We start from the raw sequence: 71403 nt of genomic DNA on the forward strand, positions 1-71403 counted from the left end.
CATTGTCAGCTCAATGGGTCGTTTGAGGAGAAGGGGTGGCCTCGTTTGGGACCCCCCACACCTCTCCTGCTCCTCTGGGCCGACTCGCCCTGTTTGATGTGCCCTTGTGTTGCCTTCACTCCGTTTATCACGTCAGAATCAGGGCAAAGCGCTGTCCCCACCCTCACTACACAGAGATGAGCACGATAAATTCGGGCTGACCGCCTCTGTTATGCCTGCCCACACCCAGGCCGGGGTCCCTCTTTGGGACTGCTGCACTTAAAAGAGGATAAAAGCCTTTGTATATAAACAGTTTAGCTAAAGCCTTATCTGTAATTGTTCCTCAGAAAGAATAGAAAGCTACCGTAGGCATGCGATACAAAGCTATTCAGGAAACAGCAGAGAAGGCCACTGCATCCAAAAGGCCGGCCGCATCGCCGCTGACCCTAATTGCTTTATTTCGTGGGCGCGATAGCATCGGGCCTTTGATGTCCAAATAAACGGAGAAAATTGATGTTAATTGCCATATTTGTGTGCGGATCAGGGCCGTTGTTTCTCAGTAAAACATAAACACTCGCCTGCAATTACATGCCCCCCCCCGGGGGGCCGCAGCGCCTCTCTGCTTTCCTCGTCCTCGCTTTACACCGCTGCCGGAGTGCGAGCGGAAACAACGTCAAGCCGAACTGAGAACGAGGGGAAGAAAGGAGGAGAAGGCGCTGAAACTTTTCCAGAGAAAAAAGCCTCTCGGCGACTGAGCGAAGACAAATCTCGCACTGTTCGGCCGAGGATCCAGTACAAAAGGAGAGGCGAGGGCCTTTCTGCGGCGCGTTCGCGTCCCGTCTGGACTCTGAATGGACAGATGCCGCGGCCTTTCTTTCGGGGAAATGACTGGAGACGCCCCCTTTTTCTCTGGGTGATTTTCCCTTGTGTGCTCTCTCCGGAGGACCCGACACTCACTACGGTGGGCCTGCTCATCGGCTACGCTGGTGGCTGGAGCAGCCTCAGCTTTAGGCCTTTTGTGTTCAGTGAAAAGGTAAAAAAGTCACTTATTCCAGCTCAGCCAAGCTGCTGACTTCACCCCTAACAGCTCCTCTTGGCCAGTCTAGAAATCAGAGGCGGCCTTTGAAATGCTCTCTCCTATAAATCACGCCGTCCTGAACAACAGCAACACGAACACCTGAAAAAATGAGCAGAAAAGAATTCATTAATCATTAATTAATTAATGGGGAGGAAAAAACAGCGCGGAGGAGGGGGCGGGGGGCGTGAAAGGTACATCACTCTTTTTCTCCCTTTATCTGAACCTCACTGACCTCAACTCACACTTTCTCCTCAGAAACATCAGGCCTCGTTCTCCAGTATCCTCCTAAGTGTGTTGTTAAGGCCCGGTCCCATTTCTTATTTTCACCCCTACCCCTTGTTTTGGAGCGCTGCCCCTTGTTCCTGAGCTACAGGGCAGAGGTTGAGATCTTTCCTCTAATAAAAGAGCATCACTTCATTAACAGCTACTAGCGCCGCTCTGTAGGCGACCCTGCCCGTCTGCAGGGACAGCAGAGGAGGGGAAAGTTCAGCTCCTCACTGCTGGGCTTTAGTTACATTTAGGGATCATACGCCTTCAAAGAGGGGGGCAGTTATTTATTATCACCCCCCCTAATTCTTCAGTGATGTGAAGCTGAAGTCAGAGATTCTCCAGATTCTCGTTTGAATTTTCCTGTTCCACCTTAAATGGTGCAGCAGTTCTGATGCCTGAGGAGCCAGAATGTACCTGCTGCTCCATTTAAGGTGGAACGGGAAAATTCTCAAGAATCTGGAGAATCTCTGACTTCAGCTTCACATCACTGAAGAATTAGGGGGGGTGATAATTAATAACTGCCCCCCTCTTTGAAGGCGTATGATCCCTAAATGTAACTAAAGCCCAGCAGTGAGGAGCTGACCTGTTCTCACCTTTGTGCTCCTGTGTGTTTGTAGATTCTGCTCTTAACAAATCCCAGATAAGAGAACGCTGGTGAGTCAGAGTCTTCGTCAAAACTGCATAAGCGGGTTTTAAGTGGACATTTCTTCTTAAGAACGGCTTGTGAAAAAGGCCCACCGGTCAGATCTTCTCTAAACTGAAGACCACACAGGAGCTCCAGACTCATGGTTCACTCTGCCTCTGCCTCACACACTAATGTAATGTACTAGTGCTCCTGCTCTCGTCTCTTCTCTGCTCTTCTGTTCTCTTCTCCTTTATTCTACGCCATTCTTGCTTTGGACGCTTTAAAATCCACGAGAGAAAATGATGACTGGGAGCTTATAATGTACAGTTTCTACAGTCCTGCAGTCTTCACAGCTTCTCACTACTCCTCTCTGCTCCTTACTGTTCTTCACTGCTTCTCACTGCTCTCCTTGGCTGCTTATAGCTCCTCATTGCTCCCATTAGTTCCTCACTGCTCCTCAAAGCTCCTCTTTGCTCCCACAGCTCCTTACTGCTTCTCACAGCTCTTCTTTGCTCCTCACAGCTTCTCATTACTCCCTTTTGCTTATCATTAGTTCCTCACTGCTCCTTACTCCTCCTCACAGGTACACTTTGTTCCACACTGCTATTCACTGCTCCATTTTGCTCCTCTTTGCTCCTCACAGCTGAATTTAGTCTGAGGCGTCTCAGAGTTTAACCCCATCCTGCTCCTTTTAATGCTGATGTCAGCCTTTATCATGGGGCACAAAGACACTGGAGACCCCCCACTACCTGCTCCCCCCTCCACACACACACACACACACACACACACTACAATACAGCACCATGTACAGTCACTCTTACACAGTAAAACTAGTTCATCTGACTGAGCTCTAAAAAACGCTGGAATACTGACAGACTGAGCCGCTGCCACTGAGCAGAAGGTCAGTACAGATGAAAAGCAGGACTGGACAACAAACTGCCGCAACTCGGATATTTAGATGGAGGCTTGCTACGCAGTTAGAATCCAGCTATCGGGCCAAGGCAGATCGCTGGCCTCAGTCAAGTGGAACGCAGCACGATTGTGGCTCCTATTCACTTATTAAACCAACAAAAAGACTTTTATACCCAGCTGATACAGCTACAGGAAAGCAGCTTCAAAGGCTTTGTTCAAATATTTAATAGACAAAAGGAACCGAAGAATGGATGACTGAGTCAGAGAAGTTCAGGAGTTGAATACCAGCATCTAATTTCTTCAGAAGGAGCCTGATGTCCTCAGAGAGGAGCAACAAAGGTTATAAATCCACTCAGACTGGTATAAGATCTCTGGCATAACAGCAGTCTGTGAATCTGTGCTCAGTATGAAAAGGAAATGGACCATCTAGAGAGAAAATGAAGACAATAACACCGCTGGGTTGAGTTTGCTGAAGGGACTGAACAGAACAAACATTACATTTTTACATCATTTAATTAACATACGCTAAATTATTAGGGTGGAAATGGCCAGACTATACTGGAGGAACCCTGATATTGTTGTTTTTTCTCCTACAAATGACCACCTAGAACATTTTAGCGCGTTTTCCATTCGTACTATATTGGTATTTTTTATAATCAACCAATAAATCGTTTCTTTTGGTCCATTCATCATGAAATTTACACAAAATTTTACACATTTTCAGAACGTCAAAATATGAAAACCAGCAAAAATGGGTTTACGATATGAGGTTCTGCTTCGACAGCAGTGAAATGCTTTAATCTAGCGCAGGTCCTGCACTAAAAAAAACAAGATACTCAAGAAGCTCCTTCCTAGACGCTTACAGTCACTACCCTAAATCAAGGGCCTCCCATCTTTTTTAATGAAAACACTCAAATTCCAGGAAAACAGAGCAGACTCACTGCAATATAGTATATAACACTGTACATAGAGCTCCAGACATTAGAGGACGTAACAGAACCACGAGAAACGGCGTCTCTTTAAATGTAAAGCCCTACAGCTCATTAGTGAGACACACACAAGCTCTCCAACACGGAGACTCAGCAGAGCCATTACCACGTCAAATGCTAGTCAAAACATCGACTCACGCACCCAAAACACTGGACTACCTCTTTCATGGTGTAATCTAGATGGTCAGAAATGCCTGGTGTCCAGTTACTTTTACCTTAGGTGAATTTATCATGGACTGTTTCTACGTAAACATTTAATGAATGACTGACATTAGCAGGCCAGTCAGCTCAGTGTCAGTCACAGTCATCACCTCACGCGCAAAGAATTTCACCAAACACCACACAAACGGGCGACAGTCTCAATTACATCGAGGAGACTAGGTCTCCAAACCAACGTCCCTCAGGTTTGAGGACATTAGACAGTGAAACGCCACCTTTACGCCTTAGTTACCATAGAGACTCAAGCCGTGTTCAGACTGCAGGCGCATCGGATTTCTTCCTCAAATCAGATCTTCTGATTAGTGTGCTCAGACATCACCAGTCTTTCTGCATGAGTTGCCGTGGTAACGATGTAGGCGTCAGTAACTACGTAGCTACGCTGATGATGCGGATTTCAGATGCAGATCCAGGAGAGATGGAGGAGCATCATCTCCCCTCCAAACTCACAGAACTCTCTTCATCATCACGAGTCTTTGGAGCTCCTCCTGAATCCCAGCCCTTCATCCCTCTGGATTCGACATCGTTGCTGTTTGTCGTGTTGTGAGTCACGAAAAAGTCACTTTGAAATCTGATCTGAGCGTCCAGAGCGTCCAGACTGAGACGCTTCTGTAAAAATCTGATTGGAGTCACATTTCAAACCACCTCCAGATGTGGATTGGAAAGTTTTTTGCTGTCCAGACTATCAAAAATAAAGTGAGGAGCATGAGGTCTGTCCTTCCAGCCCAACGTAACGTGTGCTTGGTGGGGGGATCTTGTTTAGTGTGTCGGTGTCATCCCTTCTGTGTCATTTACATATTCATTATTTTCCCTTCTTGGTTCTGTTTGATCTTTCTGATTTCCTGTTGTCTTACTTAGCGTAAATTTTTAAAGTGCTTTCCAGAAGAACTTTCTGACTCCACAGATGAATGTAGGCAGTAATCAGAGAACGCTCCCCCACCTGCACTGACAGCTGATGTGAAACCGAGTGCCGCACCTCGGGACCCCACAGCGTGGCTGAGGCTCTGAGAGGGGAGCTCTCTGACAGTGGAGGCAAGCTCAGATTTAAAGGTCATGTCCACACAAAGGCAGAAACCATTCCGACTGCCCGAGGTGCTTTTAATTGACATTGCTGGCCTTGTGAGTGTCACTGCGAGAGGGGAGGGGTCAGCGCTTCTCTTTCACTCTGCTAACTGACTGAGGAAGGAGATGTGGGGAAATGTGGCCCCCGGGGTCGAGGAGGGGGGCAGGGGTGGGCAGGGAATTCCCCCTGCCGGACAGAGGCGGCGGGGGTGTGAGGCGCTAACTTGGCCGCAGAGATCTTCGGCCTCGGGTCCAAATCCCAGCTTTCAGAGGGCCTCTCCTCGGCAGAAGAGAGAGGATAAACCAGTTAAGGCCTTTGTTTATGAAGTTTCACTTTATTCCCCCTGACAACCATTGAAACAATGACTATTGGGAAATGTCCCCGCGCGCAAGCGGCAACAAAGGCCGGGATCAGCGGCTTTTCTGTCCGGCGCTAATACTTTCAGCAAAAGAGTGAGAATCTTCCTTCCTGAAAGAATTAAAAGAGCGCTCCATAAAAGGCACCTGCAAACAAGAGCCGAAAGAGCAGCCAAACAAAAGCACTTTGTCCCAGTGATGGCACTTTTGTTGGGGCGCACAAAAGCGACTGCGATTTCCATTGCGGCCAAAGAGCGTATTGTGCGTCCACAATGCGCCACCGAACACAGAGTACACACCGGCGTAATTGGTTTTATTCCGAGCCTCTTTTGACCAGTCAGTTCAGATCAGCAAAGCCAGACTGTGGCACAGTTCCTCTCCACCTATTACGGAGTGTTTTTTCACATCTGAACAAAAATATTAATGAGCGTGAAAATGTCATATTTCAGGACAATACTGACTTCAAGGTGTATTTCAAGGTCACAAAACGAACGTGCGGAATACTGACCAGGCACAAAAGGCTGGTATTCAATGCGGTAGCAGCGTGAGAGAGGCCGCGGACAGCCGATCAAATGCAGCTATGCCGGACTCGGCGCTGACCTCATCGGCTCGCTCCAAGTTTCTTGTTTTGTTTTTTCCTTTATTTTCCCGAGGTCAGGGGGATTTCCAGAGCGGGCTCATCTGTGCCGTTGTTATTTTACTCTGCCTATTAACCACAGGACAATTAAAAAAGCAAAGAAAAGGCTTTTGTGCTTGTGATCTTTTGTGCTTTCACCATAATAAGATGGCCTTTTGTCTCCCTTGAGATCAGTATCTGCCACAAACATCGCTCGGGCATTGTGAAGGGGGATTAACTTTCATCCTCGTTTTTGTTCTCTCCTTTGGGCCCCGTCGAGCAGCCACGCCTGGCCTCCATCACCAGCATTCCCTTTCCTCTGAGGCCTTTAGGCGTATGGCCGCTTTACCGAGCATTTTCCATGGAGCTCCAGCGCTGGGGAGCTTTGAGTTTGGAGTCGTTGGTCTGCCAGCCTTTTCCCCCAAAAACAAAACCCGGAAAGAGGAGGAGAGGCACAGAGCGCATGATTGTCCTATGTGATTTTTCTCCCGTGATGCACTTCCCTCCCCATCAACGGTCTGCTGGAGTCTGACGCTCACCACCACTGACCGGGCCCCAGACTAAAACTCTCTGCCCCTCCTGCCGGACCTTCCTATCTCCCAGCAGCTCTTCTCCTACTCTGCCGTCGCTCCCACTGACCCGTGGCCACACCCTCGGCCGCCTCTTATTAAATCTGTGCAGGCACAGGCCGCTAATCCCGCAGTAATTGTTTCCAGATTAGGAGACCTGGACCACAAAGCAGCTCTAGTCAGGCATGAAATGGCCTCCCCAACACGGCGTCCGGCGCAGCCCCGAACTGCCTCACCTGGCCAAGCTGCACCATCCTCCACGGAGGAGCCGCACCGTCCTACATGGAGGAGCCGCACTATGCCCCATGGAGGAGAAAAGACCACTGCCGATGGAACCGCACAGCCCTCATAGAAGAACCACACCATCCTGCAGGGATGAATCGCATGGTCCTCCACAGAGGAGCTGCATGGTCCTCCAAGCAGGAACCAACCACGTCTCCTCCAGAGGAGAAAAGACCGTCCTCCACAGAGAAACAACATCCACCATGGAGGATGGTCTTTTATCCTCTGTGGAGGAACCTCGCCGTCCTCCACGGAGGAGAATAAACCATCCTTTGTTATGGTGTTTTATATTTTATATGTTCATATATTTTTCCTTTTATTTGAGCATTTATACATGTTATTTTAAAATTCTTTACTTTTTGTTTTATGTGCTTTTTTATTATTATTATTAAATCTAGAATTGAAATGCATTCCTTGTTAAATTAAACTTGAATTGATTTAAGACTCAATTTAATATTCTTATTGTATTTTACTCAATTTTAATCTTAAGATTTTGTTCCGCCTTCTGGTTGTGTTTTTTAGTAAGTGCACCCTTAACGCACACACACACGCGCACACGCACACACACACACACACGCGCACACACACACACACACACGCGCGCTGAAAACAAACTAAACAAGCTTCTAAAACCTCTAATCTTTCAGATCAAACTCTCCTGAAGGTGTTTGCTTTAATTCTGGATACAGATAATCAGCCAAATAATCAGAGCGCTAAACAGAGAGTTACTCAACATCAGCTATCAGCTCCGCGACAGCCTTTCATTCCCATTCTAATCCATCATATTTAACCAAAGAGCCGTCATATTAATGGCTTGTATGAATTCAAGGTAACATTCGGCAGACAGAGCCCTGAATGTACAGCAAACAGTGAGTCACTGTTTGTAGACACTGGAAAGTCGTACGTGTGAAAACAAAGAGTCCCTGCTCCTTCACTGAGTCACTTCCAACCTGTTGAGATGTTCTGGCGCTGACCACGGCTCCGGGAATGCAGCTGCGCAGTCGCTTAACTGAAGAAACTGAAAAAAGAGAGAAATAAAGTGACGACATGCCAAATGAACCTACGCGTCAACCCTCTGGGGTCTGAGGACGTGTTCTTATCTTTGCATATATGTTTAAACTCACCTTTAAAGGCTCTTCCATACGACGTGATACCCACATGTCATACATCACCATGTCCAGAACAGTCTCAGCTCTCTCTGTAATGAGGCCCATTTGACCAGGAGATCTGTGTACAGAGATAATTCAGCCCTAAAGCTGAAAAATCAAAGTCAGCTTTAACAAATTCTTAACATCTCTTTGTTTTGAGTTTTACTCATGTGGACAGACTGTTCTGGTGCTTGAAATGGGTTCACAAAGTATGAATGTATGAAGAGCACAGTATATAAATGTGAAATAACCTCCTCTGATGTAAAGGGGACCTCTCAATCAAGCCTTTCTGTTTGTTCCTTTAGGCCTCGTCCACACGAACACGGCTATTTATTAAAATGTCGTTTTTTTCTATGTGTTTTTGGCCTTTCATCCTCACGCAGACGGTGTCTTTACCCTCTGTGGTCTGAGGGCAGCGTCTCGATGTGTCCATATCTTAAACTCTCCTCTAAAGGCTCTTCATAGAACATCTAAACTCTCTGACACCGTTTCACACGAGTCTCCGATGTGGACGGAATGAAGAATGAAGGGTTTCCGGCGTGACGGTCAGTCCTTAGTGATTCCCTAAGCATCAGTTTCACTGATGTGGTCAGTTTCACACAGAATGTAGACGGACACACGAATCCAGCAGCAGATGACGTGTATTTCAGCCCCTCTTCATAGGCTCATAACTCCGGATGTGAGTCTCGTATGATCTCATGATGAGATGGAACTGAAAGGGCGGCTCTGCAGATTCAGGAAGGGTTTGGATTTCTGAACTGGATCATCTCAAAGACAATATAAACACTGAGAAAGATGTAATCTAAAAATCCACATCCTTCTTTAGACATTTAACCTACTTTATTTCAGATGTGTCAATGTCCAGATGGGACACTTCAAACACTTATAGGGCCTAGAGTGCCAGAACTGCTTCTTCTGATGTTCATCTGCACTCGAAGGTCAAGTCAAAAACGTATTTATATAACGATTTTTATAGCAGGTGTTTTGCTGAAAGTATTTATTTGGGTTGAGAACTAAAGAAATCCAGTACTTTATATTTTCTAGCAAAGCCAATTCCACAGATACTGTAAACGCCGCCGTACCTGCGCTGCATGTTCTTATCCACAGTTGTTTAGTGAGTGCTGGGCCCATAATGGGTTCTCCGTTGTAATCAGAACTGACCCCTTCACAGGGCGACTCTCAGCAGGACATGGACACCATCCCCCTGGTTCAGAGCAGGTTCTAAGGTTCCTTTTCAAAGCCCTAAACAATGGTGGCCAAAGCTGTTTACAAGCCGAAGCGGGATCGATTTGCTGGGCTTTAAGCTACAAACTGTAACGTGTGTTGGATCCGATATACTCGACTGCTGAGAACGTCGATCTCCAGCCAAAGTCAATGACGTCAAATTGATTTTCACGTCGTGTCACAAGAATATCAAGCCTGTTGTACTTAAAACAGGCCGTTTCGTTCAGAGTCAGGAGCACCGCCTGATGGTTCCATGTGCTATTTCATTGATTGTATTGGCTCCTGGCTCTGTTTGCATGCTGGGCGTGTCTCATGTTTTACTTGCCATCCCTGTGCTGTCTCTCCTCCTGGGCTGTCTCTCCTCCTGGGCTGTCTCTCCCTGGGTGTTTACTTTCTATAATCTGGTTGCAGTTTTTAATCGTCACTAATACTTCTTCCTGATGTGGTGTTAGTGACTTGGGTTCTCTTCGTGGTAGATTTTGGAGTTTAGTGTAGCAGCGTGGTGACTGTGCATGTAAGCAATTTGAGCTACAGATGTAGATGTAGAGTTAAAGGCCGTTCTGGAAATCTGGAAAGCAAGGAAAAAAATCACGTTTGGTCCAAACGCAGCGTTTGTGTTAACCGTGTGAAGAGTTTTGAATAGAGAACTGAACGAGCAGCTGCGACACACTGGCGTGGCCTTGGTCTCGGTATTGTTGGCATTGCCATAGTGTCTGTTGCTGAATGTGGTTCTAAACTGACCGGACACTGCAGTGACCACTTTTAATAGAGTTTATTTAAGATAAATTGGACATACAGTAGTTACACCAACGCTACTTTTTAAGTGTAATGAATTTGAATGAATTGAGTTGGAAACTTTCACCAATTTCAGCAGATTAGAGAATTAAAATGCGTTGGCTTATTTCTGGAAGACGGTGTGTGAGACGTGTGTGAGACGTGTGTGAGACGTGACTGTGCTCCGCTCAGCTCAGGTGACGGATGTTTTTCTGGGGTTAGAGCGTGATGGTTCTCCTGAGCTGCACCCAGAGCTTCAGAAAACACTGGGCCTGTTGCTTCTGCCTGATGCTGATCTGCACTGTAGCTCAGCTCAGCTCGGCCTTCATCGGTAGGAGGAGTGTGAGGACCTCGCAGGAGCAGTGGACTCCTCACACTCAGTGATGCACGTTCAGGGTGCAGCTTCATCGAAGTCCGGGCCCAAAAGTTTCCCACAATCCCTCCACTTTCCTATCACACATTGTTGCAGCTCTGATAACCGCGGCTGTAAGCGGCTTAGAGCTTTGTAGTTTACACCGTCTCGAGCGCCGACCGGCGGCCTGCGTTTCCGCGGTGCTACATTTCTGTCCCGCATAAACCCTCAATCGACTATTATCATGAACAGCAACGGCTCAAATCGCAGCTGATCTCCAGGCGAGCGGCGCCTGAGAGCTGCAGGGGAGGCGGACTAATCTCTCCCACAGTGCGCCGGTGACGTCCTGCAGCCGCGGCTCCAGTTAAAGCCTTTTTGTGTTTATTGTGTGGCGGTGTCCCCTCGGCGGCCTCCGGAGTGCCGCGAGATTTCAGTTCTTTGCTCAAAGATGTGGCCACGTAAACCGGCACTGACCTACATCCGCGCGGCTCTCAGGCTGGAGGACCCGTCTTACTCCCAGTTACATCACTGCATCATTTCAGGGTGATTTACAATCATTTCCACTCAAATTCCACTCAGGTGACAGTTTGAGGGTCAGTAACCGCGCATGCGCTGTCTCTGCCTCCCAGCTCTGAACCTGCAGTCATTTGGGTAGAAGATGTTTTATTACATGGCCTATTAAACGCGCTCAAACTGCGGCTGCGCGGAAAAATCAGCTATCTTTAAATTAAGTGTTGAGACTTGGGACGTTTATAAAAATGTGCCTGCATCTGTTTAAACTCGAGGCATTAACTGAACTAAATACACACAAAATCAGTGTTTTATACGGGTCTGTTTCTTCCACAAACCATGAGCCCTAAAATTTACACTTGAAAAAATACCACAGCTTTTTTTTCAGACCTTCATTTCTTTTGAAGTTGAAATATTTAGATTTATCATTAGTTTCATTTTTAAATTTAAAAAATGCTGTCCCACGTTTTCGCGTCACTGCCGAGGTCTTTCTGGGCGGAGTCTTACTGAGCCACGCCCCTGTATTCTAGGCCAGGCAGTGGGGCTGCATCCCTGCCCCTCAGGGCCACATGGTGGTCAGGTAGATCCCAGTGTTCTGAAGTAAATGTGTCCCAAAGTCTGAAGGTCAGTGAGGATCATTAAGAATCGCCATATTTTCTGCTGTTCAGCTCTTTTTTCCTCTTTTAATGAAAAATATTCTGATTTAATGTTTGTACAGCAGTTCAGGCTAACGCTTTCCAGTTGATCTAAAATTGTCACTTCGTTATGTTTGTTGTGGCAAAGTTCAGTCATTTGTGTGAATAAATAAATTTACAGGGTCATTCAGAGCAAAATGATCAAAGTCCCAGTGAGTTAAAAGTCTGAAATACGCACACAGGAAGTGTAAATGCAAAAAAATGTGTAATTATGCATTTTTACGTGTTATATCATTAAATAAAAGGAATGCCTTTTGCCTTTGATCTGCTGAAGTCTTTATTTCCCTGCTCGTCAGGTCAGTCGGGTCCAATTAATCAGGTTTTAACACAAAAAAGGAAAAACATTTCACGGCCCTGTCGAGTGCGGTGGTCAAGGCCTCCAGTCGAGATCTGCGCCACTTTTTGGGGGCTTTGACGCAGTCTGCTGTGATCCGGCGTCTGAGGAACTCCTCAGCCGAGACATTAGCCGCCCGCTCTCGCGCTCCGGAGTTTGAGGAAGCGGAGCAGCGGGACCGCTCTGAGCAGGACGTGTGGCGAATCGTGGTTCCCTGTTCTCATCTAGATAAGGCGGAACACTTTGTGGGGCTCTGTGTGTGGGCCCCGCAGCCACCAGGTCTGGCCGTTTCAGCGTGGAGGAGACATAATGGAGGAGCGCGGGGCAGACAGCTCACCTGGACCTCCGCGCAGGCCCGTGGAGCCCAGGGCGACCGCCTCCTCACTGCCAGCGCTAATACATTCTTAAATCCATTCTCTCCGCCCACACGGCCCGGACCAGGCAATCTGCCTCTCTCTCTCTCTTCCTCTGCCCCTCCGTCCATGCAATTAAACCGAGAGTGTGTGTGTGTGTGTGTGTGTGTGTGTGTGTGTGTGTGGAGAGTATCAGCGACACACACACACACAGCCGATATCATCGCCGCTGCTGCTGCACACGTTCAAATATTCCACTCAAATCTCTGTCTTCTATAAACGCAGCATATTATCACGTCGTTACAGCAGATACGAGTCCGGCTACACGTCCTGATACGGGTTTCACCCTCATAGAAAGCCTCTGCAGGTCAGAGGTCAGAGCCGGACGGCCAGGAGACTCCGTCTGGGACCAGCGGAGAGGATTAAGTCAGTCCGTAACAGTAAATGATTAACATTCGAGAGAAAGACCAGAACGTTCAGAGCTCTGAGGAACCCCGTTTGCTTTGGAGGAGGAAAATGATTCATATTTTTCTGATCAGTTCACATTCAGCAGAGCCGAGAAGCCTCGGTCTGAATTTCTCCCTGAGCCCCGTCAGAGCTTCGAATAATGACTAATTAATGACGAGGGTCTCGGGTGGCATTTGCCTGTGAAGTGACCCGAATGTTGTATATTTATATAATATCGTTTGACTGTAAACATGTTCCTGCGGGGTTCAGTCCTGCAGCTCTTTCCCTGCGACTCGTCTTTTAGCCGTGTTTGTATCAGTATCAGTGATCTGGACGCGGTGAGTAGGCCCAGCTTTCTCCCTTCATTTATTAGAAGATATTTTAGGGTAAAAATGTATTTAGTCGTCAGTCTGCAGAGCCTCGCAGCAGCTGTGGGGTTGGAGTTGACATGTTGCACAAAACCAAGTCAAATCTCAGATTTAAGGGATCGTGACAGAGGTCAGGGTGGGCTCCCATGCCGGACCGTTTGAGGTGACCCGTCCTCAGGGCTGAGATGTAAAGGAATATAATTTTGGGAATATTTATTCAAAATGCAGAAATTAAGCATCTGCATTCAGGCCAAGGTAAACTTTGTAAAGGCAGCAGTCAGAATAGTCGCCTTTACATTTTTAGAAGAACCCTTTATACAATATTTACCCTCTAAATTTAAATTTTAATATCTGTGGAATAGATGTGTAAATACCACAAATACCTGTTTATTAAGTATTTTAATAGTTATAATAATCAGTGCACAGTGTGTAAAGACGGCCTATTGACAAACACTGCAGTTCCTGCTAAAGCCTGAGTGGACTGATAAACCAAACTAATGGGCCAGTTATTAACCTCAGTGGAACTGGACCGTCTCCTCGGTAGTGGACCAGTTCACCAGTGCTGTGGCAGTTTACCTTATTAACTGAAAATCACAGCTTTATAGTCCAACTTGCAAGATCATGTTTATTGGGATGTGGTGAATTGTTTACTATATAGAGCCGAAGTAATGAAGGAATTTTGTAAGTTAATTTAAATCAGTGAATTTTTCACTGAAGATTTTTACAGAAGAAAACCAGGAACAGAGAGGAAAAGTCTGAATTAAATAAAAATCGTATCATCAGTTTTCCCGTCTGCTTTATACACTGCTGAGCACACGTAGTGCGGTGTGTTCAACATTCAGGCATCACTAGGTTCTCTAAGTCCTGCCTGCATGCTGTGTGTTTATAAACCGTATTTTCACTAAACGTATGTTTCCGTGAGCTTCAGCACTGCTGGGGTTTTACTGGATTTGGATCAATAGAACTGATGTCCACATATAAAATATTTTTGGCTTAAAAATCTATTTTTCACTCATGGGTTTGGAGAGCGCCACGAAAAGCCGAACAACATCACATCATTCAGAGTCAAATCCTGGTTCCAGGTCGGCCGCAGCGTAAAACCATGTGTTACCGCATGATGTGATACCTTTGTGTGTCGCCCACCACGTTTTCAAACAGCCTCACTAAAACATGTGGTTTGGCATCTCTACAGCCCCCCCCCCCCCCCCCCCCTCCCTTCAACCCCTACACCCCCCCCCACCGCTGCCACAAGCTCACCCATGGATTCAGACACTGAAACCAAGAGCGGCTTCAAATAATCACATCAAAGGTAAAAACAAAGAAAGCTTTCAGTTGGGGCATTTCCTTTAAGTGACCCTTCACCTTTATTGTGTTGATTTTATTAAAAACAAATTGAGAGGAATTTTGATTTTGTCGTCAATAAAAACATATCAATTCAAGCTTTCATCAGAGACGATTTAAACCATCATATTATTTATTATAACTCAAACAATTTCACGTCTCACTGCAGAAAATGTGTAGTGACCGTTCTTTAATGACCCTTAAACCCTGTGGCCATGAGGGACGGGGATGCAGTCTCACTTCCTGCTCTAGAATGCAGGGGTGTGGCTAAAATTAGGCTCCGCCTACAGACCGCACAGAACCGCACTACACACACCGCCAACGCGTGGCGCACTAGTCTTCAGCTGAACTGAGCTCATAAAAAATCTTTCAAACTCAATTAAAAAGAAACCAAAATATCTTTAATTACATTAAGTAATAATTATCAACGAGTAATGAATTAAATAATGAATTACAGTGAAAATAATTAGGTATTCATTTCACTCGTGTAGGGGTGGGGTCAGTCAGAGCCACCCCCCCAGGATAAAGCGCCATAATAATAATGTTTTTATTTCATTAATAATTCATCTGGTTAATATCTCGGGTTTATATAGAACATTAAGCTCATCGCTGTAAATGCCTGAAGTCCCAACCTTTATTGTTTAGTCTTAGTCTGAACTGCAGAGTTGAACTGCTGGCCCACTCGGAGAGAGCCCCACCCAGGTGGGCCGGCAGGTGGAGAGGGGGGCGAGTGGGTGATGTGAGCCGGTTTGTTTGCTTTTGTTTCAGTCCTTTGTTTGCAGGAAAACGAGCTCGGCTGAAATGAGCTGTTCAGCCGCGCAGCGCTAATTCCTCTTAAGACAGAGCAGCAGATCAACACCCTCAAATCAAACTCAGCGCTCCTCATGAGTCACGCGGCCAGCGGGCATCGCCCTCCCGCTCCGGCGCGCGGCGGTGACCCGGAGACAAGGCCGGGCGATCGGCCTTTCAGACAAACAAAGGGGCTTAATCATGTGAGCTGTTGGAAAGCAGCTATTTGACAGTTGATTTAACGCGCGAGATCAAAGGTAAACAGGGATGTTGGACCTGACAGATTGCCCAACCTTAAGCATCGTAATCTGGGTCAATATGCTCGGCCCTGCGCTGCGAGGAGCGGGGAGCGGGGTGTCCGCGCTGGAGCCGCCGTGTTTGACAAGGCTCCTGTAGAACCGCCGTGTTTACAGAGATAAGCTGCGCCAGCTTCTGCTTCAAGTAGTCGGACCGGCGTTTACTCAGCGCCTCAGACGCCGACAGCATTACTGAGCTGATGACGCGCTCAGGGCCGCTGATACTGCGCGCAACGGACGTGACCCTCTGTTTGCCCAGCTGAGACACCAGCCCGGGGCCAGTCCGGGGCCAGCGGTGTTTCAGAGGGCGCTTCATGCTCTATTGTTCAGACTCACGTCCGATAAACAGCCGCACCTCCGCAGAGGCGCTCGGCCGCGCTCGGCTCTTGTTACGGGCTTATCGCCTTCAGTGAGTCGGGGTTTGTTGTGGTGCGAGTCGCTGCGGGAAGTCGCTGCTCAGTCATGTTTCGTGTCATGTATTCCAGCTTTAGGTGGACACGGACAGCAGCTGGACGACAGACAGACCGGCCGCATCATCACGCACTCCAGCACTTTCAGGCTAATTTAGTAACTGCTGTCTTTAACGGGGTCACGACGCGCTGATGTTCCTCTGAGCTGGGGCGCAGCGTGGAGACGTCCGTGCCCTATAAAAGCGCGCACTCTAGCGGTCAGACGCAGAACTCTTTACCCACAGGAAACCCACAGAACTACAAAATAGCCCGTGTGGAGTTAAACACTGATCACGAGCGGCGTTAATCGCCTTTCAGGCTCCACACCTGAGGAACCTCCTGAGATGTCTCCAAACAGGACTGAAGAACAAGCGAGGCCTCGTTCCTCTGAAGCCGGTTTCAGAAACAAATACAAGCCTTCAGACCAGAACGCCTTTCATCCCGCGTTAGGCTTTCACATGAGCACGTCTTCAGACGCCGCACAGCTTCACAGTAACCAGGTTATAAGCATTCATCATAACGAGCGGCTGAGCAAAGCGCCCTCCTGCGCCGTCACTGCGCCGCGATGTCAACGCCTTATAAGGGAGCAGACCTGCGGCAGCTGCGCTGACCTAGTCTTAGTCTTAGTTTAATCCAGGTTAAACCACGACCTTCAGGAGTTTAAATCCCAGCTGAAAATCTAATTAAACCGGACTGCCCACCTGCAGCCTCACGGCCAGTCCAGTGTCCATCACGACCAGCCTGAGTCAAACACAACAGCAGACAAAGAGCAGAATTCAGGCCATAAACGCTTCCCAGTCTACAGAATACTGAATAGAGTAGAATAGAATAAAGTAGAATAGAATAGAATAGAATAGAATAGTATAAAATAGAACAGAATAGAAAAGAACAGAATAGAATAGATTACTATAGAAAAGAATTGAACAATAAAATAGAATAGTATAGAATAGTATAAAATAGAATAGAATAGTATAAAATAGAATAGTATAGAATAGAATAGTATAAAGTAGAATAGAATAGTATAAAATAGAATAGTATAGAATAGAATAGTATAAAATAAAATAGAATAGAAAAGAATAGAATAGAATAGATTACTATAGAAAAGAATTGAACAATAAAATAGAATAGTATAGAATAGTATAAAATAGAATAGAATAGTATAAAATAGAATAGTATAGAATAGAATAGTATAAAATAAAATAGAATAGAAAAGAATAGAATAAAATAATATTAAAAAGTATAGAATAGAATAGAATAAAATAGAATAGTATAAAATAGAATAGAAAAGAATAGAATAGTATAGTATAGAATAGAATAAAATAGAATAGTATAGAATAGAATAGTATAAAATAGAATAGAATAAAATAGAATGGAATAGAACAAAATAGAATAGTATAGAATATAATAGTATAAAATAGAATAGAATAAAATAGAATGGAATAGAACAAAATAGAATAGTATAGAATATAATAGTATAAAATAGAATAGTATAAAATAGAATAGTATAGAATAGAATAGAATAAAATAGAATAGAATAAAATAGAATAGTATAAAATAGAATAGTATAGAATAGAATAGTATAAAATAGAATAGAATAAAATAGAATAGTATAAAATAGAATAGAATAAACTAGAATAGAATAGTATAAAATAAAATAATATAAAATAGAATAGAATAAACTAGAATAGAATAGTATAAAATAGAATAGAAAAGAATAGTATAGTATAGTATAGAATAGAATAAAATAGAATAGAATAAAATAGAACAGAATAAAATAGAATAGAATAGTATAAAATAAAATAATATAAAATAGAATAAACTAGAATAGAATAGTATAAAATAGAATAGAAAAGAATAGTATAGTATAGAATAGAATAAAATAGAATAGAACAGAACAGAATAGAACAGAAAAGAACAGAATAGAATAGAATAGAATAGAATAGAACAGAATAGAATAGAATAGAATAGAATAGAATGGAATAGAATAGAATAGAATAGAATAGAATAGAATGGCAGCGGCCTGTTTTACTCCAGGCCTAAACTGGCACCGCTTTTCACAGCAGGTGACGTCACAAAGCAGCTTTAGAGAAATCCACAAACTCCAGACTAACCTGTGCAGACCTGAAGGCACCGCATGGGAACCGTGTTAACCTCCCGGTACAGAGAGCTGTACCGCTTAAACCCGGGCTCAGCCCACGTGAGCGCCGCCAGGGGGCAAGAGGATGACACCCCGGACAGGACCCAGGACTCAGAAGGGGAACCCGTCCTCCTCGGGTCGACGCCGGACAGCAAACAATAACACAAGGACAGCATGGACGGAGCAGAAGGCTGTGATATTAATATCTAATATTAAAGACGGAGAAAAGGGGGAAACAGACTGAGAGACGTCTTTAGATCCGGAAGGATCCTTCACTGCTAACGGTGGGAACCACTGACCGCTGTCAGACGGGCGTTAGACGCCTGTCCCTCGCCTCTACAGCAGACAGGCCCACCGACGTCCCGGGGGCCCTGAATAAAAAGCCCTGAAATGATCTTTTCAATCATCTTAGCACTTACTGAAGATCTTAAGGGGTGAAGTGCCTCAGGGTGGACGGGGGTGCACGGGCCTCGGGGTGGACGGGGGTGCACGGGCCTCGGGGTGGACGGGGTGCACGGGCCTCGGGGTGGACGGAGGTGCACGGGCCTCGGGGTGGACGGGGTGCACGGGCCTCGGGGTGGACGGAGGTGCACGGGCCTCGGGGTGGACGGAGGTGCACGGGGTGCACGGGCCTCGGGGTGGACGGGGTGCACGGGCCTCGGGGTGGGGTAGTTTAAATACCCGAGCTGTTACTAAAGTACTCTTCACTTCCAGACATGCGGCCTCAGACTGTGTGCAGCAGGTTGAAGAGGATCCTCAGGGAAAGCTGAGCCACAGCGACATCTAGTGGCACGTGTGAGTTTTAAATGACGCAGCAGCTGAGTGCACCCCTTTACCACATGCTTAAAGATGGTTCTTCAATGGTTCTTTAGCAAAGAAAATGGCTCTATGTAGAACTTCGAACACTCAAAGAATGCTTTGTATGATTAAAGGGTTCTGTGCGAGGTGAAAGGGTTCTTCAGATTGATGGAGAATGTGCTGCAGATGGTTCTATATAGCATCTTTTTGAAAAAGGGTTCTATAAAGCACCAAAACGGGCTCTGCGATTGTTACACTGCCAACCTTGTTAACCATTTTTGGTGCTTTACAGAACTCTTTACTTTACTAAAGAACCTTTACAGAACCACCTTTTTAAGGGTGTAGGGTTTAATGTTATGTAACAGCCCCCATGCCTGTTCTGCCCCGACCCTTACAGCATGTCGCTGTAGCACCACCTGAGACCCCCTGGGACCACGTCAGGACTGCTAAGGGGGATGCGACCCCCAGCTTAAGAACATCTGGGTCCACATTCACGAAAGCTTCCCTAAGAACTTGCGGAGGTTCTTTAGACAAACACTAAGAAGCTCATGAGAACAGACACCAACCGTTCTGACGGAGATCCCGACTCACTAAGGTTCTCTATGTGGGGTTTGTTCTGAGGTCAGAACAGAATCTACACACACTCAAGAGCACAGAGGTGAGAACCGTTCTGCACCTTAAGAACACGACAGGAACCGGATGCAGACTTTTTCTCAGGACCTTCATCAACAACACACTTAGACTTGGGAGGATGTTGAAGAACGAGGCCCGGCGTTCTTCAGTGCAGTTCTCGAAAAACGTTCTCAAATATTTCCTTAAGATTTTCTTACGTGAGCTAAGCGTCATTTACAGCTCACTGAATGCATCATTTCCTTTAATCCACTCAGAGGAGCAAAGTGGAGAAACAAGGTCAAACCAAACCTTTCAAAAATTTTAGCAAACAAGGTTACGAGCGGATCACGGAAGAAACGGCCGACGGGAAAACATCATCCTTAGAAAAGACGACAGTTGTGGAGTTTGATCAATTTAGATAACGATCTCATCAGCTCTCACCACCTGAGACGAGTCTGGAACATTTAAGAACGTAACGTGTTCTAGAATAAAACGTCTTCAGAAAGGAGTTAGGACAAAACGCCCTAATGAGCGTCGGGCCGCCACCGGGCCGCCACCGGGCCGCCGCCGGGCCCAAAGCTTTACTGCACACTCCTACAGCCTAACAACAGCTCCATTAGCCTGCAGTGAAGTCCCTGCACACACTTGAAAAAAGATGGTTCCTCAAGGGTTCTTTAGTAAAGAAAATGGTTCTATACAGAACCATGACACCTGAAGGCCAACAGCATGATTGAAGGGTTCTCTGCATCGTGACAGTGCTCTTCAGACTGGTGGAGAACATGCTGTAGATTATGAAATGATTCTAGATAACAGCAAAAAGGGGCTTTCAGGGGGTTCATGGTACTATATAGAACCATTTTCTTTACTAAAGAACCCTTGAGGAACCATCAAGTGTGTAGTTACTGAGTAATAAGCCTTTGTATGAAATAAGCCTGTTAAAGGGTTGAGAAGTTTTTAGAAGAATAACAATTATTATTTATAAAGTGTTTAAAATCGAAAATTAAGAAAAAAACACATGTAAGAACTTTAATCTTCAATCTTCACTGCAAACTTTCTAACGTCTCACACACACACACACACACACACACACACACACACACACACACACCTACACACACACACACACACACTCACACACCATTTCCAATCTATCTTGGTGTCCTCGGCTGTTAAACAGCTTCTAAAGCTCTTTTTTTCCCCACAACAGACGGAATTTTCTGGCCGAGAGAAAGAAGAAAGGAGCTGGAAAGGTGAGCCTTCAAGGTAACGAGTCCTTTGAACAAACCCAACTGTTTAGGAAACAAGAGAAGCGTTTCCTATCTGGCCTCGCAGCTGAGGCCTCGGTATACAGTGGGGCCTGTGGGCCTTGAAGAGCCTCTGGCCACGAGCCCAAGCGGGGGTCTGCTCTGCACTGAATGCTGGGATTTGGGAGGCAAGACGGCTTTAGGTTCACCTGCGTAAACATCGGAGCACAGGTCAAGGTCCAGCTGCTGCGTCCAGAGCTCAGTCGGTCCTCTTCAGAAGCTCACACACACACATACACAATGCTGAGTGCTTGGGTGGGTGGGTGTGTGTGTGTGTGTGTGTGTGTGTGTGGTGGGGGGTGGGGGCAGCAAAGTATAAGTGAAGGTGAACCTGAGGCTCTCAGATCAACTGGTTTCTTCTGCTTTCATTCACATTCGGTTCCTATTTCTGGGGGTTTCATTTCATTTTGTTGTGGTGGTTCAGGTCCTGGGCTGCTTTACGCCACTGACTCTGCAGCTTTAGCCTCTTATTTTACACCAGAAGGATCCTAAATGAGAAGATTAGAGTCATACAGACTTCCGTTCTGTTGTAACAGCTCTTTAAGGAACTCAGTGAGGAGCTGTGTTTACACAGACTGGCGTTTAAGAGCTTTAATTCTACTTGAGTCGCTATTTCATTGCAGTAACACTTTGACTGAAGGATGATATCCGCTCTAGAGGTTTGATTCCAGGCCTTTTCCCACCAACGTAATAATTTCCCACTAAATTCTGAGACGTTTTGCTGTTAATGAGACGTGATCAGAGATGATGGACACATGCTGCACTAAATGTATTTAAGCAGTGAGGAGCTGAACTTTGAGATCACCACGGCTGGAGGCTGCGTATTGGAAATGGCCGGAAAACCTCGTCTGTTTACGTAAAAGTTGCTGATGACACCTGATGACGTATCCAGTTCTTGAAGGGTGGCCCCATTTCATAGGGGGAAGATTTCAACCCCTGCCCTGTAACTCAGTTTCAAGGGGGAGGGTGACACTCGAAAACCAGGGGCAGGAGTGAAAGTAAGAATTGGGACTGGGCCGGTGACCAGGACAGAGAGAGCGACGTTACACGGACAGAGTCGGTAACATGCCAAATAAAAACGTTGCAGATGTTCTGATCAATTAGTAAAACTTCATTATCGCTTTGTTGTGGTCTTACCGAGACTCAAGGATGTGGGTCACGAGGACGAGGGAGCAAAGCAGCAGGGAGGACTCGGCACTGAGGTTCAGTGGAGCCACTTTATAATGAAGAACACACCCCGATTGGCTGCGCGCGGCTGCAGGCCGGACAGAACCGCACCGCCCTGCCGTCTTAGAAGACGTTTTAAAAGCGGACGCTCCTTAGAAGAACTCTCCTTATATTCAGTCACACTGGCACTCCCCTTGTTCCAGGCTGTGTACACTCCTAAAAATATGGCTTCATCCATTTTAATAACAGCTTTAAGCAGAAAAGGTCAATTTTCCAATAAAACACATTTCCAAAAATGGCATAATGTACTTCTTCTACTTTCAGCTGCTCCCTTCAGGGGTCGCCACAGCGGATCATCTGCCTCCATCTTGCCCTATCCACTGCCTCCTCTACTTTCACACCAACCATCTCCATGTCCACCTTCACTACATCCATAAACCTTCTCTGAGGTCTACCTCTTCTCCTTCTGCCCGGCAGCTCCATCTCCAACATTCTTTGCCCAATATATCCACTATTCCTCCTCAACACATGTCCAAACCATCTCAACCTGGCCTCTCTGGCTTTATCTCCAAACTGCTCCACCTTCACCGTCCCTCTGATCTGCTCATTTCTAATCTTGTCCATCCTGGTCACTCCCAATGAAAATCTCAGCATCTTCATCTCCGCCACCTCCAGCTCAGCCTCCTGTCTTTTAGACAGAGCCACAGTCTCCAAACCAAACATCATAGCAGGACGCACTGCTGTCTTGTAGACCTTCCCTTTCACTCTTGCTGCTGTCCTTCTGTCACAGCATAATGTACTACATTGTCCTTAAATATAATCATGGGTGATACATTACTGGGCCAGGTATTAAAAAAGATGGTTCTTCAAGGGTTCTTTAATAAACACAATGGTTGTATCTAGAACCATGAGCACTCAAAGAACCACTTGCATGCCTGAAGCGTTCTCCAAATGGTGAAACAGTTCCTGATGGAGAATGTCCAGCTTATAACAATAGCAGAACCCTTTTTGACGCTACACAGAACCATACACAGCACATTCTCCATCAATCTGAAGGACGATTTTACCGTGCAAAGAACCATTTAAGCACATGGTTCCTTAGAGTTTGTGATTCCATATAGAACTGTGTTCTTTACTAACGAGAACCTTGGAGAACCATCTTCATTAAGAGTGAGATTATTGGGTTGTGTTTCATTTTGAAGTCAGGATTTACATCATATTCTTAAGGGGTTATCACACTCTTAAAATGGTTCTTCAAGGGTTCTTTAGTGAAGACAGTGGTTCTGTCTATCTAGGTTTTATTTCATCTATGACCAAGTGCTCTGGGAGCTTATTACATGATTGGGAAATGATCACAGTATTGGGTTCTGTGTAAATTGAAGCTGGTTTGGTGAGGAACACAGAAAGAGCAGTTAAAGTGCAATAAACTAAATACATGCTGTAAGACTGGCGCCCTCTAGTGGACTATCAGAGAACCGTCTGTTTCTGCAAGATCAGATCTTGTTCTGTTAATGTTCCTCTGTTCTAGCAGAGCTGTGAACAGGTTCCAGCCAAAGGAAAGAAAAAACGTGAACACAGTAAAATCTCATTAGAACAGATTTCTTCTAGAACAAAACCTGTTCACACGTTTCTGATCTGCAGTCTGGACTGTAAAAGCAGTTTAGATGGTCTGAGCTGCTGTGTCTGGATGATAATCCCAAAAGACTTTCTGACATATTTAATCATTTTGAGATGTTGACCTTTGGTTTCTTTATCATTTACATCTGGAACTTAAGATGTAGAGATTCACCGATTCACAAATTCACTGAGCAGCTGCATGTTAAAGGTAGCAGATGGCTGATCTCTCACTTTCCCAATAATCTCAGATTAGTGCTCTCATTACCTTAATAATCTCAGATTAGTGCTGTCTCATCACTTTAATAATCTCAGATTAGTGCTCTTTCATTACCTTAATTATCTCAGATTAGTGCGCTTTCATTACCTTAATAATCTCAGATTAGCGCTTTCATTACCTTTATAATCTCAGATTAGTGCTCTTTCATTAACTTTATAATCTCAGATTAGTGCTGTCTCATCACTTTAATAATCTCAGATTAGTGCTCTTTCATTACCTTAATTATCTCAGATTAGTGCTCTTTCATTACCTTAATTATCTCAGATTAGTGCTCTCATTACTTTTATAATCTCAGATTAGTGCTCTTTCATTACCTTAATTATCTCAGATTAGTGCTCTTTCATTACCTTAATTATCTCAGATTAGTGCTCTCATTACCTTTATAATCTCAGATTAGTGCTCTTTCATTACCTTAATAATCTCAGATTAGCGCTCTCATTACCTTTATAATCTCAGATTAGCGCTCTTTCATTACCTTTATAATCTCAGATTAGCGCTCTTTCATTACCTTTATAATCTCAGATTAGCGCTCTTTCATTACCTTTATAATCTCAGATTAGCGCTCTTTCATTACCTTTATAATCTCAGATTAGCGCTCTTTCATTACCTTTATAATCTCAGATTAGCGCTCTTTCATTACCTTTATAATCTCAGATTAGCGCTCTTTCATTACCTTTATAATCTCAGATTAGCGCTCTTTCATTACCTTTATAATCTCAGATTATTTCTCTCTGATGTAAGTAATTATTACCTGAGGCTACCTAATGAGTCAAATTCAGTCCCATAATAAAATCTGCTGTTGTCATTTGTAATTATTAATAATTAAAATGTACCTGCTATTTTGTAATAATCTATTAGTTTACAGATTTTATTGTGTATATTAGATATTATTAAATGATCTTTTGGTGAACAGACTGGCCAAGATGTTCCAAAACCTCCTCCCTGCTGCTTCTGCTCACCGGTTTCCAATCCCTGCACTGTGCCGCCCTCTACTGTTCATTCTGCGCTAAAAACCTTTACACCCCGCTGATGGTGTAAAGCACTCTGAGCTGCTGCTGGTATGAAAGTGCTGTATAAAGATATTAATATTATTATTAATGCAAATCGTCCAGTATAAACCAGACGCTGCGGCTCCGAGCGGCTGGATCTGATGCTGAAACTGGTCCTGATGTTTTCCTACACGCGTCGTCTTTATCAGCCCCTGAATAAACAGCTGTTCTGTAACAGATCATCTCCACACACTCGCACATAAACATCTGAGGGAAAAAAATCAATAAATCAGACTCGATAAACACTGAACTTTTAATAGGCAAAAAGGGAAAAAATGTAGAATCACAATCATTTAAACGCTGTAAAAAAGCAGAATTACCAGAACTCTATACAGAGTAAAAACACACCCAGTCACTGTTTACCACGCTGGAATTTCCACTGTGTGAATGGAAAAGAACCTAATCAGCAGAGTTTCTATTACACAGTCCTGGGATTTGGGAATTCCCTGCACATTTTAGAGGAAAATCACTGGGATGAAGGTCAAGCAGTGAAGGAATAAGCTATGATTAATCTGCTGTTAAACCAAGGATCATCTCCCAAACGTTTAATAATCCATGCAGACGGAAACGCTATAAACCCTGGAGCTGGACCTAATTACACTGTTGGGGTCAGCGGCGCTGATGAGGTGGGCGTGGATCAGTGGGAAGGTTTCGCTCTGCAACACCGTCTTCACATCCGAGTTACTCAACAGACCATCAGAGACAGAAAGCTGTAGTTTTTCACTCAGCATTCCCGTCAGTCGGAGTGAAGATCAACAGCTCCTTCACAAACAAACAAACAAAAATACGACCCACCGCAATCGAGAAAGAGGCTTCAGAATGATCCGCTTTGGTCATCCCTCCCGACACGCCTGACCAGGAGGGACTCACAGCTGAGGAACCACAGAGACGCAGGCAGAACATGAAAGAACCTCTGAAGCGACCGGCCGGAGAGCAGAATCACAGCTGTCCACAGTCCACCACTGTGAGGGTTTTGCTGGGTTTGCCGCTTTTAGATCCGAGCTCTCCCATCCGCTTCAGCACGTCCATGCCGTCTTTGACGAAGCCGAACGCAACGTGCTTGAAGTCCAAGTGCTCTGCCTTTTTGAGGGTGATGAAGAACTGGGAGTTGTTGGTGTCTCTGCCGTGGTTGGCCATGGACAGCAGGCCCGGCCCGGTGTGCCTCACGTCGAAGGTCTCGTCCTCAAACTTGCCCCCGTAGATGGACTTTCCCCCAGTGCCGTCCTGGTTGGTAATGTCACCTCCCTGACACACAGACAGAGTTCAACACTCAGACACAGGACAGAGGATTCACTGCACAATAAAATCAGAACTAAATCCACATTACAGGCCAATAACCTGCTGTTTACACTGTACTGGAGTCCAGAGATTAATCACTTTAATTGGAATCTTAATTTGAATAAATGCGATTTTCAAATCACAAGAGCTGCAATTTTATTACACGTAATACATCAAACAGCTGCCTGTCGATGAGCTGGTTTAATCAGAAGCAACAAAACATGTTCTGTACATCTGACGTCACAACCAGCTCAGATTCATGGCAGAAACAGTGAAAATTACTGCATTTAAATCGCAATCAGGTCAAAAAAAAACGACAGATGTTTCGTCTAATGGTTCAGCCCAACACTGGTCTTCAAAATCCTCACATCTGACTCCACAAACCAGCCCAGTGCGACTAAAGCAGAAGTGTTTCCTGCTCTTTAGCTCACGGTTTAACCACGTCGTCACGGTCCAAAGAAAAACCGGTACCTCCAAAACGGTAGCTCTACGGGAGAGAGAGGAAAAACCTTCTCCTTAATGGAAGTTAATGGAAAGATTTTATTTGATCCAATTTTGGAGCATTTCTATCGGTGCAATCATCTCAGCTCAAATTAGGCGGGCAGAAGAAATAGATACTTGGCTTTTCTTGACAGCTTCATTTCCTGCTGAACAGGCCGACCGAAAAGCTCAATAAGTTGTTGGGAAAGTCAAGAGTGAAGAATTTTTCAGTTTCAGTTTTTGACCTATGAAAACACCCATTACCCTTTACATTGTGTGTAAATTTCACGATGACGGGACTAAAAGAAACGGCTCAAAATGACTGGGAAAGACGTCTGGTTCCATTGACTTACCGCATGTTCTCTCCTTCTCCTGTAAAGTCACCGTTTTGGAGATTTGAAATTTTCTACCGACAATTATTTTACGTGGCTTATATTGAAATGTCTGTGTGTGTTGATCAGCAGTGACCGCTCTGAGGACTAGTCCTCACCTGACACATGAAATCCGGGATTATCCTGTGGAAAACCGAGTTGCGGTATCCGAAGCCTTTCTCTCCCGTGCACAAAGCTCTGAAGTTTTCTGCGGTTTTCGGGACGATGTGGGCGAACAGCTCCATGGTGATCTTCCCAATAACCTCACCGTCAGCAGCAACAGTGAAGAAGACCACAGGGTTACTCGCTCTAGAAAGCTCCGCCGCTCTGGAGGACTGGGAGACGTCGGCCTGGCTCAAGCGCTTCTGACAGTCCATGAAGGCTTTCTTGAAGGACTCGGCGAGTTCAGGGGTTTTGAACTTGGCAGCAAGCTGCTCCACCTTAGCGTCCCCTTCTGTTCAACACAGGAAAAAAACATTTGAAACAGAAATTAAGACCATTAATATAGAGCTTAAAACTCGACACACACACACACACACACACACACACTAGCTGTGAAGGGAAAAGGCTAAAGTGTCTTGGCCAGCTGACCACATTAAGGATAAATCAATCACTTTTAATGATGTTACGTGTTCAATAAAACGTAAAGGCATGTCGCCATATCTACCAACAAAACCACAATATGGACCATCTCACACAGGCTGAGCGGCAGCACCCTGAGGAGAAGTAGTTTCACTGCTGTCGTGAAGGGTCTACCTGCGTAGTCGTTAGCTGTCCAGACCAGCGCGTTGGCAGAGGTGTTCATTGGTTTGAGCTCCATGGCCATGGTGATGGTGTGGTTGGCGCAGACCTTCAAGACCTGCTCGCGCCTCATGAGCACGCGGTACAACTTCTTTACTGGATGGAAGAGGATCTTTATGTCGCCGACGCCGCGCTCTTTCCACTGGTTCAAATCACGGTCCCATCTGTACAGCTTCGTCCTCTCTTTGAAGAGGATCTCCTCGTCCTCCTCACCAGACTTCACCTCAACCTGAAGTAGGGGTGATTACAGAATTACTCTGGCCCTGTCCAATTTCACCCCTCACCCCTACCACCCAGCCCACCCCTCTGCTTTGTGTGTTCTCGTCTAGCGGTGAAGTGTTGGGGCTACACGACCCTCCAAACGGAGAGATATGAGAAAAACGGAAGAGCTGTGAGACGGAGAACAAGAGACCAGAGAAACCCACAAATGTGAGAACTTTGTTAAAAATAACGTAAAATAACCATCATATTATCGTAGTTTGTCGTTTCGGTGTATCATGGTCCTCATCTTCATAACAAGCACAAAAAAATAAAAATAAATAAGATTTCTAGCGGTGCTGATGTCTCCGTAGCTAAATATCCCGTTCCACCTTAAAAGATGCAGCAGTTGCATTCTGGCACCTCAAGTGTCAGAACTGCTGCTCCATTTAAGGTGGAACGGGAAAATTCTGCTTCATATCACTGAAGAATTCAGGATCACAAATTCTAAAATTATATTTACAGCATTTGGCTGAAGCTCTTATCCAGAGCGACTTGCAATTTGATTATTTTTACACAGGGAGGCCAAGGTGGTGTTAGGAGTCTTGCCCAAGGACTCTTATTGGTGTAGTGTAGGGTGTTTACCCAGGTGGGGATTGAACCCCAGTCTACAGCGTAGAAGGCAGAGGCGTTACCCACTACACTAACCAACTTCTTGAAACAAAGCTGGCCGTCTAAAAACTAGGAAAGCTCCAAGGCTCTGACAAATAAAGGAATTAAAAAGCCTTTATTGTCGTGGCAAAGTCTAATTAAACCTTTCAAAACAAGCCTTCGCCAGGGAACCTGACACACGCGTCGGCAACAAGCCTTCACCGGCGAGTCACGAGGTTTCGACATGGCCATGAAAATAAAGGCTTTTTGTTTCTGTTTTTTATTAAAAAGGCAGGTCCACCGTTTTATAATATTCAAAGAGCACCTCAAACAAACTGGTCCCGAGTCCAGGAAGCGCTTCTCTTCAAACGGTCATCATCTGCTCATGTGTTTCATTTCACTATTATTTTAATCAAATTAAACTGAACTGAACACCGATATCGCTGATGAAGACAACTGAATGATGAAGATACCTCTGGCAGGGAAACAACAGGCTCAAAATGGATGTCTGTACTGTTAGAAGCATCATCATCGCTGCCCTCCTCCTCATCCTCATTCCGTGTTGTCGTGGCGCTGCTAAAGACGGCAGCTCCAGCGTTCGCCCAAGAGAAGTTTGAATCTATGGAAAAATGTAGAGAAGAGCGGTTTTGATAAACGGTGAAGCTGATGAACGCTACAGCTTTACCCCGTGGTCAGAAACCGAGTCGCTACATCATGAGTGTGGGGTCATTCCATGTCCACATTCCATGACCAACGTCCACTGACCTCAGCTTTTCATTTTCACCCTGAGGGCTGGAACGCCAAACACTTCAGTAGCTTTAAAGGTGCAGTATACAAGTCTGGAGAACCACTGCTGAGATCTGAACTCAACAGAAGAACAAACACACCCCTCCCTTCAGTGCTCCTTCAGAAGCTCCGCCCCCATAATTCATGGACGTGCATTGCCGAGGCGAACGACGCTGGACTAGCGAATCTGGGTTTGCTTTGGTCTTTGTGGCCATAAAACCCTTCGTAAACATCGCACAGAGAAATATGATAAAACGGCAACACAGCAAGTAACAGAGCAAAGAGTTTCTACCATTGTTGCTGTGAAGCTGAACAGCTGCCATCAAACACGTCAAACAGGACAACCAATCCTGACCTACTGGTTCTGCGAAACAGATAAAATAAGCTCCTGTTCCCCACCAATCAAACAGGAACGACCTCCTCATCCCTTTTCATGCCTTTCAACTCGCGATGAAGCTGAAGTCGGCTTCTTTTTCACCAGCTTCTTGTTCAGGTTTCTCCACTCCACCTTAAATGATGCAGCAGGCGCCAGAATGGAGCTGCCGCACGATTTAAGGTGGAACAAAAAAAATCCAAACGGGAAGCCTCGTCAATTTTCGGAGGTCCGTCACCTGATCCAAGAACTACTTTTCCAGTCTTTGTTCTTCAGGTCTGAGCCTCTTTGGCTGATTGTCTGAGTCTCGATGCGTAACGTTCAGCATGTAGCCCCTCACCTTCCCCTCTTGACAAGAGAATTGAATCGCATACCGCACCTTTAATGCTACCACACCGGACGCACTGTACAGTGTCAAACCCATAACGTAGTGAATTTGGTATCTGATAACCAGCTCACCATAAACTCACTGATCTGAATTAAAAGGTCAACTGGTTTGGTCTGTTTATCCTGAAGACATCAGACCGACTGCATTTCTTCTTGTAAATTTCAAGCCACATTTACCATCGATTTATTTTTCTAGACTATTCTGTGGTAACTGAAAAATGCGGAGTGGCTGATTTGTAATGCCCCAGAGTTCATAGCAAGTTAGAAAACACTGCTGTGTTACAATGAACATGTACAACGTTTTATTGGTCAGTTTTAAGCAAGAAAAACAACGGATGAAAGCACTCAAACCACTCGTCCTATCAGGTTCAGAAACGCTTGAATGATCACATCCAGCACGTCGAGTTTTAAGCCTCTTTTAAATAAACGAGTCCCTGAAATCAGGAAAACTGTAGTGAGCGCTCACCTTTTGTCCCAAAGGCAAATTCACCCGAATTCTTTGCCAAGTCTGCAAACGAAAATCCACCTGTAGAGCCAAACGTAAAAGCAGGAGGAGCATCTGTGGTGGGAAGACAGCAGATCACAGTCATTAACTGCTGTTAAACGACACCAGTGGAAAGCCACAGCTGGTAACTGCACAGCTGGACTCACAGCAGTTACGGATGCCATAACTGGTCAATACTCCTCACAGGACCTCAGAGAGGAAGTGGAAAACTGCTCACCCTGAATGATGATAGAGTCAGCTGGTGCTTCTGCTTCATGGCTCTTGGTGGAGAGATCAATGGGGCAGCCATTATCAGCGATGGCAGTCTGGACTGAGGAAGCCCTGATTTCTGCGCTGGCGTCACTGCTCTTAGGGAGGCTTTCGTTAGAGGACGCCGCCCCCTTCTGGCCATTTAGTTCACTCTGGAACACAGTCAATGTTCAAACTTGGATCATGTTGCTCTACATTTGGTTGAAGTCAAAAGATCAGCTTTTTACTCATCAGTGAAGAAGTCGCCTATTTACGCTTCATTAGCCCGGCTCTACTGGCAGGAGCCTTCTGGTGGAAGCAGTACTCGGGATACCTTCTGCTAATAGAGGGGATTAATGGACTGTACGGCTATCAGGATTAATCAGTTCATCTATTTGCTTTCTTTTAACTTGCAATGAATCCGTGTTAATGCATCTCAACCCCTCCTACTAGTCTGTCTTACGGTAAGAACGAGAGCCTGATGGCTACAGGTTTATATTCATATTTATAAATATTTTTACTACATGCACAAACCGGTCAGGCGTAACGTTCTGACCACCTCCCTGTTTCTACCCTCACTGTCCACTTCATCAGCTCCACTGACCGTTCAGTTCCACTCTGTAGTTCTACAGTTACAGACTGCAGTCCATCTGTTTCTCTGATACTCTGTTACCCTGTTCTTCAGTGGTCAGGACCCCCATGGACCCTCACAGAGCAGGTACTGTTTGGGTGGTGGGTCATTCTCAGCACTGCAGTGACACTGACGTGGTGGTGGTGTGTTAGTGTGTGTTGCGCTGGTCTGAGTGGATCAGACACAGCAGCGCTGCTGGAGTTTAGATTGGTGTATACGCCAAATTTTTTTTTGATGTGCGGTCAAATTTATCACATTCACACGAAAGTTAACAGTAAACGTTAAACTCAAACTTTAAACCATCAGTAGCTCCACACTGAAGCTCAGCGGTTCCTCTCTTTCAAACGTTCCACTGACAGCTCTCGTGATAAAACCGTGAGTACCGTGGTGAACGTACCGCCGCAGGACGCAGAGCATGTATAGTTAGCACAAGACTGATAGCGCCGCACCAGCGCTGCAGTGCCGTTAACGTTAAACCGGAGGACGCGTGTCACTGCTGTCGGAACAAAACCCTGGACATCCCAAAATGCACTTCACAGGACAAACGTTCTTAACTGAATGCAGGTAAACGGACAAATACCTTTCCCTAGTAATTCTGGACCTTTTCTGATGGTCCGTTCATCATGAAATTTAGACACCTCAAAAACTGAAAGACGACAAAAATGGAGATTTAAGGTTTTGGCCCAACAGCAACGATACGCAGCGTCCAAACTCAGCTTCACGCCGCAGTTTAACTCCTGAACTCCTGCTCCGCTGACCTGAGCCTGCTGCACCTTTCGTAGCTCCGTTCCAAAATCCTCTGGCCTGTCAGGCTCGGTGTCCGTATCACTACCAGCCCCACAGAAGAAGGTGGGAGGGAGCTGAAGGCTCTTGGCTCGTCTCTCCTCCTCCAGCGTCGGTTTCTTCTCCCAAACCAGCACACAGTCAGGGTCTTTCACACCTCCACTGGCCCGAGCTGTGAGACAGTGTCAGTGAGAAATCACACGAACTACGACAAACGTCCTGAAGACAGTCAGTCACAGTAACTACAGACGGCTGCAGTGAACCACATCTGCCTGCATGGTTTTCAGGTTCCAGAGGCGGCAGTAGCGAGTTACTCACTCCAGTAGAGGTAATTCAGTAAAATACTGAGGGATTTTTACTCCGAGTATTTCCAGACTGTAACACTTCTACTCAGATATGTTAGTGAGGGAATTGTACTCCACTGTAATTTAGCCGCTCATATTTAGTTACTAATTCCTTTTGTGTTTAAATTAGTTTTGCTTGCTCTGTGACTGATCACATCTCTGATTTTGGAGTTTTAGCATTTAAGACAAACAAACAAATAAAACAAACAGTTTTTGTGTCAAGAGATGCTGAATTTACTCAGAGGTTCCCCTGCAGGTCTGTAGGTTAACCCGTCGTTTTTTGACCCGATACTTTTGAACTTTTCCTCATGCCGATTTAATCTGAAGGTATTTTTACTTGAGTCATTATTTTACCCAAGTATCAACACTTAAGAGTTGATTTGAGCTACTCACCTCCATCAAGTTCATTCCATTTAAACTTCACATTTAAAAACACATGAATATAATTTGATTTCTATTAAGAATTACGCAAGAATCAATTTTACATTAATGGGCACGAATGCATTAACAATGTAACTGTGGACAACTTCTATTAAAACAGTGTAAACGGCAGCGAAAACTTTTAAACAGTAAATTAACGGAAACACTGTAGGTCACATGAACTCCCCACGTCGGTGAACTGATGCCTTACCGTCGTGCCGTGTGGGAGAATCAGGGTACAGCTTTCCTTTCAGGCTCCTCACAGCAGTTTCATAGTCTTCATCTGCAGGACATCAGAGGTATTTATTATAATAATAACAATAATAATAATAATAAAACAATAAATAACGCAAAAGTAGCTGCAGTATAAATTATTTATCCATTAGAGGCGAGTTCGTTTGTTTAGAGGAGACCGTGGGTGACTCTTATACTGAGTGGCGGCCAAACTAATTATTTTATTTACAAATTTACAGACCAGGCGAGTGTCGTTTGTGGGGCGTCTCAGACACGTCAGGTATATCGAAAAATATGAAAGGGCGCAGACGGTGACTGGACGGTGATTGGACAGTGACTCTGACTGGACAGAAACTCAAAGCTCTACAGCGTTGCCGTGGTCACAGCGGGCGACTGTTTACCCTTTCGTGCTGCTGAATGTGGGAACAGGAGATGTCAGAGCTGTTGAAACAACGGGTTGCCAACTATTCAAAATTAGGATCATTCATAAGACGATTAATTTTCAAACCTTTTCCCGCTGCTGCAGTTCGTTTAGGAAGCTGTCGGAGCAGAAAACACCCGCAGTGGTGCAATTTCCATCCACGCTGCATTTTCAGACTAACTGGAATTTTTGGGAATCTGCGAATCTGGCAACACTGCATGATGAGGAAAGAACTCGTCTTTTCAGTAAATGAGCGCAACTGGGAAAAGTGTATAAACCTACACCAACCAGGACTTCGGGCAGACACCAGAAGTGTGTGCATACGAGAAGTGCTTTAACGAGCAGGAAGCAAGTTGAAGTGCCGATTCCGGTTATAGGGAAAACGTTGAATACCTGCTCCAATTATTCAGGTCAGGACGACAGGCCGACCCCAACACACCCACCCGCAGATCAATCAGCGAACTCTTACCATCGGTGTCGTCGCTGACGTATCCTGGCTCGTTTTTGTAAGTGAAGAATGCAGGTGGTAGCATCAACTTCCGGGCTAGATCCACCTGCTCCTTAGTCGGCCGTCGTTCAAATACAATTTCAATGTCGGAGTCACTCTGGTCTCCAGCATCTCTTACAGCTGGCTGAGGGCAAGAAGGAACTAAAAGGGAAAAACAAGAATTAGACCAGAACTTCAGCAAAACAAAAGCAAAGGCTCTGGAAATTGAGGCATTCCATGAAAAACTGGGAGACGGGCATATTCAAACTAAGCTTTTTTCCCTGGTAACACTTTACTTGACAATTACAGCCTTTAAGCACTACGGCGTGTTTCCATATGTAGTCAATGACTCCTGCAGAAGAAGCTGGAGCTTCTATGATGATTTATTATTGGTCATCACTACCAGCGCAGTGTACGATGTATTCTGACACAGGGATGAAGATAACCGAGGAACAATGTTCAGACTAGATAAAACAGAAATTCTTTGGATTCCCATGAATGACCATAAAGGCAGTACTAGAAAGCTCAGCCTGGTCCTGACACGCCCCAATGAACTAAATACCTTCAGTACCGTGTTTCCGCTCACCGCTTCACGGAGTACAAACTTCCCGTAATGTCAAGTAAGTGTTACCATTTTTGTACTAAGTTAGTATCTGAATTATTACAGACCATCTCTACTGTTTCACGAGCATTCACAGCAAAAACTGCATGCAAAAATCCTTCATGCACCTCATTAGACGGACCGCTTGCTGAGTATGAGTAAAGCCCCAATCAGGACATTAGCCTTTCTGTATTTTTCAATGGAGAAGAGACGAACAGGTGGGAACAAAGCCGTTGATTAAACATCCGATGTCATCACAGCAGGCATGTCAGGTACTTCAAACGTTCCTCTACAAGTAGTTAAATGATTCTGATTGGGGTTTTAAAAGCAACAGCGACTAGACACACTGGAGGTTTTTCTTCTTTTAAATAAACGGTATTTACATTTATGCAGTCATGTTTAATCATTTAAATAATATTCGACTTAAAAGCCATTAAAGCCTTCATAATAGCAATAAGACAATAATGCCACTTTATATTCCGCATCCTGGATAAACAAAGGTATAAATCTGTTTCCGCACTGGGAAAATCCTACATTAATAATTTTGATCATCACTGGGGCCCTTCATGGACAACACTGGTCTCGGCTAAGCTTCGGAATAGCTCCGAGACTCTTAGGAGGTTCCAGGTAAGTAAACTAACGTTTAACAGGATGAAACATGAGAATTCTCTGCTGGGAACGGTTTGTCTGATTAAACGTTACACTGAAGTGTTATAACTGCCAAAGTGTTATCGGCTCTAAACCTCAAACCAGCTGAACTCAGAAGCAGGTCACAGTTCTCAGACACCCACAGCATGCAGTTATGCTTCCTGTCTGCGTTAAAGCTCCGCCAGCTTCCTCTAGGCAGGGTTAAATATGCACAGACCGGTTGGTGACAGCACATCATCTTCTGTGTTAAACACACACAGTGTGCAGCACAAAATACCTTGAGTGTCAAATTGGGTGGCTGATGTACACGTCCAAAAAGCCATAGGGTTATCTTTAAAAAGCCTAAAATCCAATCCTAAAAAACAACGGTTGGTGGGTGAGAGGAGCCAAGTGGTTAGGCCATGCCTAGTTAATGCATAAATAATCAATTAATTAACTAATCGGGACATTTACATAACTCTGCAGTCTTTTAGCGCCTCCTCTCGAAATAACGGGCAGCGGCGCTCGTTCATTAAAGTCACACAAAAACGAGCGCAGACCTGGCGCCCTGAGTGCCGCACGAAGAACTCGACGTAAACACTGACGAATCCGTTTCAGCCCGACCCGACCCGACGCGACCGCCCGCGGACCCGACCCGACCCGACGCGACAGCCCGCGGACCCGACCCGACCGCCCGCGGACCCAACCCGACGCGACAGCCCGCAGACCCGACCCGACCGCCCACGGACCCGACCGCCCGTGGACCCGACCCGACCCGACAGCCCGCGGACCCGACCCGACCGCCCGCGGACCCAACCCGACGCGACAGCCCGCAGACCCGACCCGACCGCCCACGGACCCGACGCGACAGCCCGCGGACCCGACCCGACGCGACTAACGCATTATTAAAGCATTACCTGCGAGAGAAAACGGCCCAGTCTGCCCTCCAACACACTGTTAGAAACGACGGAGCTTTAAGTTTCCTTTGGTAAAGAACCGGTTCTATATCGAACTACATTTGCATGATTCAAGGGTTCTTTGCATCATGAATCGGTTCTTCAGACTGATAAGTGCTACAGATGGTTCTATACAGAACCTTTTGAAAAAGTTCTATTTAGCACCCAGAAGGAGTTATTCTATTGTTATAACCTTGACATCGTAACAGAAGAACCCTTTTGGGTGCTGTATAGAACCTTCTACATGCAGTTACCATGAACCAGCTAATTTATTCTGGTGCCAATGAGCTACTAACACTACCACAAACAATGGAGGGAGTAACTCCACTGCTGACCATGAACAAACACCACTACTCACTCTGGCTTCAACCGGAATTATATGGGATTCCACATATTTCAGGGATATCTAAACACTCAAGCTCAGTCATCCGGAATGAGGTAAAGTTTTCATAACAGGCTCAATAACATTAAAGCTAAAATTCTCTGAATGGGGCTGTTTTATAGCTAATAACCTAATAAGCTCTAGAACATGTATCTGCAGAACAGAGGGGATTTAACGGAAAAGATTTTCCCTACAGACACACCGGAACAAGCCGACGTATCGGACAAGCCGTGACTCCCAGGCTGAGTCACTGGTTCAAACACGGTGCTTTGAGACACAACACTGGAAATAAGGCGTTTACTGCAGTGACGGACCCTCGCACTCATTTTTCTTTGAAAAGTAATATTTTAGTAACGAGTTAATTTAGAATTAAACATTAAACAGTCAATTTCAATAAAAACCCAGCAGGCTTAGCAGCCACGGTCGTTTTCCGCTGCTGGTCTGAGCTTAACCGCCGGCTTTCGTGCTAAAAATAAAATGACTGACAAAAGGAAGTGAGAACTGAACACCTGTCGAGACGGCATGAAGACTCCTAACGCACCGGCTGCCTGAGCCATGTGACTGCAGGGAGTGACGGCAACAAAACCACAGCACAACGTCTTTACAGGGACAGCTGCAGTGTCCAGTACACAGACTGCTGTGTTCAGATACCGGTCATTTTATACTTTGCCTACCATAAATTATAATAATTTACAGAATTTTGATTTAGAGCCAAGCCAAGCATCTCAGGCTGTTTATTATACTCAGGCTAATGGGACATAACTTAACCACATATAGGCCAAAAGAGAAACTCGTACTGAAACGGCAGATGAAGGTTTTCGTGCAGACGCTTTACGATCAGATCTGACATTTATATGCAACTTTGATGAACAAGGGCCACTGCGAGCGAAGTCCCGCTACACACCGACGCATCAGCGCAAATACCGATTACAGCTTAAACTCCAACAAGCGGCACTAAATCCTGCTTTAGAGCTACGACAGTAAAGCACAGCTCTGTTCCTTTGATCTTCACCGTGCGACAAACGTGACTTCAGGCTTTGCTGTGGGAGAGATCATCTCTCAGGCTCGTCTGAAGACACAACTTTAGACACCATGTTTAGTCAGAACATTAGAACAGAGAACGACTTCCTGCAGAAATTACAGCAAACCTGGCAAAAACGGTCTCACCTCTTTCTGGTACTCTGAATGGAGTTACACCCGAAACTGAACTGCTTCCAGACGTTTTGGGGTCAGAGGTGCTACTTGACGCCTTGTCTTTAGAACCAGCAGCAATCGCAGGGACCATCTCTGTCGAAGACCGTGGGCTTCCAAAGATTTTCTGTACAGAGTCTGTTCCAAAGACAAACTTCGGGGGGGAGACCACCATTTTAGAGGAGCTCTGCGGACTGTGAGGACTTTTCCCACTCGGCGTATGACAGTCTTCAGAAGGCTGCTCAGTAGTTAGCCTGGTGGTTTCCTCAAGCACGGCAATGGCAGCTTTCCCACAAATGGTCTCCGAGGTCAAGGGTTCTCTAGGAGAAGTCGTCGCAAGGAGAATTTTCTTCTCTTGGGCGTCCTTGGCTTTGTCAAACAATTCCTTAAAAGTATTTGCTGTTTCCAGCAATTTGAAACGCACAGCTAACTGCTCAACCTTCGCTTCTCCTTCGGCAAAGTCAAAAGCGCTCCAGATCCATGCCTTTTCAGCTCCTTTCATCGGCTCCAGCTTCATATCTGAAGTTATCCAGTGGTTTGCGCACAGTTTGAGGACCTGGTCTCGTCTCATCACAAGCCGTGAGCGCTTGGTATCGTAGTTTTGTAAAATTTTGAGGTCCCCGATGCCTCTCTCCTTCCACTGGCTAAGGTCTTTATCGTACCGATATAACTTGGCTCTGTGACTGAACACCACCTGCTCGTTCTCTTCCCCAGTTGAAATCTCAACAAGATCAGGCAAAGGCACAACTGGCTCAAAGTACTGTCCGTCTCGCTCCTCTTCTTGGGTCGTTTCTTGTTCATCATCTGTGCCAACAGAAGTTCTGCTTTGGTTTAGCTTAGCTGGGGATTTTGAAGGACTAAGAACAGGCTGGAAACTGAAGCTAAACCCAGCAGACGATTCTCCAAAGCGGAACAAACTTTTTTGCAGTGGGCTACTAGCCAGTGGAGACGCATAGACGGACGTGTCTGCACTTTCATCATGAACGTCTTTCTGCAAATCGTAGTTGTCCCATTCCAAAGTAGATCCGGTGCTCTCAGAGTGTGGCTTGATTATTAGCTCAGAGGTGTCATTTGCAATGGTGGCACTGCCTTCTTCACCCTTGCTTTTAATCCCATCATAAGTCAAGAATGACTTGAGGTCTTTGAGACCAGATTTCATCTCCTCTGCTTTCTGTATGAGATGCGCCGTTCTACTGGAATTTGCAAGCTTGTGAGGCGTCTGTAGAGGAATGTCCAGGAGGAGTCGCTGACATTCCTCAAACTTTTGCTTGAAATCTGCTGCAAGTTCTGGGGTTTTGAACTTGGCAGCCAACTGTTCAAACCTGGCATCTCCATCTGAAAAGTCGCTAGCTTGCCACATCCAGGCACGATCTGACCCAGCAAGGGGCTTCAAGTTCATTGTGGTAGTGATCCAGTGATTAGCACACACCTTCAACACTTGCTCTCTCCGCATAAGAACTCTAAGTCTGCCGTTTTTATTATTTTTTAGAATTTTAAGGTTCCCGACTCCTCTTTCCTTCCACTGCTGAGTTTCACAATCGAACCTGAAGAGTTTAACACGGTTTGTGTAAAGACATTCCTCGTCCTCTTCCCCTGTAACAAGTTCAACTTTCTCAGGCATCTTAACCACAGGTTCAAACTGGATATCATCGTTTTCGTCGGTTTTGTACATGTCTTCCTCGTCTTGATCAATAGAAGTGTCTGCCTTTTGGCCTTCCCGAAATGAAGTGAAAAGCTGCTCACCAGCTCCTGCGAAGCCTGTAAAACTGGGATCCGTCTGCCCAAACTGAAAGTTACCTTGTGAAGACATCGCCAAGTCTGCAAAACTGAAGGTGTTCTGCTTTCCTGTAAGGAGCGGATTGTCGTCATTACTAGTTGTGGCCGGAGACTGAGTAGAAGAGGCTGCCTCTTTGTCTTTCTCTCTGTGTTGTTCCGCAATATTTTTCAGAAAACTTGAGGCAGATCCACTCGGTGCTTGACTAACTGCTGCCGTTGATTCTGGTTCCTTAAGACCAAACTTAAATGCACTGGCAGATGCTGGCAATGAGAAAGAGAAAGTGCTTGAAGATGTTTCAACCTGAGCCGCAGAAGACTCAAATTTAAAAGCTGCCGGTGTTTCTTTCTTACTCTGTCCAAACTGGAAAGTGCTACTAGCATCAAAGTTGGCTTTAAACCCAGTAGCGGCAGGCTGGTTATCCTTACTGCTGAAACTAAAGCTGAAGGAAGAAGATGCTGGTGCGGCTAAAGAGCTTTTTGCACTTACTTTAGGTTCCTGGCATGACACACAGTGACTGGATGTACCTTCATTTCTTACCAGGCAAGTTTCACAATCCCACTGTCCTTCTTTTTTACCAAACATGGCCAGACCACCCTGACTTTTCGCAGTGCTACACGGAGTCTGGCAGGAAATGCACTTCGTGGCAGCTGCATCATTCCTGACTAAGCAGGCATCACAATCCCACTGCCCAGGTTTCTTGGCAAACTGATCAAGTCCAGGTCCAAACGAGAAACCTGTCGGCGCAACACTTGAAGAGTTGCTTACCGCCTGCACAGAGGGAGTCAGACACTTTTCCGACACAAAACTATCTGCTGAAGCTTCCCACTGACCAGACGTTTTGTCACTCTGACCGGATGGTGCCGCGGTTGCTTGTGTTCCAAATTTAAAAGAAAATGGAATCTGATCTCCAAATCCTTTAAAACTGGTTTCAGAACTGGTATCCTTGCCACTAAGTCCAAAGGTGAATGTGCCTGCAGAGGGAGTCACAGTGGGGGCATTTCTGAATCCATCTGCCGGTTTAGCTTCAGATTTTGAAGGATCAGGATTGGGACTCTGACACGCCACACAAGTCTTAGATGATGGGCCATTTCTTACACAGCAGACGGTGCAGTCCCATTCGCCTTCCTTCTTTGCAAACTGAGTTTTTAAATCCACCTTTCGGCCGGTCTCCTGAGGAGCAGAGGACTTGGAGTAACTTTCCTTCGACTGATCTTGTATTTGCAGAGACTGAAGAGCTCTCTGAGCCTCCACAAATTTTAGTTTGAATAAAGCTGCTTCATCTGCTGTTTTGAAGCGAATAGCCAGCTGTTCGGTCTTCGGCATTTCATCAGCATAGTCGATTGCATGCCACACCCACGACTTATCAGACCCAGCGTTTGGTTTCAAAGCCATGTCCGCTGTGATGTAATGATTTGCACAGATTTTCAGAACTTGCTCCCTTCTCATCAACACCCGAAATTTCCCAGAGGTTTTGTGTTTCAGGATTTTGATGCTTCCAATTCCTCTTTCCTTCCATTCTTTTGCTTCAGCCTCGAATCTGAACAATTTCGCCCTGTTACAGAACATCTCTTCTTCCTCTTCCTCACCCGTTTTCACATCAACCTTGTCTGGCAGAGGCACAATGGGCTCAAAATGGGGTCCATCCTCATCCTCTTCAACATGGGTGCTGTCATCACTTTCTGCACATTTCTCATCATTTTCCTCCGTGTTTCCTGTCCCAGATCCTTGCTTGGTCATACTTGCAAAGCCATATGGTTGGTCAGGTCTTCCAAAAAGATTTGTTTTAGCCTGGGGACCATCAGTAAATGTAAATCCTGAGGAAGTTTTGACCCTGAAAGTAAAGATTCCAGTGTTGCTAGCTGGCTGGTCTTGTGTTTGAGGCTTCAGTGTTGAATGTGCATCAGTTCTTGGTGGAATATCTGAAGTCAGAAGCCCCAAAAGGCTTTCGCTGTTCTTCCCATTTGTCGATGAGAAGGTAAAGTCCCCGTCATTAGATTTAAAATTTGAATTGAACTTGAAAGCAGTTCCTGTTGGATTTGTCTGCGTAGGCCCACTAGCAAAAGAAGGAACCTTTGGAGTTTCAACAGGAACCTGTGAGCTGAAGCTCATCTTCAAGTCAGATGATTTGCCTTCATTGCTCTTATAGGACTGGGCAGGTATGACGGGGGGCTTAGTGAAGTATCCAGGCTCTGGCAATGTTGGATTGGTCGAAGACTGAGAAACATTATGACCACAGAATTCTTCACTGTAAGGAGAGAGTAAGGATGTGGCAGGTGACTCAAATCTAAGAGGGGTACTGAAGACCTGGTCTTGTGAATATATGCATGACGCTGTTTGAAGAGGTGGGGTGTGTGTTGGTTGTTGGTAGGCATACATATGTTGCTGAGGGAGGCGATTCACTCCGTAGACTGGTGCCTGATTGAGTTAAAACAAAAGATGAGCGTTCAATTTTAAAAGTTGACACTTCATTTTTTTGACACAAAGAACACAGTAAATATATATATATATATATACACACACACACACATACATACACACACACACACACACACACACTTATATACGTATATAGCTATACTTCACACTCCATACGAATGCATACCTTTGTTGGCGTTACATTAGCAGCAGGGCGTAGAAGGTACTGTGAATTATACGCAGGGGACTGATTGTAGTACACTGAAGGGCCTGTAGTGGCAACTGAAAAACAAGCAAATTAGTGGAAAATTAATACAGCCTAAGTAAAGAGCTGCGGCGATTCATTAAAGCCAGCTGGTTAAATGGAATTCACTCCAGAGTCAACACACAAGCGCAGTGAAAACATAAGTGGCCATTCATACAATCCACACGGCTTCAGTCTCAAGCTCAAGTTTTTGAAATTTTCTTTATTTATTTTAAGATAATGGAATAAAAGACAACACCTGTGCTGGTAGTTTTGACAGCGGCAAGACTCGCATTGAAGGAACGTACTGCTGTGTTTCATGCCATTATATTCAGTTTTGTGTGTTGTAGCTAGAACGTTTCGTTCAGCCTGTTTTTATCTATCCTTACACATGTGTGTCCGTCACACACGTCATATCAGTCCAGCCTATATAAACGTGACAGCCTGATGTTTAGCATGCTGGGTACCTGCTACCCAGACATGAGGCCTTCCGCTGGTCTGACGAGGGTTTGGGTTCTGCAGCGTCTAGCAGAGACAGTGTGGACTGAAACACTTCAATGCTTTGTGCGAACTGGCTTTTGGACTGACCTGTAAGTGGTGCTCCATGAAATGGCTGTGTAGCCGGAAAGGGCTCCTGCAGGGCTTCTGCCGGGAAATTTCCTGGATACGCTCTGTTATACGGAGAGTCTGTCGTCTCGGACGCGTTGCGCCTCAGGTCATGAACCTCATTCTGCAACATAAGAATCCAAAGACATGCACTGAGAAACCTACAAGCCTCAGTTGTCTGAATTGAATTATCCTTCTGAAATAAACGTTATGCTCATTTTTAAATCACGACGACTCTCGCTCTCATTTTTAATGTTTATAACACTGAACCAAGAAAGCGCAGTAACTTCTAAAATCTGCGGGGGGTGTTGGCCAGTGATGGTGTTCACCTTTGAACTTCAGGATGTGTTACTCACCTTTAAAGCCTCGACTTGTTCGCAGAGCATCTTCAAGAGTGACTTCTGATCTTCCACCCAATGAGGGGGAGTCTTGGGAGAAAACTATTAATAAAAGACACGTTTAACATGCATGCGTACACAAAAACAACCTCACACCAACATAGAAAAGGAAAAACGATGTACCACTGGTCTTTTGGAGGGGGAGAGAACACTCTTGGCTGGGGATGACATGGACAGTTTGTGAGAAGCAGCCACAGCTGGATCTGCGAGAGATCTTGGGCTCGAGGTCATTGGAAGCCCTCCGTCAACTCCGTCCAAACCCTCTCCACTCTCTCCAAGCTGCTGATTGACATCATTCAGCAAATCCATAACTTCCTCCATTGACACAGGCAGCTGAAATAAATTAAAATCAAGTTTATTTTGAATTTCTCTTCAGTGACCCCAAAACCAGAAGGTTATTCATTCGTTAGAATTAGACTCCAGACCTTCTCCATATCATCTGCACTGGCGTGGTAGATCTTTGATAGGTACTTCTTGAACTGCCGGAGAAAGTTCACACACATATCTTGAGTTTCTTCAACACCGTTTCCCGCCTCCTCAGAAAGCCTCTGATAGATCTGTGGTTCATAAAATCAAACAAGAGCAGAAAGTAGGTACAACTCTGCAAAGACAGCTGCCCCCAAAACAACCAATCTGATATCTGACTAGCTGAGAAATGATCTGGGGTAAGGACACCAATCAAATAACCGGCGTTTTCATATTAAAAGACACACCAAAACCAACATCCTCTCCAACACGAAATAACGAACTGAATTACCCGAGCAAGGTGCCAATGTGAAGAGACGCTGTTGAGCTTCTCAAGCTTTAAAATGGCCTGATCAGTTTTGCCCTCGATGTCGAGCAGAGTGGCAAAAGCGATCAGGGCTTCCTCTTCATACCCTTTGACTTCAGAACCCTAAAATTAACAGAGAAAAAAATATATATTTATTTATTACACAGCCAAGTCCTTTTAGGATCACCTGGAATGCAAACGAATGTGCGGTCGCCATACCTGTATGTCTTTACTCCTAAAATGCTTAAACATGGGATCGAGGGGTTCAGCGATGCTGCGCCTCTTCTCAATTTTCTCCAGCAGGGGAAGAACAACATTCCAGTAGTGGACACTACGGCCAATGTACTCTTTCTGGTCATAGTAGGAATTTACGCCATCACCCTGCAATGAACCAAGCCACACACAACGTTTATTTTATATAAAAATAATAAGTCTGATGTAATTTTGGTGAATTCCAAAATGTTCCTGGTACCCTGGGCAGTAAAAGCTTCTTATTCACATGAACTCTTTCACAAAAAGCAAATTTATGCAAAATTACACCATTTATTTCAGTATAAATGAGTACACAGTACTGAATTAAGTTAAGTGAGACTTTTTTTGATCCCACAAACGGGAAATTCCACCTCCGCATTTAACCCATCCGTGAAGTGAAACACCACATACACACTAGTGAATACACACACACTAGGGGGCAGTGAGCACACTTGCCCGGAGCGGTGGGCAGCCCTATCCACGGTGCCCGGGGAGCAGTTGGGGGTTAGGTGTCTTGCTCAAGGACACCTCAGTCATGGACTGTCGGCACTGGGGATCAAACCGGCGACCTTCTGGTCTCAGGGCCAGTTCCCTAACCTCTAACCTCCAGCCCACGACTGCCCCAATTACTGAAGTTTGCCTGAAATAATGCTTGCGTGTGTGTGTGTGTGCGTGCGCGTGTGTGTGTGTGTGTGTTCACATTCAGATAAGCCAAAAAGGCAAGAGTGAAGTTCTCCTAGTTGCAAATTCTACTTTTTAAACAGTGCAATTTTACTTCTTTGTGTGAAAGAGCTCAATGGTATAATAAAAGCTTGAATTCTATAGAACTCAATATACTGGCCTAGTATAGAATTAAAGGCTTTTGATGGTACTGGATAAGGAAGCGGTATGTAAGGTATAACAGAGCTGCAGTGACCAGAGCAGGGTTTCCCTGCAGCGTCAGGAGAAAACTGCAGTGACAGGATTATTACGGAATTATCTGATTCCAAGATAAATACAGGAGTAATTTCAGGAGGCTGTAGCTCTTATTCGAATTTTACTGTTCCACCTTAAAATCACATTTTCCTTCCACAATTTAAAGAGGCACTGAACCATGAATAAAAGCGAACTTCAGCTTTATGAACGACGCAGCACGTTCAGCATTTTAAACCCGTAAGAAAGAGAAATACGATCTGGGCTTCTCCGAGTTCGGCCAAACGCTCTCCGAGTTCGGCCAAACGCTCTCAGAGTTCGGCCAAACGCTCTCAGAGTTCGGCCAAACGCTCTCCGAGTTCGGCCAAACGCTCTCCGAGTTCGGCCAAACGGTGCTGCGGTCACGTCTCCAATCTACACAATTCAAGTGAAGCGAGTAACTCACCGTTATGCTGAGGTGCCTGGCCCAGTGGATGAGCAGTGCAGGCTGAAGGCCATGTTTCTCTCCTGCCCGCAGTGTGTTCAGGCCATGCTGGACAACCATTCGCAGTTTTGCAGACATATTAGGACTTCAAGAGATGAGAAAGAAGATCAGAACCGCCAACAGCACAGAAACACAGACCAGTCCACCGTAGTGATGACAGGTTCTACCTGTACCAGCATTAAAACTACAAAGCTGAAGTCTCCAGCTTCTTGCTCAAATTTTCCTGTTCCGCCTTAAAAGGAGTGGCAGTTATCAGAACGCCTGACGTGCCAGGATGTAACTCTTGGAAAATTCAAACAAGAAGCTGGCAAATAGGAAGCCGATAGTCCGTTAGTCTAAACGCCCTTATAAGAAAACGCTGTATTGATACTCTGAGAGCCGAGATCAGATCATCAGGGGGTACGAACTCAAATTAAACAGTGTCTGTACTCTTAACATTAAAAACACCAAACGTCTCAGCACCCTGACCTCTCCTGGACACACAGTGCCACTGTGTGTTAATCATATCAGATCATAGCATTTTCATGTTTATGTAAAATACTGCCCATTATTTGTCACAGTAATTGTGATAACCATGATAATTTGGGTCACAATAACAATGATATTAAACTTCCGTCTCAGGAAGCTGCAGGAAGTTTTCAATAAGAGTTCAATAAGACCTGGACAAACGGAGTGCAGCTGAGGAGGAGACTAAACGAAGACTACGCTTCTAATGCGCTCATGAACGTCGATTTAGTTTGGTAACGGTTTTAAGGCTAGGTCATAAACGCTTTAAAAAGCAGTTATAACACATTAATAACTGAGCAGTTATAGCTGATGAATACGAATGTGATGAAGCCGACAGGTTTAATGCTGACTGGTGAAAAAGACCAAGATCAGTAACCAGGTCACCGTGGAAACGCTTAATGAGTAAGGTCTTTATGAGCTATTAATGACTCCATGAAACTCCTTTTAAACCATTCATGAACGCTTTATAAGGGTAGTCTTCTTTTAAAGTGGTACCTACAGTGGAACTACACAAGTCGCCTTAAATTTTAAATAATTCTGCAACTACCAGATTGACTTCATATACGAGACTGTTGATAGAATGGTTCATTAGGGCTTCATTAGGGCCTCATTAGGGCCTCATTAGGGCCTCATTAGGGCCTCATTAGGGCCTCATTAGGGCCTCATTAGGGCCTCATTAGGGCCTCATTAGGGCTTCATTAGGGCTTCTGCAGACTCACAGTGCTTTTTTATGAATGAGGCTGTAGACTGCGTCCCACCACTCGCTCTGTCTCTCCGACGTCAAGAGCTTCATGAGCTGCAAAGGCAAGCATCGCGGCTCGTGCATCTGGGAGCCGGCAGAAATCTTCGCAGTCTCTTGTAGCTGAGAGTGACTTGTGAACACCACACCAAATAAAAACACCTGGAATAAATGAACAAACAGTGAAACACCAGAATATGGAATAAAGCACTAAATAACTCAGTTATAAAACATTTCTTAAAGAATCATTTATGGAATACAAACAAAAAAAGTGTCTAAATTTGCAAACCAAAACAATCACTTGAAAATGACTGGATGCATGTTCATCTTAAGGGTCGCGTAACGCAAACGCAATGCAAGCCTGTTAAATCTGATGATGCACGTGAATGATATTCAAATATTTTCCCAGGTGTAAAAGTTTCAGCCTGAATCCTGAACACCTTCCACCCACCTCACGCACAGGAAACAAAACAAAAAACGGTCTTCACCTCGAGGTCCAGCAGACAGATCGACTCCGGAGTGTTGGTGTCCAGTTTGAAGGTCTCCAAAGTGAGACGAGGATAGAGCTGCTTAAGCCAGTCTTTCAGGGCTGGCCGCTCGCCCAACATTGACCACTGCAAGCCCAGCCAAGTTAGGTACTGCAGATCCCCGTAATGCAGGACTGAACCTGAGACCACAGGGGAAAGACGCCGTTAGACCAAAGGGTAAGATGCACATCACGAGGGCGTAAAAACGCATAGGTGTGACAATTTGACGTCTCTTAGTTTCAGTTCATGTTAAGGAAGCTCCTTTTGGACCAAATAAAATTCCCAAGCTAGATCACAAAAAACGTGCCGTGTCCTGCTGTGTAAGGACATCACAATACATACTGGACAGTGGCCAGCGAGGACACTTGAACGGCAGCTGGCCAAGAGGACCAAGAAAGAGAGAAGACGACTGCGCTCGTCCCGGCCAGACAGCATGGAGAGACATGTTTTGTAGTGAAGCTGTTTTTAGCATAACATCCAACACTGGCTCTGCTGTTCTGTGTTGGGTGGCTGGTGTTGGGTTATGCGTCTACCATGAAGGAGAGCTGTTAGAAGTGACCTGCCTGCCTCCTGGCTGTGGCAGCTTGTGCTGAGCGGCAGCTCTACTGCTGCCCGTTCAGTAAAAGAGCATTTGCCCTTTAAGCACACACTTGGTACGTCATCTTTACGGATGCCGCAGTGTTATTTTTAGCCATTACCCGTTTTGTTTTTTCATACTTCACTCCCACGTAAACAGTAATTCAGTCACGTTGTATATTGAGTGCATTTGAGAAATCCTCACCAAAAAAACTGATTGAATTTTATAGTTTCATGTTATTTAGTCAGTCAGGCCCAGTCAGGGTCGTCAGAGTTCACCCCACCGATAACTCGGGACTCTATAATGAGAGGTGATGAACTGATGAAAGGCAGCCGAGCTCGTCTGGTTTTACTTACCACTGCCACACTTGGCAAGTTCTTGTATATCTGGTGTCTGGGTACTGATGCCACCTATAGAATCGTTTCCAATGAACGAGCGGCTGGAAGGGCCTTGAACGCTGAAGAGCATCTCCACCAGACTTTCCTGCCCACTCCTGTTCCCAAACACCTCCACCACCTCCTTTATTAAGTGCTCCGGCTCCTGATTCAGATTCAGCAGCATGTGGCCTGCTTGGCTTTGACGGTAACAGGCTAACGACTCTAGAGGTTTCGGTTGTGCCAGGTCACCTTTCTCAGGCTTTGGCTTTGGTCTGGGAGCCTAAAGAGGGGAAAAGAAACAAGCAGGTAACGTTAGGCTGGCATTAAACGTTAACTATGGCAGGTGGGAAGTGCCACTTTCCCTGCTCCTACCGCATGGAGGGCCGTGGTGCGACCCACTACGCTACACATGCTCATAAAACCGGCCAGGATCACGTCCAAACCAACAAACTGAACATTTACACCTACACAGAGAAGCCACGGGCCACGTGGTTTAACCTCTATTTGCAGACACAGCTGGAATTTAACTGTAAAATAAGTAAATAAATAAAGAAATAACTACATGATTAGTCGACCTGCAACTTCAATCAATATTAAGACAAGAAAAACTGCACTTCATGCATTGTTTATAATATAAGCCCACTGAGTAAAGCATGACCCCCCCTACATATGTGGAAGATATCACACACTACAGGGACAAAAGTATTGGGACACACCTCTTAATCATTGAATTCAGGTGTTTTTCAGTCTCACTGCCACAGGTGTATAAAATCGAGCACCCAGGCCTGAAGCCCCACATCGCTGAAAGATCCGGTCTAAAGAGCTCGCCCAATCGGAGCGTGGCGCTGTAATAAGACGCCACCATCTCAACAGGTCAGTTTGCGGAATTTTCTTCCCTCCGAGATTTTCCACCATCAGCTGAGAGCGTGTTACTGAAAACTGGAGGCGTTTGGGAAGCACAGCAACTCGGCGACGAAGCATCGGACCACGTCAGCGTACAGGGCGGGGGGCTGTGTGCTCCTCAGCGCTCGGCGACCCGCTCTGGAACCTGACGTGGGCGGACACTTCCCAGCTGGGTTGCTGTGCAGCGGACCCTTACTAGGACCGCACTGTCGCCTTTCCCACCCTGAGTGAGACCACCTCAGTGAGGCACTGGGTAACCCGTGCAGGCAGTGTGCTGTTAAAGACCGAGACGAAGGCTGAGGGAGAAACTGATCAGGCAAAGCATCGACTACGACTTACCTGGAAAGCCAGAAGGTAACAAAAGGCTGCTAAATGAACGACGGCTCTCCACTGCTGCTCCTTCTCCAAGGCCATCTTCAACAGGAGGGTCCCAGCATACAGATACAGATGAGCTCTCATTTCCACGAAGACCTCCGAGAGCTCGTCTGCTGCGGTCAGGGCAGATGTTTTTAGGGACTGCATAACGTGGTCAAAACTGGAATCACAGAGCCATGGCCATATGGTGGTTATGTCACCATGTGAGGTAAATTCAAATACAACAGTTCTACCAGATGAACCGTTCAGTAAATCAGTAAAACTGCATATTAATAACATCTATGAAAAGAAAAGAATTGGTCAAAAATGTGCCATCAACTGCAGCCTCTATTCCAGGGGTCACCAGTCAGCCGGGAAGGCCTTCCAAACCCTCACCTTTCCTTCACTAATCAACTACATTAGCTGGTTTTTACCCAATTAAAGCACCTCTAACATATGCATGACTCTTCTGCCCCGATGCCCCGCCCACAGCCTCACTGGATTGGCCGAAATAAATATGAGTCAATTACAACCAATCAGCACCGCTGCTCTGCCAACAGAAGGAACCGCTCAGTCGCTGAAGCTGAAGACTTTAATTTGACGCTGCCGGTGTTGGTCAACGCTCTCCGACATGCCTTCACCGAGTCATCAGTATTACGTTGTTATGCCATTAGGACCAATCAGATGTATTGATGGCTTTAATATAACCAATAAGGTTATGTATTTGATTCCATTTAAAATGTACTTTGTATTAAAGCTTCATCATCTGAGAGCAGCAGTCGTGGGACGTTAACGGTCCACTCTACTTTCGCTTTGCTCTGAAACCAATTCTAAAATCTGGTTTTCATTTTATTCTTTTTTGCAGATTTTATGGGTTTTTCTCAAAAGATTACTCAAAGATACGGTTAGTATTTAACTGAACTTTGATCCATTAATGTAACTTTTTTAATTCCACACTAAAATTCATCCTTTTCCCGTGAATAATGTAAACATAATTAAAAAGGTCGTTAAAGTGGAACTTGCACTGGCTGGCAGTGTATTAGTGTGTGCACCTGTTGAATGTACAATGCAGGTCTCTTAATAACCAAGCAAACATCTTACGTCTGAAGGGCGTCCACGCTTTCCTGGCATCCTTTCTCCGAGAGCGTGAGCCTCAGCAGGTTGCAGTGAGCCAGCAGGAGCTCCTTTCGAAACTTGCGGCACAGTTTCTCGTTAGAAGACACGCTTGGCTGTGCCAAGTATTCCTGCAGGAGATTTAAAGGCAACTTTAACGCTTTAAATTTTGCCAGAACGGCAAAATATCACGATTACTCTGCATCACGACTGTATAGTCCAAAGCGACTAGGCTGAATAAAGACCTTCCCAGACCTGAATGGTGTGGATGGCGGTGGCGTGCCAGTCCAGGCTGTGTCTCAACGCTCCCGATCTCTCCACAGACAGACAGTGCTTGGCCGCGTCCTCCAAGCGCCCGTCTGAGCAGTAGAGCTGCACCAGCTTGCTGTTGACGTGGGCGTCGGACGGGCGCAGCTGCAGCTCCGACTGCAGCAGGTCGTACAGCTGGTTCCAGCCCTGCTGTCCCTTCGCGCTCAGCAGCTTCTCCTACAGGGAGGAGACCCAGGTTACCTCTACACACCTGATATACTGATAAAGACACTTCTAATGGAGCTTTTTGAGAGAGGGGATAGAACAGGGCGGCTACTGGCTTTATTTATACGTCACGGTATTAAAACTCCTTTAAATGACCGATAAACCTCTCCGCAAACCAAAGACCTGAAACCTCGCTCATTCAAGGGATGCAGCGATACCATTATACTCAGACCAGGCACCGATTCCACGCCGAGTAACCTGCTTAGTGAAGCAGTCGTCGGCGTGACTGAGTACCTTTAACAGCTACATCATTAAAGGGATGTGATTTATAAGCGATGGGCTTTCGCTCGAGTCAGAGAAGCTGCTCTACTCTTCAGTACAGCCGTCACGACTTTAATAAAAGGGTAAAACTTCTCTGTAAAATTAGCTTTCCAATTTATTCTGAAACATAGAAAATAAAAGGCAAATCAATGGCGATGGTCATGTTGTACCAACCCTGAGGTCGAAGACGGCCGGATGACCAGGTAAAAGTTTGGCAGCTTTCTCCACCCAGAATTCCGCTCGGCTGTCGAGTTCAGGTTTACTGCACAGGAGCTCAGCCACCTTCAGGACCAAGTCTCTCTGAGCCGGATTCAGATCCACCGAACGCTGGAGTATTACGGGGGAAAGAGGAATTCATTAACTGGGACAAAGGACATAAATTCCTGGTAAAAGCCTCTTTAGCTTCGAGGGGAACTCCACGGATTTCTCAGTGTTTCTGCATAATTAACTCCTTTACTGTTAAACGCATTTTCAGGTCCCTCAGTTCAGCCTAGAACTAATATTTTTAATGAAATCAAATTTTATTGTATTTAAATGTGTATTTATTATATTTTTAATTATTTTATTTGGTCATATTGACATATTCCATGGAATATTCCGCCTACCACCCTGTTAAATTACTCAAGGCGTTATTTGGTGATGGCTTTGAAATGACCCCACAACCCAGAAGGATGAGCAGCTCAGAAAACGTGTGTGTGAGTTCTGGGACGAAGTTTTGCCTTAAAACACATTTGGCGGAGGACAAGGAAACGCAGGGAGTTACAAGACGAGAGTAAAGAAAGTCAGAATTCCCGCCACGCCACCAGCATTCGTTTCCTTCTCACCAAGTTTCGTCTCTTTTCTGCTTTCAGGTTTAGCTCACGTCATTAATGCATCCTCTAAATTATTAACGAACACAGCCGTCGTTTTACCTGCTCCTCACTCTCATTTTATTTTTATCATCAGTTTTATTCTTCGTTCCTGTTTTTATTACTTAATTCTGCCTTTTAACTGTAAAACTCTGAGCTGCTCAGTGTATGCAAAGTTGGGCTCACTGGTTATTTTTGGAGAGTAAATAAAAAAGGCTGCATTTGCATAATAATGACTGATCCCTGGTTACATCACCACCTACAAATAAATAAATAAATAAATAAATAAATAAAATCATTCGTCATCAAACCATTCTGCATTACTTCACACGGAGTGAAACGCTGGAAAAAGTGGACTTTCCCTCTAAAGCCACACTGGATAACGAGGCAAGGAAACTACTGTAATTAGGCCCCTTCAGAAGCCTGTATGTTGACAGATGTGTGTGATGTGTGAAACTCAAACCTTGTAACATCCTACAGCTTTTTCAACTTCACCCTCTCTTTCGTAGAGCTGGCCGAGGAACCTGTGGGCTTTGGGGTCTCTGACCTGCACGGTTAAATAAGCCGACACGTGTCTGCAGATACAGCCGGAGGAAAAGAGGAAGACGGCAAGTTACGTCTCATAATAATCCCGAGACATTAAAACTGATAAACAGTCTTAAACACTGACGTCACCTCTTAGCAAGCTCATACTCCTTCGCCTCGAAGTACAACTTGGCAAACAGAAATCCTTTCACGGGTTTCTGAAAGAGAAGAAGGAGTGAGGACCAATTACAGCAGATCACAGTACAAACACTCGACGGCGCAGCAGGGGAACCTCCAACGGCTCCACCCACAGGGAGCTTCACAACCAGACTCGCTCTGCTCTACACACCACACATCACTGGCTCAGAGCGGGAGTCAGAGCGGGAGTCAGAGCGGGAGTCAGAGCGGGAGTCAGAGCGGGAAAAACACCCTTCAGATCCTAGAACCGGAATCAGGAACCACTGCTGTGCAGTTCGACAGCCGTGAATGAACGTATTCTATATTACGACTGAGGAAACATCCCTGAACAAAAATATTCAACATTTCCTTTAAAGAAACGTAACAACATAAGAAACTATGATATTTCTGAAGATCTAGATTTTTCACGCTGATACAATTTATAAAATGCAAAAACCGGAATCAGATGAATCTAAACGAACATGAAAGCGGATAAACTGCAGACGATTCAGCAGCAGCTCAGCATCCGCCTCACGCTCCGCTCTTCTGGATCAGTCAGTCACGAAACATCGGTCTGAAAGAGTATCGGTCAGATCTAAACGCCTGTCCAGCTGATGTGATCACCATATCACCGCGCAGCCCTCACCGTAAGATTAACGTGTGTTTTTGGTCCATATGTTCTGAGCTCGAGGACGAATCTGAAGAAAATAAACAGGAAGGTCGTGTGAAGAAAATAAACAGGAAGGTCGTGTGAAGAAAATAAACAGGAAGGTCGTGTGAATCACCAATCACTTTATTTTCATCCTGACGTGCAAAAACCGCGCGTCTGTTCACCGGCACGGTCACGGAGCAGGCGAGCGCCGCTTATAATCACCACCCCGTCGTCTCAAACCCAACAACGGCGTTAAAGGCTGCTGCTCAGGAGAGGAGAGGCGCCGGCATTCGCTCTGCTCACCACAGAACAGGCTCACCTGGCAGCGAAGGAATGCAAACCTGTTCAGACCGGTAGTCACTACCTCACCCGTATCAGCCGCGGGAGAGGGGGGAGGGAGGGAGGGCGGCGCCCGAGAGCAGGAGAACGACGACAGCCATAGGCAACAGGGCAGCCCCAGAGCCCCGAGCACCAGGCGCAGCAGTGGCCCCGCTGCAGCACCACAGGAGGGGCCTAGGAGGCTGGGCTCGGGACTCTAGCGCCACGCCCTCGCCTCTCACAGCTGTTGTGGTTTTCACCCGGCTGTCACTTCAGCTAAAGCTGAAGAGTGGAATCGGCTACAGTCGGTTTATTAGAGGTTTATTAGAGGTTTATTAGAGGTGCTGATTTGACTGCACAGGGTCTTCCCGTGTTTTTTTGGTCAGTAATCTGCAGGTAGTCTGACCAGGGGAGGATGGTCACCCTGGTGAGCCCTGTTCCTGCCCAGGGTTCCTCCTCAGCTCTGAGGGTTCCTCCTCAGCTCTGAGGGTTCCGCCTCAGCTCTGAGGGTTCCGCCTCAGCTCTGAGGGTTCCGCCTCAGCTCTGAGGGTTCTCCGGCCTGCCCCCGGGGTTACAGTCAGACACTCTGTCTCTACTGAAATTCTGTAAAGCTGCTTTGTGACATCATCAGGTGTAAAAACCGCTGCGAGTAAATTTGGTTTGATTTCCATAAAACCTCGTAGTTTATTAGCCGTTTAGTGTTTTCTGAACCGAATAGAAACTGAAACGAGTGCTGAACATCTCAACTACCGTCACTGATCTATTTCAGCGCTTTAATCTCACTAGTTTCCCTGTTCAAGTCTCTATATTGGGGCTCTGCCGCTCCGACCGCCGGGGCTCGTTAGCAAGTCAGTTAGCTAGCCGGCTAATGCTAGTTAGCCGGGTGATCTGGCCGAACAACAAGCAAGAAAACGAGTCCGCTCCGATCCAGTTCCCAGATTCGGGGAGGTAAAGTCCGAACACGGGTCTGATCAGAACGTTTATCCCGAACCCGCCCCGCTCGGCCCGTCAGCTCGCCGCCGGTTTGCCGCGTTTTCCTGAAGGAAGCGCTGCTGCTAGCGGCGTTAGCCGGTCGGCTAGCGCAGCTAAGCTAACGAGCTGAAGGGAACCTGAACCAGACCGAACCGACCCAGTGGCGAGACCAGCACTCCCACATTCCCAGCCTAAATAAAGTTCTGTCCATTTCCAGCGTCTTTTGGTCACTGTGGTGATTTTAATATCGACCAGACTGGCCGTTTCCCTCACAGGGCGACTCGGGCTAACCGCCTTACTCTGACTGACCGCCCGCACCGGCTAAACGGCCGAAACCGAAACCGGACCTGCAGTGAGACGGTAAGACTGATCATAACCACAGGCTCCTATCAGTAACACAGGCTTAAAGGCTCTGAGGCTCTGCCGGACTTTCCCCGCACTGAGGGCCACAGCGGAGCCGCCTGCGGGTCACAGAGTCAGTCCGTCTCAATACTGCCCCCCACTTCAGGGTAGAGTTTACATACGGGACCCTCCTGACGCCAGCGGGGCCCTCCTGACGCCAGCGGGACCCTCCTGACGCCAGCGGGACCCTCCTGACGCCAGCGGGACCCTCCTGACGCCAGCGGGACCCTCCTGACGCCAGCGGGACCCTCCTGACTCCCGCTCACCTCTGACACAGCGTGTGTAACCGGGCCCAACGCCAGGCTATCAAACTCCCCTCCACCGGGCTGTGGAGACCTGGACCTGCGTTCTGGGACAACCAGAGTCGTTTGTGACCTAGAACTGATCATCCAACATCAGCAGCTGACCTCAGTAATTCTCCTGTGGCTGACTGCAATCAAATCCTCACAGCAATGTTCCAGCTAAAGTCTTTCCTGAAGAGTAAACGGGAGACAGCGCTGCTCCTGGGTTGTAAGTCTGTATGTTGTGTTTAAGTCATTTTATTCCGACTCTGTTGCCGTTTTAACCCTCTATTTCACGGCGCTGCCACATGGAAAAATTACTACATCCTAACTTCACTAACAGCAGCGACATGGAAAACCCGAGTTTTCCTGTTTAACTGCGGGAAAAGGGCCTTCTACTCTGACAGGACTAATGCGCCATGACGTCACATGACCAGGAATTTTGATTATGACGTTGTTACTTCCAAACCTTCCAAATATAAACTGAAACTCTCACTCTCCAATATTTGGGAATACTGGGTCGTACACCTCGCTGCAGGAGCTGGATGTGCTCGTTCTCGTTTTCAATAAAAGGATATTTTTACAGAAACTCCTCATTTTATGGTGCTGTGGTTCTGCTATGACTGGGCATCGTTGCCAAATGTCCCGATACATTCTTAGAAATATTTTTTTTCCAAAAAACAAAAAGTCCTTAATTTCAGGAACACCGGATTCCAGACACATTAACTACAGCAGGTCGCGGAATGAGGAATAACTGGCGCAGTAACAGGGAGAAGAGCCGGCGCTAAGCCCGGCCGATGTCCAGTGTCTGACCTGTGGATTAATGAACTCTGTCCCGGTCAAACAGATCCAATAAATAATTCATTAAATAATTAAATAATTAAATATGCGGACAGGTGTCCACAAACTTATGGCCAGTATCTGTGAAGCCAGTTAGCTCGCTGCTAACCAGCCACGCAGTCCGGGGCCGGCGGCCTTACCTCCGTCTGAGCGGGAGAGAGGCTCTGCACCGAAGAGATGTAGCGCTCCACGTCCGCCTTACTGCGCCTCATGACTGCCGGGGAGTCCGGACCGGCCGCCGAGCCCGAATTCAGGACCTAAACCCGAGAAATTCTCGCTTTCGGTTCAAACATGAGCCGCGAACGCGCTGCCACCGAGCCTGACGCGCAGCCTCTCGGGCCTTATCGCGAGATCTCGAGCTGGTGACACAATTCAAATTGTGCGAATGACGCAGCCAACAGGCTATGAGAATGAAAGTCCCGCCCCCGGCCTGGGAGCCAATAGGCTATGGAAAGAAACGTCCCGCCCCCGGTTTCGGAGCCAATAGGATATGAGAACGAAAGTCCCGCCCCCGGTTTCAGAGCCAATAGGATATGAGAAGGAAAGTCCCGCCTCGTCCTCGGAGCCAATAGGCTATGAGAAGGAAAGTCCCGCATCGTCCTCGGAGCCAATAGACTACGGGAAGAAACGTCCCGCCCCCGGCCTCAGAGCCAATAGGCTGAAAGCTGCTTGGTGCGCAGCGTCAGTGGAGGAGGCTGCAGACACGCCTACTGAGAACCACATAGAACCACACAGAGAACCACACTAGCGATTAGTTTCTGTGTTTGAGAACATCCACTGGATCAAAGCGTGGATAATTACTGATAAACACGGCATGAAGAACAAAATAAAAGAAGCCCGTTAAGCTTCATTAGAGAGGTGTAGAGTTATTACTGAAGAGGGAAGGCTGGACACTGCATCCCTCTGAGAGCTTCAGACCCTCTTTCTCTTCCTGAAGTCATTCTGTACAGCAGATTACGGGAGGTATCATTTACAGAAGAAGAGATGGTCTGAATAGAACTTCCCACCTTTCCTCCCCGAGATGAAGAAACCCGGGAGGACTCTGGGATTCTGTGTATTGATCACGGGCTGTCGGCTGCTTCCGGCTATGTTGTTGGTCATCTCCTACAATGAAAAAGGCCTACAGAGAACCAGAGCCCTCAGACCGCTGTGGGAGCTCGGACTGTTCAAACTCGGAGATCACACGTCCTGCTGGGCTCGGAGGAGCTTTTATAGAGCTTTATTGACTTTCCAACAGCACCATTACCACTCCCCACACTACAATTTCTGATACTATTAATAACAAGAAAAGTGCCTTTCCTGAAGGAAACGCAGGATAGTTGCGCAGTGGATACTTTGGACGTCTATACGAGGAACGAGGGATGAAAAAAACTTCACATAGAAGAGTGCAGGTCGGTAAGCCGGTGGATTAGATCTTTGGGATCTGCCCTGAATATGCATACAGGAACGAGGGATGGAATAAAACGACAGACGGACGAGTGCGGGTCAGAACCACAGTGAATTCATGCTTGGGGGCCTGCCCTGAGAGAGCGTATGCGAAACGGTGTCGTTCAGGCCAGCAGAAGTCCCGTAGACCGGCGTGCAAATTGTCACCCCATTCATTCTCTATGGGTAAAAATTCCACAAAATTCCATTGCTACCCGGAATCCGTGCATCCAATCAAAAAGCTGTATACAAGCACACATCACACCAACAGGCCAGACAATCTGGAGTTGGAATTTTGTCGATATCCCGAAAACTGCTGGATGAGTTACGCGGGGAAAAAAAACAGTAGAAAAATACACAAAATAATAATAAAAAGCAGAAGAAGAATATAAAGCAGTAAATAGTTACTACAGTAATTATTATGATTTTTCACTGTTTTAATTCTTTCTTTCAAAGCAAACTTTTAGACAGATTGAAGATTACCATTTATTATGCAAATTTATTCAAAAAAGGACGTCCCACATTTTCATGTGACGGAAACATAAAGAGTTGTAGTTTGTAGGCGGAGACTTGTTTTAGCCCCACCCCTGCATTTTAGAGCAGGAGGAGAGGCCGCATCCCTGTCCCTCAGATTTCAGCTTAAAATGATCTTAAACAGTCACTGAAACAAGTTAAAGTTTCCGCAGTGCTCTGATTGTTTTGGTAGTGATGAAGTGGAAAATTCCATCATTCATTTGAATAAATAAACCTAATTAAGCTACAGGGTCACTCAGAGCAACAGGTCTCTAGTCTTAGATACACGAGGGCTGTGCAGCAGCAGACTGACCGCCGTGTTGGGCAAGTCACTGATATAAAGGCACATATTAAAGTGTTATTAAATTTAAAGTTAAATTATTCATCATTTATTTGTTGTTGTTTAGATGGAAGGTCACTGTACTGCTGGTTCCATAAAGACACTAATAAACTGACACCGACCCGCAGCACACAAGCCGTTCTACTGAAGAACACGTAGAAGAATAGGGTTAACGTTTTGGAATGACTGAGTCAAAGTTCTGACCTTCGTCCCATAGAAATGCAGTGGAAGGACCTGAAGCAGCAGTTCAATGGAGGAAAGTCACCAACGTAACAGAGCTGAAGCTGTTTTGTACGGAGAGGCTGAAACTCCACCGAGCCGATCAGGAATGGTCAACGGTCACCGGAAACATTTAGCTGCGGTTTTGGCTTCTCGAGGGGGTCAAACCAGATACTGAAAGCAAAGGGTCACATTCGTCTGCCACTCCCAGATCTGAAATACTGGACCGTTTTCCTCAGAACATAAAAGACCACGTCTGATATTTTTATCTTGTTTGTTTAGTTTAGTTTTATTTATCTACTGTTACGACTTTCAAGCTCCACTGTACATTTATTATGAGTTTCATTTTTCAATGAAAACCTCAGAAAACGGTGCCTCGCGTTTTCACATCAATACCAAGAGATTTAGTCCGTGGGCGGAGCTTTCATTTAGCCACGTTAATACGTGATTGAGGCTCATTGAGGCTTCACTCCTGTCCCTGTCCCTCCTGTCCCTGTCCCTCCTGTCCCTGTCACTCCTGTCCCTCATGACCACAAGGTGATGTCAGATGAATATGCATCAGTGTTGTGTTTCTTTCTTTCTATCAATAATTGGATTTCGACTCATTAACAGCAGCATAATTTAGAAACCCAGACATTTGAAGGACAAATGTACAAACTGTAGAACAAAACAAATCAAGCTTTGAACATTTTTGTTTATTGGAGTGGAAAAAAAGGTGTTTTTTCAAGAATGTCATTTATTTTCTAAGTATAAGCAGACAGACTTTAAGAGAACTCCTTATATGGGCATCGTGTGTTTAATTGATTATCACCCAAAAAGTGGTTAGAAGTGTCACATGATTGGGTAAAAATGAAAACAGTGCAGCACTGAGGTAAAAAACATGCAAGTCAGAATAATATTAAAACACTCCTTGCACTTCTTTACAGTCACTCATTGCAACTTTCCATATATTTGCTCTCATTTGTGGATCAAACACTGATTTGTGGTCACTACAAATACTATGCCTGTTTTCCATTTTCCACACACTCTACACCCTCATTCATCTTTTGCTGCACCCGGCACACGAGGCAGAACAGACCAGTACAAAATAACAAATATCACAAATATCTGTCCTTGATAATAACGAGGCGCTTCCAAGACAGAACTGCACCACTCCTGAAAAATAGGAAAACATGGAATTGGTAGGGCACTGGAAAAAATTCATTCGTGATATTGTACAAACCCAATTCCAGAAAAGCTGGGACAGGAGCTAAAATGCTCGGACACAGTGATGTCAGTAAACACCGTCCATTGCTGCAGGTTCGGGCTGTACTGTACACAGTGGAAGTCATAATTCAGCAATGTCCAGAAACACTGCCGCCTTCTCTGGGCTTGAGCTCATCTGAAATGGACTGATGCTCAGTGGAAACATATGTAGTGGTCAGTCTTTCGGACTGTTGATGGGTATAATGGATGTTGTAATGGCCTTCCAGTGAATAATCTGTGAAACCACGATTTACACTGAGCAACATATCGTCACTGTCCAGTGAAAAACACGCATCTCCATTTTTTGGGATTTTCACATTTCTGCGTCATTTGAGCTCATCTGCTCCTTTACATTGTGTGAAAATTTCATGATGACTGGATAAATAGAAATGCTGCAGAATTGCTTAGAATAAAAACGTTTTCCATTGACTTCCATTAAAAGTAAAGCATGTTTTTGGCCTCTCCTGTAAAGTTACTGTTTTGGAGATACTTGTTTTTCATTGGACAGAAACGATATGCAGCCTTTTAGCTGCCGTCATTAAGTGCTGCTAAAGGAAAGCTGGTGTAGCCCAGAGGTGAGCCTCCTGTTCCTTTTGGGAATGTGTTGCAGGCGTCAGTTTAGACTGAGCTTTGTTTATAAAAGCGATCACAGCGCTGTTTTACTGCCCCGATGCTTTTGGAACTGGGTTTGTCGTCATTTTTAAACACAGTGTGTGAAGTTAGTAAGACCAGAGTAAACCTGACTGAGGAAGAGGAAGACCTCACTAACCTGTCGGTGAACAGTCACAGACAGATGCCCATCTTCTTTTTCCTGTCCTTGGAGTCGTGCTCCCGTTTGGCCAAGCGGCGCCTCAGCTCCTCCGGCATTCTTTCATAGCACTGCTTACACACAGGCTTCAGATCCAGCTCCACAAACTTATCCCTGTGAGGTTTCCAGTGTGGAGAGATACGAGTGGTCAAACAGAAGGATTTCTACAGTGGGACAAAGTCTGGGTGATTATTGATCACATTCAATATTGGGATTTTTCCCTATAGGCCTGTATCCGCCCACAGTACGGCAGTATTAGATGATAATAAAGTTAATAAAGCCACGTCTCCTGAGTGCCGGTGTTCTACGCTGAAACAGCTCTCACAGAACTGATGCAGCTGGTTTGCTCTGCTTTATTTTAAGCTCCAAAGGGACTTTTACTGGGTGGAGTGACACAAGCGGTCCACACGTTTCTCAACCTCTCAACATGTTTCTGTACAGAGATCACACTTCTGCACATTTAAGTGCAAAATGACTGTTAAAGCTAAATTTAACATGAAAAAACATGAAACTTAAGGCTCTTCATGTATTTCATGTTTATTTTTTTCCAACATATTAAACTTTAAAACTTGTCGTGTTCGAGTTTGTTCGAGTTTGTTCGAGTTTGTTCGAGTTTGTCGAGGATGTTCACTTATTTCCACTTTTCAAACTCTTCAGGCTCTGTGCTGCAGTCTGGGACCCCTCAGTGCTTTCTAAAGGATTAGAATCAATCGGCTTATTATACAGACTGAAGTCTCAGCTCCCGGTAACGCTGCGTCGTGGGGCTGTTGTGTGGCCAGTGGGTGGACAGCAAACACAGAAGATTAGACTTTCTTGACCGATTTGTCACAGAAAGTAGAGATTTCCAGCAGCTAAGAGAGCAATCCCTATAATTCTGTTCACTTTAGATCAGACGCTGTGGATCTGGTTCCACTGATCACAGCGTCATCTTGAGGTGGTCTGATCACCGTCTAATCCGGACACTGCTCATTTCTGATGTAGCTTGTGTGTCCAGATCCTGACCGGATCTCATTTCCTCTGGTTTTAAATGTGTCAGGAACTACAGAGTACGCAGTGTAGCTTATACTGGACACTGTAGCTCATTAAAGGAGCGGTGCTGTATGCAGACGGTCAGTTCTGCTGGAACTGAGCTGCTTATCCTTCAACAAAGTGCTGTTAAAAAGGTGAGCAGTGAAGGTTTAAACAGGCATTCAGGTCTAGATCCTGTCTAAAATATGCATAATTATGTTATCAAATCTGCATTATTAAACACTGGATTAATCACAGTCATCAGCAGAAAAGGACGTTCTAGATAATAAAGTGTAGGTGTTATCATGTCAGTGCACAGCCGTGTGGTTCTAGGTAGCATGCAGGACTAAAGGGACTTACTTGAGGGTCAGTTTGGTGCTGCAGGTGGAGCAGGCGAAGCAGCCGATGCACCAGGCCTTATTCAGCGCTGAGACGACTGAAAGAGCAGAGAACGGCCCTGAAAACCACACGACTCAACCTGCAGAACAACGTCTGCTCACTCTTCTCAACACTGGACATCCTGCTGTCACCTCCCTCCCTGCCTCCACCTCTCACTCCATCTCCGACTCCCACAATCCTCTGGGAGCTCACCTGACTCCATGTAATCCACCTGTCCACGTTCAGCGCCACCTGATCACCGACTCTGGGCCGCTGCTACTCTGGTCATGTGTGTCAGTGTCAGTGTGAAGCGCTGGGCTTTTAGCTCAGGTGTGTAGTGAAGTTCTGTGTCCGACTGACCGTCATTACTGGGCCTTTTGTTCTGTGAGGTTCTCCCGGTTTGTTTTCTCGTTTTCGCCCTTCTGCCTGGCCCCTTTGGACATTCGTGCTCAGACCCTCTGCCTGCCTGCCCACCCTGTTTAAGCCTCGCCCACGTACGTCTCCGCCTTTCGTCGACAGACGCAGGCGAAGTTTGTAGAGTTTACACTTCTTGACTTTTCATTCTTTGTATTTTTCTGCTACTGAACACTTTATTGGCTGAAATCATCCGTCATGTGATCCACACGATAAACAACAGAACCACCGTCCTGCACTGCACGACCAAAACGTGTTTCCTGCTTTACTCACTGAAATAAACAAGACTAATGTTGCCGTTTTGATCCGTGTTGAGCTGGAACTCAATAATCCAGCAGAGGCAAATTCACTAATGTGATCAAACTCAGGGTCTCACATATCACACATCACTGGACTCTGACAGCAGAGTAAAGCAGCTAGGCCCCGCCCCTAAACCCTGTTTCATTAAACTACAGCAGTTCAGTTCAATTATCAAAGCATGTTTATGTTCAAACATTCTGTTTCTCAGCACAACTGGTTTTCTTTCATCTCGCCACGTCTTGGAGGAACAAACTGGAATCACCAAATGACATAAATAGCTGAATTTTGAGGAGTGCGGCTCACTTCCACTACAGGAATTAGACTGAAACGCTGTCGATCAATCATGCTGATTATTCTGGCCACATAGAAACAAGCAGGTCCACTGATTTTCCTCAGTCAAATACATTCTGTCAATCAAATAAAGCAGAGAGAAGTAACACAGACGAACAGACACGCACTTCAAATCCCACAAACACTTCAAAGCAGCTTCTGCCTTCATTTTTAAAGTGCAGTTATTGTTTATGATCAATGAAATCACAGGATCAAAGAAGCAGCTTCTCAGTTTGGTGTCCTACCTTCTCCTTCGATGACGTGGTTACAGTGGTGACAGACGTCTCCGAAGAGCTGAAATGACGGTAGTTACAGTTCAAATCAGAGCCTCTGTCTCTCTGCACAAGCAAACAACCTGCAGACCTTCACCTCCATCTCTCTTTACACGTCTGTGTCAAACAACACGGCCCTGAATTTCACCCAGTACAGACACGGCTGTGTCGCCCGCTTAAACGTTTGATTTAAAAATGTCTTTTAAAGACAAAAGAACAAAGAAAGAGTCCTAATTTACACGTTCAGGTCAGAGGGTTTGTTGTTTTACCTGATTGTAGTGAGTCTCACAGTAGGCCTGGCCTTTGCGCTCATAATGACGATGACCCAGGAAGGGTTTTTCACACCTAGCACAGACAAAATGCTGCAAATAAACACACACACACACACACACACACACACACACACACACACGCCCAACGTTTATTACACACTTCCATAATTAGTAATAGCGGAGCCCCGCTGGCGTTGAAGTCCCTGTAGTTATTGAATGTAATAAGTCTGTGATTTTAAGGAGTTACACTGATATAAACTGAGGCTTGGGGCCACTCGTTACCCACCAGATATTCCTCAAGGGCCTCTTACAAACTAGTGACCCAGAAAAACACTGGCTGGAAATGCAAGAGATGTTTAAGAATTAAAAAATATAAACCAGGCATCTGCGACAGTCCCTCTCATTTATCATATTTAATCTGTAATCAGATCAGTTGTTCCCACTTATTCTGTAAAGTGCAACCAAAATAAGCGTCCCAGCAGGACAGACGCTCTTACTGACTCTTCAAGGCTTAAAAAACTCTTTGTAGCCTAAGGTCATGTGGAGCTTTCTAGTTGACCACAAGAGGTCGCTGTTGACAACTTTTTTACCTTTAAACTCGGTGTTTCTTATCAATATCTATCTATCCGAGGCTCAAAGGGCCCATATGACAAACACATCCACTACTCCAGCCACTGTGTGAACCGAACGGCGTGGTCACCTCCACATGCCACTGCTTGCCCATCGCGTTCACCACCCTGCCCTCGATAGGCCTCCTGCAGGCGCCGCAGATCGGCACACCCATCTTGTCATGGCACGGCAGGCAGTACAGCTCGTTTTTTAGCTCTCTGGCATCAGCGGTCAGCTCCTTACTGTGGACAGAGTTTCCCCAGCAGCGTCAGAACAGCCCACATAACACCACCTTGATTTATTTTCATGTGACACCTGTGTTTCAAGATTATGGCTGGAATATCTGGCAGTTCTTCACTGTTTTAGGTAAGTCAAGGAACCATTTACCGTCTCTGAGACTTTCTGACCCAACATGAAGTTTACAGCTGCCACTGCAGCCAACAAGAACAGCATAAACTCCTCTAGAAAGCGCAGTGCTGCAAAGAACACGTAAGGCAGCTCAAAAGCTAGTTATTGCTGAAATCTCTGCCCTGTGTAGCATTTAACACGTCCGTTTGTCCATAAATCTCTCCAATGATCATAAGGGCAGAGAAATAAGGTGGATAACAGCCTTAAAGGGGAACTCCACTAATATCCCACCTTCAGCCTGCGCTGTGTGGTGTTGATGATGTGGTTGTAAATGTTAATAAATACTAATAACCTGATTCTGAACACCTGAGCACCTCACCTCCAAACGCCAGGAGTCACAGAGGCTCTGCTCACATTTCAGCCTCAACGCTCGAATCTGATTTTTCTCTCAGATCCGATCTCTCTAGCATGATGGTTCACACATTGAATAACAACTCTTTCATTTAATTGCTCTGTGAGGGGCTTTTAGAGACGTTGAACACTTGTTCAGACGTCTGGTTCCCAGTACGTTTCTATAGGGTGGAGCATTAGGGTAGAAGTTTTAGAAGAAGTGGTGGAATTTGTGCCACTTCAGCCTAATGTGAACATAGTCAAGTCAAGTCAAGTCAAGTCAAGTCAAGTCAAGAGGCTTTTATTGTACAAGTACACAGTGGAGTGAAATTACGTTCCTCCAGCTCCGGCAGTGTCTCCTCGCTGTGGGGAGACTCTCTTTGGACCTGCCCCATTATGCACTGCTTCATTCCAGACGTGTGGATCTCTCCTAATAAAGCCACTCAGCTCAGGCGGCCAGCCTCTGTGCCCTGATCATTACATCAAGCGATTGAACTTCTAGACAGTGAAAATGCCGGTCTGGTCTCATGGGAGTCCAGCAGAGAGCCTGTGCTCCTCCTGCCTTTAAAAAGCTGAATGTGGACACTCACCCACAGTTGCTGCAGCTAAAGTGGTCTGGGTGGTAGGGGTCACTCTTGAAGACCAGGGGCTGTTCATCAATGATGGCGTGACACTTCTGACAGATGTACTTGCCAAGGCTGCAGGCTCTCTCACGGTTGTGGCACGGACGACACAAGTGTCTGTGGGAAGTTGAAGCATCATTACACAAACGTCAGGTCATTTAGAGACGCTGTTCTACCAGGACGAGGAGCCTCGTCCACACAGCCGGCGAACCTCCTATTCAGGCACACCTCATTCAACTCATCAGGTAACCACCTGGTTTAAATGATGTGCCAGGGCAGGAAAATCCTCGAGCTGTGCTGGACTCAGTTCCCTAAACCCGTGAACACCATAAACAGCTCTGTGAAAAAGTTTAACTAATTAAAATGGACATTAAGTAGAGGATCTTTTTCAGCATCAGGAAAAACAAGAGAACACATATTTAGCAGAACATTACAGAACACTGTTTCAGTACGTATTGTGTTCCCTGCCACCCTTTGCTGTTATTATAGCTCCCACTCTTATCAGGAAACCTGCTTTGTGATTTTTAACAATATTTTCCCAAACCTCCCAAATTCAGTCTGTGGTCTGACAACTAAAACTGTCAGACGGTTCAGGAAAGTAAGGGACGTCTGTCCAGCTCACCGAAGCAAAAGACCATCAGATTGTTCCCAGCATAGAGTTCCAAAGCCAGTGTCTGTGATTCTGGGGGGTATCAGTGGTAACTTGCTCATCTGTGAAGGCGCCATTAATGCTGAACACATTTTTGAGCAAAATATGCTGCCCTCCATCTCTGCCCTCTGCCGAGATGGGACACCACTGCTTATTTCAACATGACAACAGCCGGAGACATTCTGAGCGTGGACGCCTGGCTGGCCTTCCTGCGGTCAGCCCCTGAAGACATGGGCAAAACGCAGCACTGAGGGCCCCTTTGGTGGTGCAGCTAAAGACTCGTATAACTGCAGCATGAAAGAGTTTCTGCTTTCAAAGCTCGATCAACTGGTGTCTTTTATCCCCAGACAGTCATTAAGTGCTGTTAAATGGGATGACCAAGCTTCCCTCTGAGCTCTCGTGTGTCTACACACAGATCACCGGGCCTCCTTCTCCGGTATCCTCCTGAGTCTGGTCTTAAGTGTGTTGATGATGAAGGTCCTGAGAAAAAGTCTGCGTCCGGTTCCTGTCGTGTTCTTAAAGCGCAGAACGGTTCTCACCTCTGTGCTCTCGAGTGTGTGTAGGTTCTGTTCTTACCTCAGAACAAACCCCACATAGAGAACCTTAGAGAGTCAGGATCTTCATCAGAACCGTGTCAGTGGGTTTAACAAGGAACTTCTTCTTAAGAAGCGCTGGAGAATGAGGCCCGATGTGTGTAAGGTAGAATACAATACATTGAGTCATACTGAACTGTAACGAGGCAGGAGACAAACATATACACTCATAATCGACACATCGGAGCACCTGATACACGTCCTCGGTTCTCTCGTTCTGGACAAACGTTATGCAAATTGACTGAGCGGCAGCCAATCAGATTGTTGCTATGTGTTGCGGTAATCGATTGTGTCCTGCACTCAGTCTCACACTATTTAGCACTGGAAAGCCCACTGAGCGGGAGATGTAATGGTTTTCTCATCCTTTCAGACCCACAGCGCTGAGTGGTCTTCTCACAGTGGAAGGATGGACAGAGACACCTGTGGATGTCTTCAGATCTGAAGCAGCTTGATGTTCTCCTCTCTCTCACAGATCTATGCAGAGGTGTAAAATTCAGGTCCAGAAAGTGAAAATCCTTCCCAGGATTTAGTTCCAACTGCCTGACTTCTCTAGTTAGATAGAATCACCAGCAGAGCTGTCCAGGCAGTTGGAACAAAATCCTGGGAAGGATTTTCACTTTCTGGACCTGAATTTTACACCTCTGGATGTATGTGAATAAAGCAAACATGCTCATGTTACACTGTGAGAAATGAAGGTTCTGTTCAAGGCCCAGTCAGTGTAAATGTTCCCTCAAAGGTTCTACAGTGGTTCTAAGGTCTGATTGTGGAGCTTAAATCAGTGTTTCCAGGTTAAAAGTTGGTGTTTGTTCCTTTTCATAACCGAATGTTTTAAAACAGAGCAGTAGAGTAAAAGCCTGGAGGCGAGGCAAGGCGGGGTGTGTGGAGTCAGTACATCTTCAGTTATGTTCCCTGACTGAAGGCACTGAGATGGAGCCTTGAGGGCTCCACCCCAGTGACAGTCTAGCACCTTCATTTCTGTCAGAGCACTGTTTAACCGCTGCATGTACTGCGTATCTGATGTCGACAGCCTCCTGAATAGAACTAAAACTTGGACTTAACGGCTGTTTTGACTGAATGAACTGTGGTCTCTGACTTTCACACAGTGCTGCACGTTATGGACGAACTCGGAAGAGAAACGGAACCAGAATTAAACAGGCTGTTCACTGAGCCTGGAGTCTTTCAATGTTCACGCAATAAGAGATTTGGCTTCATGCGCTTTCGCTGTATGCTTTCTTTAATCACAGCTGTCAGTGCCCACATCCTCCAAGCTCCTCGGTTTGCTCTGCTCAGTTTACTGACATTATTTCAGCTCAGATAAACTTCAATAAGTGAATAAAAGTCCATCTGTACATCAAATCCAAGTTCTTCACTCACCTGCCTGCGTTCTTCGCAAAGCCGACGTCAGCGAGCACAGCCTGGCAGATGTCACAGCAGAAGCAGTTTGGATGCCAGCTGTTGTTCATGGCCTTGATGACGCGGCCGATGATGAACTCCCCTGTGATCAATATGAAGGCGTGTGACACCAAAACACGCAGTTCTGACATTAAAAGGAACTGATAAGTTCAGGAAAATCCTCACCACACTGATTACAGCAGGGCGCAAACAGCATCTGGAAATCGTGCTCGCAGTACTTTCTGTCCTCAAACTGCGGAGAGCAAATCAGATCATTTAAAACTGAGGTCATTTAAAAAGACGTCTTCACAAAGACACGGTTAACGTCCACTCCTCTACTGGCTAAAGTCCAGATCAGGGTTTTCAGCTTTAAGACACCTGAAGTGACCTCTGTCTGGACTGTTCTTTAACTGGGTTATACATTTTGTATAGGTATTACTTGTATGTATGGATTCTTCTGAGCTTATATGGAATGTTGATGATGGAAAACAGTGGAAAATCTGGAATAATGAGTTTTCTTTGGGGACTATTTTGCCGCACAGCGCCCTACATGTCTCCCTCCACCATGAATGGAGTTGAAGTTCTCTAAACTCTCATAAAACAGCGTCTCAGTCATCAGGCAGTGAATTCAGAACCAGTTCATGTAGGAACTTTCTGTAGGAGCTTTTAGAGGGAAGTCTGGTTCCCATCACCACCACTGGGAACGGTTCTGACTCAGGAGAGAACCGCCCTGAACCGCTCTGTTTACATCTTAACTAATCAATTATCTAGAATTTTTTCTCTTTGAGAAAGGCGAAAATTGGAGTTCCTCTTTGATGAGAGCACCTTTAAGTGGTTTTAAGCACCTTTAAATGAGCCACTACCTGCTGTCTGATATCTACTCAATACACCTGCATGATTACAGCTCTGGTGATGACGCTGAGCGAGGACAGATGAGGAGGAGCAGCCGCACCTCGTAGAACAGTCCATCTGGAAACTGCTGGAAGCACTGAGCGCACACAAAGCACTGCTCGTGGTACAGCTCCCCGTTACTGTTCACGATCCTCTCCGCGGGGGAGAAGCCCGCCTTGCAGAGCTCACACACGGCGTTGGCCAGCGCGTTCGCCATGTTACTGCGGGAGGAACAGACATGCACTTGGTCAGGAATACAGGACTGCATTTCAGGACTGCACCTGAAAAAAACAACAATAATAACACAGAGACTGAACTTTTACCTTTTAATAAGAGAGGAGTTTTTTCTATTTACACCAATGAGGCGTAACATCATGACCACCTCCTTGTTCCTGTAGTTCCACTTTGTAGTTCTACAGTTACAGACTGTAGTCCATCTGTTTCTCTGATACTCTGTTACCCTGTTCTTCAGTGGTCAGGACCCCCATGGACCCTCACAGAGCAGGTACTGTTTGGGTGGTGGGTCATTCTCAGCACTGCAGTAACACTGATGTGGTGGTGGTGTGTTAATGTGTGTTGTGCTGGTGCGAGTGGATCAGACACAGCAGTGCTGCTGGAGTTTTTAAACACTGTGTCCACTCACTGTCCACTCTATTAGACACTCCTACCTGGTCGGTCCACCTTGTAGATGTAAAGTCAGAGACGACAGCTCATCTGCTGCTGCACAGTTTGTGTTGGTCATCCTCTAGTCCTTCATCAGTGGCCACAGGATGCTGCCCACAGGACGCCGCCCACAGGACGCCGCCCACAGGACGCCGCCCACAGGACGCCGCCCACAGGACGCTGCTGGCTGGATATTTTAGGTTCAGCAGCGACACTGAGGTGTTTAAAAACTCCGGCAGCACTGCTGTGTCTGATCCACTCAGACCAGCGCAACACACACTAACACACCACCACCACCACCACCACAATGTCAGGTCAGTGAGTGTGGAAACAAGGCGGTGGTCATAATGTCCGGCCTGATCGGTGTGTATATGTTCTAAATCTGCAGTAGCTGCACTTTTTAAGGTATTTTCATTACTGTGAGCTGAATCACTTCCCCCGACCGCAGCTGGCCGCTCCTGAGGTTCATCGCCAAAACACACAGGTTGAGGTGCAAAGCGAGTGAATGTAGAGGTCATGTAGAGGTCAAAAATAAGGCGTGGCCTTATTAATGCGTGGGAACGAGATCCTAATGCGTGGCCACGATTTAGTAAGACGTGGGAATAAGATCATGCCTTACTAAGTTGTAGCCACACATTAATTTATTCATACACACCGTCGCCAGCGAGGCTCCGCAGGAATCAACTTATGTAATAATAACACTTCATCCACCGTGTCTCCCACTCAGGGTGAGGGTCAGCGTTAACGTGCCACATATCAGTGACCAGACTGGTCGCCACTCAGTTGATCTGGAGCTAATCTGCAGGTTGGTCCAGGAACAGAC

The 71403-nt window shown here is 45.8% G+C and overlaps 2 protein-coding genes across 4 annotated transcripts in view; both read right to left on the bottom strand.

The window, feature by feature from the left end:
• Nucleotides 1-25230: 25230 nt before the first annotated feature.
• Nucleotides 25231-57250, bottom strand: ranbp2 (RAN binding protein 2). Of its 2 annotated transcripts, XM_017719367.2 has the most exons (29): nucleotides 57039-57250; nucleotides 53407-53474; nucleotides 53195-53306; nucleotides 52058-52210; nucleotides 51344-51574; nucleotides 51077-51219; nucleotides 49961-50156; nucleotides 48698-48998; nucleotides 47726-47904; nucleotides 47218-47399; nucleotides 45953-46076; nucleotides 44563-44724; nucleotides 44329-44466; nucleotides 43997-44128; nucleotides 43695-43904; nucleotides 43530-43613; nucleotides 43156-43297; nucleotides 42511-42605; nucleotides 38108-42323; nucleotides 35901-35978; nucleotides 34357-34536; nucleotides 33444-33515; nucleotides 32444-32640; nucleotides 31044-31227; nucleotides 30788-30880; nucleotides 29249-29394; nucleotides 27882-28155; nucleotides 27245-27579; nucleotides 25231-26241 (listed from the first exon to the last, which is right to left on the bottom strand). In XM_017719367.2, the coding sequence occupies exons 1-29, from the start codon at nucleotides 57108-57110 to the stop codon at nucleotides 25936-25938; spliced, it is 8805 nt and encodes a 2934-aa protein (XP_017574856.2). In that variant the 5' UTR covers nucleotides 57111-57250; the 3' UTR covers nucleotides 25231-25935. The 2 variants fall into 2 exon arrangements, with proteins under 2 accessions (XP_017574856.2, XP_017574857.2); XM_017719368.2 differs by lacking the exon at nucleotides 35901-35978.
• Nucleotides 57251-60069: 2819 nt separating this feature from the next.
• LOC108440488 (LIM and senescent cell antigen-like-containing domain protein 1) overlaps nucleotides 60070-71403 on the bottom strand; it is an 11918-nt gene continuing 584 nt past the window's right edge. The window contains exons 1-11 of one of the 2 annotated variants that reach the window (XM_017719365.2): nucleotides 70241-70325; nucleotides 69979-70138; nucleotides 69213-69279; nucleotides 69009-69129; nucleotides 66360-66509; nucleotides 65123-65273; nucleotides 64420-64512; nucleotides 64124-64172; nucleotides 62817-62892; nucleotides 61410-61562; nucleotides 60070-60550 (exon numbers count right to left, since the gene is read on the bottom strand). In XM_017719365.2, coding sequence (XP_017574854.1) covers nucleotides 61424-61562; nucleotides 62817-62892; nucleotides 64124-64172; nucleotides 64420-64512; nucleotides 65123-65273; nucleotides 66360-66509; nucleotides 69009-69129; nucleotides 69213-69279; nucleotides 69979-70138; nucleotides 70241-70293 — 1059 coding nt within the window. In that variant the 5' untranslated portion in view covers nucleotides 70294-70325 and the 3' untranslated portion in view covers nucleotides 60070-60550; nucleotides 61410-61423. Of the gene's footprint in view, nucleotides 60551-61409; nucleotides 61563-62816; nucleotides 62893-64123; nucleotides 64173-64419; nucleotides 64513-65122; nucleotides 65274-66359; nucleotides 66510-69008; nucleotides 69130-69212; nucleotides 69280-69978; nucleotides 70139-70240; nucleotides 70326-71403 lie in introns of those variants that run through there. The other variant, XM_017719364.2, reaches the window with a different exon arrangement.

The sequence above is a fragment of the Pygocentrus nattereri genome, chromosome 6 (genome assembly GCF_015220715.1).
Source record: "Pygocentrus nattereri isolate fPygNat1 chromosome 6, fPygNat1.pri, whole genome shotgun sequence".
NCBI lineage: Eukaryota > Metazoa > Chordata > Actinopteri > Characiformes > Serrasalmidae > Pygocentrus > Pygocentrus nattereri.

Excerpts from the sequence above, each read along its gene's own strand:
- ranbp2 (XM_017719367.2), bottom strand. The coding sequence starts at position 57,110 with ATGAGGCGCAGTAAGGCGGACGTGGAGCGCTACATCTCTTCGGTGCAG. Across the intron at positions 32,641-33,443 it reads TTCTCCCACACGGCACGACG|CTCGGGCCAGTGGAGGTGTG; the intron begins GTAAGGCATCAG and ends ACTGTCTCACAG. Across the intron at positions 31,228-32,443 it reads GAAAGGTGCAGCAGGCTCAG|AGTGAACTAAATGGCCAGAA; the intron begins GTCAGCGGAGCA and ends ACTGTGTTCCAG.